Below are 72,089 nucleotides of genomic sequence, written 5' to 3' on the forward strand. Positions count from 1 at the left end.
ACGTTCGGGACCGGCCAATTGACCCCTAGATCGTGCGATTTAACGCCTTTAAAGTATTTTTTGTGGGGCTATGTTCAAGCTCATGTCTATACAGACAAGCTGGCTTCAATTGACGCATTGGAAGGCAACATTGAAGCATTTATTCATGAGATACTGGCCGAAATATTACCCACCTGTTTCAAAGAATATGGTTTACCCAGTCTCTAAGGACCGGGTCTACCCGATACTGGTCAAAGGATTGGATTAGTGTGTCGATCCGCACAATGTCAAAAGCTTCCTCGATGTCGATGAATACAGCCAGTATGTCGGTTACAATCCTAACCGACCTACACTAGTAAGAAGTATTTGTGCAAAATTTCAAGCGCCTGGCTTTATACCTTCGAAAGTTAGCGCGCTTTCGACAGATAAACGGACGTACATGGCTAGATCGTCTTAAAATGTCATGACGATCAAGAATATATTAACTTTATGGGGTCGTGGACGAACATTTCGAAGTGTTACCAACAGGACAAAATTTTGAATATCAAATTCGTATTCTACTCCTTGAGTCCTCTTTTGTCCCGATCGGTCTACTTTTATTTTTGGGTGAAGCGTTTAAGGTAAGAGAAAGGGTCCGCCCGCCTACCGATATCGAACGATCAGGAAATTTTCAGGAAAATCGATGTAGCCGATTTGGAGTCTGTACGGAACAAACAAATTTACAAAGCCACTAAGGCCCGCTCCGCTGCGCCCGATAATGCTATATTGGAGAGGAGTACTCTAAATTGGGAAATTTCTGCCAAATTTCAGTTGAAAACATCTTCATCTTCATCACCAATTTTCCTGTGGATTTTTCTACTCTCAAATACCTCTTAGACACCCCACCTCAGATTCTGATACCAAATTTTTGATTTTAGATTAATGTAAGAGTGCAAACAAAATTTCGCTTAAATCACCCCCACCCATTTCCGAGATCTGGAGTTTTTGAAAATAATTGTTAAGGCCCGTCTTAGAGTGGGAAAGTTAAAAAAAAAATAATACCGCAAACAACCGCAACGAAGCCTTAACGATGATAAATGCTGCATGATCAATTTTGACCACTCTGCCCTTTTTCTGTTCATGTTGGCTTCTCCAAATTAGAGATCTGTTTGCAAATGCAGATTTTGCCCATGAACATCCCTCTAAGGAACAGGTGGAAACTACTCACATATCAATGAGTGCAGACCGATTCAAGTTTAATCTCAATGATAAGGGGGTTTTATCCGAGTCCGAACGGCGTGCCGCATTGCGACAGCTTTTTGGAGGGAAGTTCTTTTTTACATGTCATAGTGCCTCAAAAATGTTGCCAGCATTAGGAGGGAAGCCCACCGCTGAACATTTTTTCTGATGGTCTCGCCAGGATTCAAACCCCGGCGTTCAGCGTCATAGGCGGGAGATTAGCATGTATCTCTGCGCTACGGTGGCCTCGTAAAACAAACTATAAAAAAACAAGATATGGTCCGGTTCGGACCACAATCAAATTATATGTTGGAGACCTGTGTAAAATTTCAGCCAATTCGTATAAGAATTGCGCCCATTGGGACTCACGAAGTAAAATAGAGAGAACGATTTATATGGGATCTGTATCGGGCTATAGACCGATTCAGACCATAATAAACACGTTTGTTGATGGTCATGAGAGGATCCATCGTACAAAATTTCAGGCATATCGGATAATAATTGCGACCTCTAGGGGTCAAGAAGTCAAGATCGGTTTATATGGCAGCTATATCAGGTTATGTACCGATTTGAACCTTATTTGACACAGTTGTTGAAAGTAAAAATAAAATACGTCATGCAAAATTTCAGCCAAATCGGATAGGAATTGCGCCCTCCAGAAGCTCAAGAAATCAAATCCCCAGATCTGTTTATATGACAGCTATATCAGGTTATGAACCGATTTGAACCATACTTGGCACAGTTGTTGGATATCATAACGAAATACTTCGTGCAAAAATTCATTCAAATCGGATAAGAATTGTGCCCTCTAGAGGGTCAAGAAGTCAAGACCCAAGATCGGTTTATATGGTAGCTATATCAGGTTATGGACCGATTTGAACCATACATGGCACAGTTGTTGGGTATCATAACAAAACACGACGTGCGGAATTTCATTCCAATCAGATAAGAATTGCGCCCTCTAGAGGGTCAAGAAGTCAAGACCCAAGATCGGTTTATATGGTAGCTATATCAGGTTATGAACCGATTTGAACCATACTTGGCACTGTTGTTGAATATCATAACAAAACACTTCGTGCAAAATTTCATCCCAATCGGATAAGAATTGCGCACGCTAGAGGCTCAAGAAGTCAAGACCCAAGATCGGTTTATATGGCAGCTATATCAGGTTATGGACCGATTTGAACCATACTTAGCACAGTTGTTGGATATCATAGCAAAACACGTTATGCAAAATTTCATTCCAATCGGATAAGAATTGCGCACGCTAGAGGCTCAAGAAGTCAAGACCTAAGATCGGTTTATATGGCAGCTATATCAAAACATGGACCGATATGGCGCATTTACAATACCAACCGACCTACACTAATAAGAAGTATTTGTGCAAAATTTCAAGCGGCTAGCTTTACTCCTTCGAAAGTTAGCGTGCTTTCGACAGACAGACGGACGGACGGACGGACGGACGGACGGACGGACGGACAGACGGACGGACATGGCTAGATCGACATAAAATTTCACGACGATCAAGAATATATATACTTTATGGGGTCTCAGACGAATATTTCGAGTAGTTACAAACAGAATGACGAAATTAGTATACCCCCCATCTTATGGTGGAGGGTATAAAAAGATTTTAAAATCCATAAATGAAACAACCGAAACCACTTGTTTAAAGTTATTGAAAAAAGTGTGTGACGTGAAGTGCCCAGCCTGCCACAAGGCACTTTATCCATATAAAGCCAAGGTACAGTTCCAGTGTACAGTTCCGGGAAAAATTGCATGAAGTGAGTTATATGATAGACTCGAATTTCGTCAGATCAAAAGTCCAATTTCTACACCAAGAATATTTCTGTATGTTGAACTCAAAATATTTGTCAAACTCAACGCATAGCCAGTGAGTGCGAAAAGGAGATAAGTTGTTTCGTTGTATAAAGGTGCCATCCTCGCCACAGCTTGCTTTTGGTGTTTAGTGCTTAAATGGTTTTTATTCTAATCGCTGCAATATATGAAAACATAAGACTTGAAGATTACTTTGTGCGTTTTATTTTCATTGAAGCGTCCAGCAAGTGACGAAAGATTTTTGAGAAATATTGTTTTGAAACATCGAAAGGGATTTGATGGTTTGCTATTTGGAAACAATAGATATCAGACTCCAATATTCCGTTCACAATTTTTATCTTGGTAGAGTTCACAGTGCAGATTTTTGTCGGCAAACCTGGTGAAATTTTATGTGGAAATAAGGCAAATTTCATTGCATTTTTTTTAATCGTGTTTAATTTCATTTCTTATTTCGGTTGCATTCGGGTTTTCGATTATAGAAGAGGTTTGGTTCAAAAGGAGATATGGCCCTTTCAAATTTTATTAGAATGTCTGATGCCTTAATGGAGTTTAACGCTGAGCTCGTAAACGAACCTTTGCTTCAGTCCTCCATACATTCTCTTGAAGTACATAAAGATGAACTTAGGGAGATTTGGCAAAGAACCAAACCCACATACGAAGCCAGCTTAACGGAGTTGATCGGAGGAGATAATAAGGCTGATATAGAAACATTAAAGGCTAGGTACCATTCGACGTATAGGACGTATGTCGAATGTGTGTCCAAGATTGGTGAAATAGTAGAAAGGAAGAGGAAATCATCCATTCAGTCCAATATTTGTCCGCCAACTAGGAGTGATTCTCATCCGACTCCACAGATTACTTTACCGCCTTGTGACACAGAGGTATTTGCTGGAGATTACCTCTCCTGGCCGACTTTCCGGGACCTCTTTACCGCTTTGTATATTCAAAATACAAGGCTGACTCCAGTAGAGAGGCTATTTCATTTGAATTCGAAAACCCGGGGGGAGGCCAGGGATATTGTTTGGAAGGCTCCCCTTACGAATGAGGGCTTTCAAGTAGCGTGGGATGCACTGTCAGTTCGGTTCGAGAATAAAAGGCTGCTTTTGAATAGCCAATTGAGGTCCCTTTTCAATTTGCGCAAAATTTCCAATGAGTCTTGTGAATCCATTAAAGAGATTCAGACCACGATCAACGGAATAATATCTTCTTTGAGGCTATACCAGATCGAAATATCTAGCTGGGATCCAATATTCGTATATATTTGCTCTTCTCGCTTACCGGAAACCACCTTATCATTGTGGGAACAGTCAGTGAAGAATAAAACAGACTCTCCTTCTTGGGTGGAGCTCAACTCTTTTTTGACATGTCGGTATCAGACTTTGGAGACCGTCAAGGACTTCCAGACTTCATCTTCCTTGAGACCTGATCCTGGGTCAAAAAGTGGAAACGTTCCAAATCCCAACGCAAAGAGTTCGACTCCTAAGAAATTTAATTCGTACCGAAATGGCGTGCTTATCCCCTCTTGTAAGTTGTGTCCGAATGAGAGTCACACAATCCGTTTGTGCTCGAAATTTACAAATATGTGCCATTCGGAAAAGCTTGCTACGATTAAGCAGTTGAAACTATGCATGAATTGCTTTTCCAAAGGACATATTTTGAAGGATTGCAAGAGCACTTTTAATTGCCAAAAATGCAATAAGAGGCACAATACTCTTTTACATCGGAATGGTAGCGAGGAGGAGATTGAACCTTCTGGAACCCAAGAACTACAGTCCACTTCAAATACCGAGTCTGAGACTCCAATTCAGTCCTGTTTTGCGACGAATTCTAAGTCCGTGCTTCTGGGAACGGCAATTGTTCATATAGTTTATAATGGTGAAATATTCAAGGCCAGAGCTTTACTTGATTCAGGGTCGGAGGCGTCCTTCATATCCGAACGTATGTTCAATATGTTGAAGCTTCCATCCCGACGTACCGCTGCTCATGTTTCCGGCCTCAACGAGACCGTTTCCGCCAGGTCTCGAAAGGTGTGTTCGCTTAAACTCAGTTCCCCGGTTGATTGCAACTTTTCTTTAGATGTTTCCGCTTTCGTAATTCCAAAACTTACTTCGTGTTTGCCTACGTTTTCAGCTTCCAAAGAAATGTTTTCGAAATTACCAGAAATCCATCTGGCAGATCCCGATTTTTATCGATCGTCTTATGTTCATTCTGATAGGGGCAGACGTCTTTCCGATTGTAATGCTTCAAGGGGTTATTAACCCTGTATGTGGTACTCTTATGGCCCAAGAAACGAGATTTGGTTGGATCTTAACGGGTCCAATCCAAACTGAGTCCATTTCTGTTTTTCAAACCACAGTCTTAATGGGGAACGAAGCTGCCTTGGATCAGCAAATTTTAAGGTTTTGGGAAATGGAGGACATTCCCAAGGGGACTTATATGTCCGAGTCTGATAGATATTGCGAGGTGAATTTCTGTAGGACAACAAGACGAGATAGCTCTGGTAGATTTGTTGTAACGCTCCCTTTTAAGCCAGAATATCCGACCGAAATTCGACTTGGCGAGTCTAGAAAGATAGCACTGGCACAATACATTCGCAATGAAAATAGACTATCAAGAGACCCTCAACTTAAAAGGCAGTATGATGACGTTTTGTTAGAGTATATCCAACTAGGGCACATGAAGGAAGTTTCATCCATTTCCGAATCTCCAGAAGTCAAAATCCATTATTTGCCCCATCATGCCGTTGTTCGTCCTGACAGCGTTACGACCAAGGTCCGTGTTGTTTTCAACGCGTCCAACCCCACTTCCAACGGGTTAAGTTTAAATGACATCCTCCATCCAGGACCACCCTTGCAACGTGACCTTTGCATTCTATTGCTGCAATGGCGGCTATACAAAATCGTTTTCAGCAGCGACATTGAAAAAATGTATCGCCAAATTTGTGTAGATCCAAAACACATACCATTCCAAAGAATTCTGTTCCGGAAATCCCCCCAGGAGGATGTACAAGAATTCGAACTGCAGACAGTAACGTTTGGTGTAAATTGTGCACCATTTTTGGCCCTCCGTACTATTCAACAGTTGGCTTCCGATGTTAAGGATTTATATCCTTTGGCTAGCGGGGTGTTGAATTCTAGCATGTATGTTGATGATGTCCTCGGTGGAAGTCATGACATAAACTCCGCTATTGAATGCCAAAAACAGTTAATTGACGCATTGAACTCTGCTGGCTTCTCCTTAAGGAAATGGGTGTCAAACTCCAAGGATTTCCTTCAATTCATTCCAAAATCAAACCTTCTTAGCAATGAATTCCTCGAATTTGAGGATTCGAGTAAGGCGAAAATGTTAGGAGTACGGTGGAATGCTAAACTAGACGAATTTTATTTTGTAGCAGGAAAGATTAAATCCGAGTTGAATCCTACTAAAAGAAGCATCCTTTCGAATATATCCAAGTTGTTCGACCCAGCAGGGTGGTTATGCCCTTTCATTGTTCTCGCGAAGCTTCTTATGCGGGATATATGGGCCTCCAAAATAGGGTGGGACGAGTTTTTACCTCCTAAACTACTTTGCACTTGGCAGACTTTTTACGAGAATTATCCAAAAATTGAGAACATCCAGATTCCACGTTGGGTGTGTTATACGCCAGAGAGCGATATACAACTTCATGGATTCTGCGATGCCTCAGAGAAGGCATACGCTGCATCGCTCTATCTTCGGGTTACAACTCCCAATGGCGACATAATCACACATCTTTTAATCTCCAAATCTCGGGTAGCCCCGTTAAAAACGATATCTATTCCGAGGCTCGAGCTCTGTGGAGCATTGCTACTGGCACAAGCCATCGAATCTGTTTCAGGCTCTATTCCCAGCTGCAAAGTGTTTTGCTGGACAGATTCGATGATCGTTTTGGCCTGGTTAAAGAAACCTCCATTTCTATGGAAAACGTTTGTCGCCAATCGCGTCTCGAAAATTGCTGCAGTCGTGCCTGCCGACAATTGGGCTCATGTCCAATCAGGCGATAACCCAGCTGATTTGGCTTCTCGTGGGGCTTTCCCTCAAGATTTATTTCAGAACGATCTGTGGTGGTATGGTCCATTTTGGCTAAGGCTACCTTCCAGCTTATGGCCAATTCAAATGTCAGGTGACGTCGATGGGACAAAGTTTTCCATAGAAATGGAGGTTTCTTTAACCAGGCCAAAACGATCATCGAATCTCTCCCGGTGGTGGTCCTTCGACTGACTCCAGTAGAGAGGCTATTTCATTTGAATTCGAAAACCCGGGGGGAGGCCAGGGATATTGTTCGGAAGGCTCCCCTTACGAATGAGGGCATACGTAGCGTGATAATGATGTGGCATTGCATGCAGGGGTGGGAGTTGTGTGGCATGAACACAAATTTTTGGTTTGAAAAATAGAAATGTCAACTCAAAGTCATCCAAATGTCAGATTTAACTTCGATTTTTGAATTGAAAACAACTTTTTAGTAATCTTTTAAATATTTTCTCTTTATGGCATTTTCATAGTTTCTATTAGAACGTCGCGATGATACCCCTTTTTCCAAATATCTATTTAGTCTTCGAAAGTTCATTGTAGTTTCTTTATTTCAAATGGAATTTCGTTTACTTTTCCAATTTTAACAGACGTTTTAAAATTTAAATTTGATTTCCGAACTTTGGTAAATTGAAAGGTCATGTCAAATTTCTTTAGATTTTTCTTTTTGAATTTTTTTGCTCTTCGTCGATTCAATTTCCATTTCTATTTTGATTTCCCATCTAAAATTGGGAAAATAGACACAAAGACAGATGGAAACTTAGAAAATGGGAGTTAACATCTTGAACTTCCAATCGAAGTGTGAAAATGCAATCAGAAATTTTGAAGTCGATCTGAAAATAGAAAATATAAGTGAAAACAAGTAAAAGCGTGCTAAGTTCGGCCGGGCCGAATCTTATATACCCTCCACCATGGATCGCATTTGTCGAGTTCTTTTTCCGGCATCTCTTTTTAGGCAAAAAAAAAGATATAAGAAAAGATTTGCTCTGCTATTAAAGCGATATCAAGATATGGTCCGCTTTGGACCACAATTAAATTATATGTTGGAGACCTGTGTAAAATGTCAGCCAATTCGAATAAGAATTGCGCTCTTTGTGAGCTCAAAAATAAAATAGAGAGATCGATTTATATGGGAGCTGTATCGGGCTATGGACCGATTCAGACCATAATAAACACGTATGTTGATGGTCATGAAAGAATCCGTCGTACAAAATTTCAGACAAATCGGATAATAATTGCGACCTCTAGAGACTCAAGAAGTCAAGATCCCAGATCGGTTTAAAATGCAGCTATATTAGGTTATGAACCGGCTTGTACTTTATTTGACATAGTTGTTGAAAGTAACAATAAAAAACACCTTGCGAAATTTCAGCTAAATTGGATAAGAATTGCGCCCTCTAGAGGCTCGAGAAGTCAAGACCCAAGATCGGTTTATATGACAGCTATATCAGGTTATGGACCGATTTGAACCATACTTGGCACAGTTGTTGGATATCATAGGAAAACACGTCGTGCAAAATTTCATCCCAATCGGATAAGAATTGCGCACCCTAGAGGCTCAAGAAGTCAAGACCCAAGATCGGTTTATATGGCAGCTATATCAAAACATGGACCGATATGGCCCATTTACAATACCAACCGACCTACACTGATAAGAAGTATTTGTGCAAAATTTCAAGCGGCTAGCTTTACTCCTTCGGAAGTTAGTGTGCTTTCGACAGACAGACGGACGGACGGACGGACATGGCTAGATCGACATAAAATGTCACGACGATCAAGAATATATATACTTTATGGGGTCTCAGACGAATATTTCGAGTAGTTACTATCAGAATTTCGAAATTAGTATACCCCTCATCTTATGGTGGAGGGTATAAAAAAGGATATAAGGAAAGATTTGCTCTGCTATTAGAGTGATATCAAGATATGGTCCGGTTCGGACCACAATTAAATTATATGTTGGAGACCTGTGTAAAATTTCAGCCAATTCGTATAAGAATTGCGCCCATTGGGGCTCACGAAGTAAAATAGAGAAAACGATTTTTATGGGATCTGTATCGGATCCGATTCAGACCATAATAAACACGTTTGTTGATGGTCATGAGAGGATCCGTCGTACAAAATTTTAGGCATATCGGATAATAATTGCGACCTCTAGGGGTCAAGAAGTCAAGATCCCAGATCGGTTTATATGGCAGCTATATCAGGTTATGAACCGATTTGAACCTTATTTGACACAGTTGTTGAAAGTAAAAATAAAATACGTCATGCAAAATTTCAGCCAAATCGGATAGGAATTGCGCCCTCTAGAAGCTCAAGAAGTCCAATCCCCAGATCTGTTTATATGACAGCTATATCAGGTTATGGACCGATTTCAACCATACTTGGCACAGTTGTTGGATATCATAACGAAACACGTCGTGCAAAAAATCACTCAAATCGGATAAGAATTGTGCCCTCTAGAGGCTCAAGAAGTCAAGACCCAAGACCGGTTTATATGGCAGCTATATCAGGTTATGGACCGATTTAAACCATACTTGGCACAAAACACGTCGTGCAAAATTCCATTCTGATCGGATAAGAATTGCGCACTCTAGAGGCTCAAGAAGTCAAGACCCAAGATCGGTTTATATGGCAGCTATATGAAAACATGAACCGATATGGCCCATTTACAATACCAACCGACCTACACTAATAAGAAGTATTTGTGCAAAATTTCAAGCGGCTAGCTTTACTCCTTCGGAAGTTAGCGTGCTTTCCACAGACAGACGGACGGACGGACGGACGGGCGGACATGGCTAGATGGACATAGAATGTCGCGATGATCAAGAATATATATACTTAATAAGATCTCAGACGAATATTTCGAGTAGTTACAAACAGAATGACGAAATTAGTATACCTCCCATCTTATGGTGGAGGGTATAAAAAAACAAATTGAAACTATGGGCGAATATCTTTGGCGTGGAAAGTGCCAATGAGTTTGACGATTAGTCTTCCAGTATATAATAATTTGTGCCAACTTTTTCTTTTATTTATGCCTTGAGAAATAGTGGGCAAAATTTCGAATTGAATGCCTTTTTATACCCACCACCGAAGGATGGGGGTATATTCATTTTGTCATTCCGTTTGCAACACATCGAAATATCCATTTCCGACCCTATAAAGACGATCTAGACATATCCGTCCGTCTGTCCGTCTGTCTGTTGAAATTACGCTACAGTCTTTAACAAGTAAAAGCGTGCTAAGTTCGGCCGGGCCGAATCTTATATACTCTCCACCATGGAGCGCATTTGTCAGTTCTTTTCCCGGCATCTCTTCTTAGGCAAAAAATGATATAAAAAAAGAAAGAAAGAAAAATCTGCTATTAGAGCGATATCAAGATATGATCCGGTTTAGACCACAATTAAATTATATGTTGAAGACCTGTGTAAAATGTCATCCAATTCGAATAAGATTTAAGCCCTTTGGGGGCTGAAGAAGTAAAATAGAGAGATTGATTTATATGGGAGCTGTATCGGCCTATTGACCGATTCAGACCATAATAAACACGTATGTTAATGGTCATGAGAGAATCCGTCGTACAAAATTTCAGGCAAATGGGATAATTATTGCGACCTCTAGGGGCTCAAGAAGTCAAGATCCCAGATCGGTTTATATGGCAGCTATATCAGGTTCTGAACCGACTTGTACTTTATTTAACATAGTTGTTGAAAGAAACAATAAAAAACGTCTTGCGAAATTTCAGCCAAATCGGATAGAAATTGCGCCCTCTAGAAGCTCAAGAAGTCAAGTCCCCAGATCTGTTTATATGACAGCTACATCAGGTTATGAACCGATTTGAACCATATTTGGCACAGTTGTTGAATATCATAACAAAATACTACGTGCCAGAATTCATTCAAATTGGATAAGAATTGCGCCCTCTAAAGGCTCAAAAAGACAAGACCCAAGATCGGTTTATATGACAGCTATGTCAGGTTATAGACCGATTTGAACCATACTAGGCACAGTTGTTGTATATCACAACAAAACACGTCGTGCAAAATTTCATTCCAATCGGATAAGAATTGCGCACTCTATAGGCTCAAGAAGTCAAGACCAAAGATCGGTTTATATGGCAGCTATATCAGGTTATAGACTGATTTGAACCATACTAGGCACAGTTGTTGTATATCACAACAAAACACGTCGTGCAAAATTTCATTCCAATCGGATAAGAATTGCGCACTCTAGAGGATCAAGAAGTCAAGACCCCAGATCGGTTTATATGGCAGCTATATCAGGTTATAGACTGATTTGAACCATACTAGGCACAGTTGTTGTATATCACAACAAAACACGTCGTGCAAAATTTCATTCCAATCGGATAAGAATTGCGCACTCTATAGGCTCAAGAAGTCAAGACCAAAGATCGGTTTATATGGCAGCTATATCAGGTTATAGACTGATTTGAACCATACTAGGCACAGTTGTTGTATATCACAACAAAACACGTCGTGCAAAATTTCATCCCAATCGAATAAAAATTGCGCGCTCTAGAGGCTCAAGAAATCAAGACCCAAGATCGGTTTATATGGCAGCTATATCAAAACATGGACCGATATGGCCCATTTACAATACCAACCGACCTACACTAATAAGAAGTAGTTGTGCAAAATTTCAAGCGGCTAGCTTTACTCCTTCGGAAGTTAGCGTGCTTTCGACAGACAGACGGACGGACGGACGGGCAGGCGGACGGACATGGCTAGATCGACATAAAATGTCGCGACGATCAAGAATATATATACTTTATGGGGTCTCACACGAATATTTCGAGTAGTTACAATCAGAATGACGAAATTAGTATACCTTATATACTCTTATGGTGGAGGGTATAAAAATGTAAATCAAATACGAAATGAACGTGTATCATGAAACTGAAAATTTAAAAAACTGATTGGATTGAATAAACTGAAAAAATAAAATGAAGATGGAATGGACGAAGGAAAAAAATTCTTGTACAAAAATCGAATTTCAAGTTGCCATGACGTTTCAATTTCCAAACCAAAGTTCAGAATTCAAACAAACAAAAATTGAAAAAAAAATACAAAAAACAATCCCATTGGAAATTGAGAAAAGACAATGGAATGTCAAAGACAAAATAAAAATGTAGAAAAAGGAGGCGAAAATCGAGAAGTTCCAAATGAAACTGCAATCAGAAATTAAGAAATGGAAGCAAAAAGGAATATATTTATAAAAAGGGTTTAAAATTTATAAATCGAATTCGAAATAAACGTGAATATGGGTCTCAATAAGCCTTATTTCTTTTCAGCAACAAAATTTGGAATCCAAATTGAAAGTTATAAACAAAACGACTAGATTGAGGAAACTCAAAAATCGAAATGAAAATTGAATAGACGAAGAGAAAATATCGATTATAAATGGGTAAACCGGTAAATGACAGTACCCGACAAGCCCTGCAAATTTTTCCATATAGCTGTCATATATACCTATCTCCCAATTTACATTATTGTCTCCATTAAAGGCATATTTATTATCGAATTTCGCTTAAACTTGAAACAGTGAATTTAGTCGGACCTCTTTATATCCATGATGTGTATGGTCCATATCGGATCATATTTGAATACACATAGCTGCTATATAGACCGACCTCTTGATTTATTTCGGCACCGGATAGCTGTGAGCACTGCACAGGTTGAAACATTGAGGCCCGATCGGATGCGGATAGTGGACTGCTCCATACGGAGTAGCTGCAACGGCAGTCGCGGACAGTCAGCTGTATCGAGCGGAGAGTCTCAGTGAGAGGCCGGGCGGCACCGGATCTTGCACAAATATCGAATGCCTATGATGATCGATATGATAAGTCGATTTATTGGTGCCTTTAAACAACCAGTGGCCACACTGTTTCCGCGGCGATCGGTCTATTGGACTGGATTGAGGAGCTTGCTCACCTATAGGAGCTTGACGAGGATCGCCACCTCCACATGAAAATGTGGCTACAACACAAAAACCTCTTGATTTATGTATTTGTACCCATTAAAGGCGCATTTATGACCAAATGTATTTGACTTCTCGATATCCGTGCCGAATATAGCTTGGGTTTGACCATATTTGGATATACCTGTCAAATAGACCGATTTCGCTGGTAATGATCATGGGCCCATACAAGACGCATTTTTAATTTGATATCGGCACCGAATATGGTTAAGGACGTTCCATATTTGTATATAGCTGCCACATACACCTGTATATCGATTGAATATCTTCGGCCTTTGACATATAACCGTGATGGTGGGAACCCCAAGTTCAGCGCGGCCCTACTTAATGCGTTTTTACTTCTATTTTTATTTCATTACTAAATTTGACATATAGGTTAAATAGACACCGCTTAATCTGCTGTCAATTTGATCTCCTCCATTATACAAATGGAAATTGTCGCTTTACAAAGTTTAGTTCCATAGTTTCTTAATAAGCTAGGGTAAAATTACTTAGTGCACTTAGTGTACTTAGTGCATTTATTTGTAACGTCCACAATGAGAAGAAAAGTATACCGATCAACTCAGAATCGTTTTCTGATTCGCTGTACAATGTACAGATCGCATTTTCAATCTTATTTACTTCAAATTTGCGGTAAGTCAATATTTGACTTAGAGACGAGCACTATTGAAAGTGGATGGGATAGTGATATATTTAGATATAGCCCTCATATATGTGTTCGCCCGATTTATACCAACATTGCAATTATGTCGTTCATATTTTGATATAGCCCGAATATTATATATCACCAAATTTTGATTCATGGCGCCTTTGAACCCGCATTTATTAGCAGATTTTTTCAAAATTCTGCCAAATGTTTTTATACACCACCGAAGGTATGGGAGTGTATCCATTATGTCATTGCCTCTGCAACACATCGAAATATTAATTTTCGACACTACAAAGTATTTCTTTTCTTCCATTTGTTAATATTCAGCCTGTTAACATTCAGCTTGCACAGACATCAACTCGTTTTAACTGTATAATTTAAAAGGACAATACGATTCCCCAAAAACGGGTAATTCAAATCGCATGAAGCAAGTAAATTGTAATATTGTTTTTTATAAACACAGCTCCAAGTACTGTCAACCAGTACAATAATCCAATGGGTATTGCACGAGAAAATAAAAACCAAAATGTTCCTCCTGTAAGGATCACTAAATACTACTTATAAATTTCCCATGAACATTCCGTTAAGGAACTAGGGATCAGAAAATGAAACGATTCAGATGTTTTCTAAAATCAAATGAACTAAACGAGTCAATGTAGGAATTGAATTAAAATTGTTTGAACATTTATTTGATGTTGTTGTTGTGTTACCAGTGTGTTGTACACTGAGCCGGCAGCCCTTGCCGATGGAGCACTCCATCGGGTCAATCCGGTACGTGCAACCGGCTGCCACGGGATTGTTAATTTGATAATAAATGTTTGCTATATTTAAAGTATGTGTTTCAATAAAGATATTGTTTCTTTTGCTTCAACAATGTAGAAAAGGTTCGTTTTAATTAACATATTAATGAACTTAGAACTATTTACGTAATATGTAAATAATTTTTGTGTTTATAACACGCAAAGCCTCTTTTATTTGAAAAAAATATACAGCGGTCAAAAAAAGTATTCATCATTCAATGTTTTTTTTTTAATAAGTCTACAAAAGACAATTGGAATAAAAACATATTAAACTAATGATGCAGTAGTGCTTGTGTGATATATATGTACACAATTTCATTGTTTTTAAAGAAAAAAATAGTATTTATTGGAACAAAAAGGGCCATTTTACAGCTGAACACAAAAAATTAAACAAAAAAAGTATTCATCATTGCAAAAAAACAAAAAAATAACATAATTTAAAAAAATTAATACTTTGTTATTCGACCACCGCGTCTTATAACTTCTTTTAAACGGTTTGACATCGATTGGACTAATTTAGCGGTTATATTTTGGTCTATATTAGTCCATTCCTCCATTATCACCTGTTGCATTTGACTCTTGCTCGAAAAATTGCGCGTTCTCAATTTGCGTTCGAGATGTTCCCAAAGATGTTCAATTGGGTTCAAGTCGGGACTTTGAGGAGGAGTTTTAATGACTTTGGGGCAGTTATACAGCATCCACATCTTGGTATTTAAAGCAGAATGTTTGGGGTCATTATCTTGATAATATTGAAAGTTATTACCAAGCCCAAGTTTTACAGCACTATCTTTTAAATTCCTCTTTAAAATGTCAATGTAATACTTATGATCCATTACTCCATTAATAATTTCAAGATTTCCCGCTCCTGAAGCCGCCATACACCCCCAAACCATTAAACCACCTCCACCATGTTTTACAGTAGCAACTGTGTTTCGTTCTTCAAGCTCTGTATTTGGTTTTCTGTACACTATGACCTTTCCATCGCACCCAAAAAGATTAAACTTGCTCTCGTCTGCAAAAATGACTGTTTTCCAAAATGATTCGGGCTGTTTTACATACATTTTTGCGAAGTTTAGCCTTTTCACTCGGTTTATTTTATTTATAAAGGGCTTCTTACGTGCAGTTCTTCCTCTGTAACTATGCCTTTTGAGTGTATTTCGAATTGTTTGTGTAGTAACTTCCTTCCCTAAATATTCCATAGTGTTTTTACGAAGAATGGTCGCATTTGTCTTCGGAGTTTTCTGAACTTGCCGCACTAGCCAACGCACATCTCCAACTGAAAGTGCTTTTGGTCGACCAGATCTTGGTTTATTGTCAACAGTTTTCGTTTCTGTCCACTTTCTGATGATGGATTGTATAGTAGATCGTGGTCTATTTAATATTTCACTGATAGCTTTTTGAGTTAAACCATTCCTGTGGTGTTTTATTATCAAAACTTTTACCTCATCAGAAACCTCGTTTTGCTTACGACCCATTTTGACAAAAACTATATTTTCAATGAAATTAAATATTTGCTGTCAAGGGCAAAGCCTCCTTTACTAAATAAAACAGAAAAGGGGGATTCCCAAATAATATTTGAATTTGATTTTGATGATAGCACATCAATGATGAATACTTTTTTTGTTCTGTTTTTGGTGTTATTATATAAAATTGCATTTCTTGCGCTAATTAAATTTATTTTTTGAATTTATTTTAAAACATATTACGAAAAATAAACTATTGCATAAAACTGCATTATTTGTTTACTTTAAATTTTCTTCAATTACCCAAAATAAGTGAATTTATTATCAATTTTGCTAATGATGAATACTTTTTTTGACCGCTGTATATAGTTTCCTTATTTTATTATATATATGAGTGAATCTTAGACTATTTGCATAAACTTTAAGAAGAAATTATTTAGGGAAAATTTGTGTAATTTGGAAAGTTTATATCTATATTTAGTACAAGAGTATTCTAGATTTTGATAAAAAAAAGCAAAACCGTTTTCTGTTTTATTGAAGTGTTTTAATGAAGTCGACATAAAATATATTTATTGAAGAAAAATTACTGAAATTAATGTTTGATAAATAAATTCTCTTTTTGCAATTGAATTAAATTTTTTTTCTTGGTTTAAAAAAAAAAAAAAATGTAGTTTTGATCTTATTTATATCAACCCACCTTACCCTATGAGATTGATACAAAGAAAAATATAATCAAGTTATAGCTTGTTTGATGTAAATTTTTTGTTCTTGTGGCAATGACATATAAAATCCTCTTTCAATGTTAAAAAAAGCTATAAAGTTTTAATTTTGTTTTATTAAATTAGTGTTTTGCACGTTCAGTTAAGAAAATTGTTAAAAATTATGATATTCAATACATATAGTAAATTACAACTGATATTGTGTTGCATTCCGAGCCATAAGACTTTTAGCATGAATGCTATGCCCTATGATTGGTCAAATTTGACTGCAAACAATTCCTTGGAAGTTTAAAACAAGAAACAGATCACTTAAACTTAAAAGCTAAGAGTCCAGCTCTTCCGGAGACGAAAAGCTTTATATATAACATATGCTTTGGTCTCACTAAATGAATGTGTATTAAGATAAGACAGGCTATTGTAATAAAACAAATACATACACAAATTGAAAAAAAAAAATGGAAAAAGTACTCCAACACGGTGACAAACTAATTCCTTCGATTTTTTTTTTTAATTTGTTGTGGATCCATGATTTTAATTGTGCAGGAGCACGATGGCGGAGAGAACTATATTTTGTTATAGCCGACTGGCATGCTTGCAATGAAGGTAGTTTTTCCAAACGGTCGATTTCCCCAAATTCTTGTTCCATTTCTTCAATTTCGTTAATACTTCATCGAGTCCGTGTCGTCTTTCCGTAAGGTGATGCTAAATAAAATAAAAAATGGAAATTTAGTCTTGGATTGCCAAAGCGTATTGCAGAAATTTTATTTGCAAATGTGCGAGTATACATTACTTTATGGTAACATGAAAAAGATAAACAAAATACTTTTTTGTTGGAACTCCCAACTACTTACTATTTCTTTTTCAATCTGATTTTTGTCTTCTTTCTTCCTCAAAATCATATTCTGATTCCAGATCAGTTATATTTATTGCATTGTCCATGGTCTCGTCTTTCGTTTCTCCATCACTGTCTCCGTCACTGCTATCAACATTGACCCCATTTTCGATGCTTTCATTATCGTTCTCACCGTCCTGGTTATCTATATGGTTCTCCTCAACTTCGTCGTCATCCTCATCATCTTGGTCATATACTGCTGCTGATTCCAGAAGTTTAGAAACTGTTGTGATTTCCGCCACTGGCACTGGAAGTCGATAATGGCTCTTATGTATGTCTTTGTGATGGCCAAGGAAGTTTGCTAGGGTGTCGGCTGAAGCTTCCCCAATATTTAAAAGTGAGGTGTGTGTAGCTATATGCTTCCGCAGTATGGTTCCTCTCAATGTATTTGGCATATCTGCACCACATTCTGTTGCGAATTTTCTCATCAACGGACAAGCCCTATAATATTTTTTTCCAAATTGGATTTAACTTTTCGGGAAAAAATGTATGGATTTTTCTTTATTCCAGCTTTTTTGCGATATTTCAATATGGTCTCAATGGCCCTTTGACATAATTCGTCGGACAAAACGCTTACCCCTCTATCCAGTTTGCCAATTAAACTTACTCTTACGAATCTTTTAGCATAATCCATTGATTCTTTTGACATAGTTTTAGCTAAATCTTCCGTCATGTCAGAATCACAGATACTGTTTTTCAATTTATAATTTTCTATCAACAATCTTTCGGGCTCTCCAGCTCTTCTTCGATTAAATATTTGTATATATACCAAAGAGGTCTGAACTAATGTTCTCCATTCATAATAGCTATACTTTGTAAATAAGACTCTCAACGCATTTCTCATTTTTGTGCTTAAATAAGAGTTCATCTTTGTTATGTCGTTTTTCCTGGGTAGGGTTACATGTTTCAATCTTTCCAATTTTTGTTGATCCAATATTGCTCTACAATTGATCTGTATTGGAGTGTCCTCCTCCCAAAGAATCATAAAGTCCTTGAGCTGCTCTTTTAAATCAGAGTTCTGAGATTTTACAAATTCGGATTTCTGTGTATGTCCACACTTTTTTATTAGGGTTGAAAGACTTGATACTACCGAAGGGGTAGCAAAACCGGTGTGCATATTCCATTTTGCTGTATTTCTCAAAGCTAAAACAACATTGTCGTAGAGATATGATTTATATATGTCTTTAAGTTCTTTAACGTCCGGTGATATTTTTTTCATTTGAATTACAAATCGCCCCAAAAGTCTCATGTTGGCCCTTACTTGGTCATGTTGATGATGTGGTACAAGTTTTTCCTCTAATTTATTTCCGAACTTTATTATCAATTCATCATACCGAATCTCCTTTACCAGATTGTCGTTGTTAAGAACCGGAAAAATTTCTAATTTTAATAAATCGCTTGCAGCTGGGTGAATATATTGCGTAAGTTGACGTCCCTCAATTAGATTCTTTCTATTCCCTTTATTTTCGGAACCACAACATTTCTTCAGACGCTTACGAATATTTACTATTTTGTAAACGCCTTTACATTTCTTGCAACAAGTGTAATCCTCCGCAGTTTCACCAGATTTAAGTTTTTGTCGCGTAGTTATTAAAATTCCAGAGTTTTTGCTGCTCATTATGTTGTGGACAAAGTCTCCCTCTTTGCGAAGTTCCTCTAATATCTGCAAACGTTCGAAACTCTTCTTTGGCATTGTCATTGCTCGTTTTATTTGTTTTTCCGATTTGTGTTTCAAGAAAAAATGCCTTGCGAGTTTAGATTGCAACTTACTACAAAAAATGCAAAAATGTTGTTTTGACTTCAGATTGGGATTTTTCAACAATAAATTGTTTATGTTTATGGGATCTTTTATTGGTTTTATTGGTTTGGTTGAAATATCCAAAGATTTTGAATCAAGAAGCAGCGAACCAGGTTGATATTCCGATACTAAGGTTTCTCCAACAGAGCTTGTTGTTTTAGCCGTTGAGTCGTTACCGATTTTCGTAAGATTTTTATTTACAAAATTTAATGGTTCTGCTACTGCTCCGTTGATGGTGTAAGTAGTATTTATTGGATTGATTGAACTATTGCCCATAGTCATATCTGGATTGCTAAAATTCATTCCTGGTTCTAATTTATTATAGACCTCCATACACTTGTGTGCCAATTTAGCCGATTTTCTTCCTTCGATGCTGGAAATGTTTTCGATTTCTACAACAGAGAATGTAGCATCTAAGCTTCCATCCATGTTAGAGCTCCGTTGAATTGGGGTTGTGTCGCTTTCGTATGGATGGTTAATGATATCAATTTGCAATATTTGTGGCAAGTCATCTACAGTGTCAAGAATATTAGAATCCAGGTTTTTGGTATCGTCAACCTGGTTCTGGCAGATACGAGGGTTTGGAATACGACGTTTAGAAAACTTACGGCATTTAGAGCAAGTGAAGTACTAGAGATTTTTTTATGAAACTCAGTTGTGTGGGGAATAGAAAGATTCCGTTTTTGATGATCGTTGATTAAACATTTTTTTGGAATTTGATTGTAGTTTGGAGACTTAGATACATCAGAAAGATTTAATGAAGTCTGATCATCGATTTGGGCGAGTTTATTAGAAGATATACAATCTTCTTGTATAATGGAAGTATCATGTACAATGGATGAAAGTTGATAATTACTGGTTTGGCAGTTTTTGTTAGGAGACCCAAGATTATCTTGCATATTTTGTTAAAATTTGTCGGCAATGGTAGACGAATCTGGATAGTTGTTGGTAAAGGTGCCGACTGTTGTAGTAGAAATGCCAGATTTTGGATCAGAAAAAGGCAAATCAATTTGGCAGTTGATAGGAGACTTAAAATCGTCAAATTCAATTTCGTCAGAAGTTGTGCATAAAAATGGAGTGGTACTAGATGTTGGAGCGACTGAATCAATCTGACAGTTTTTGGAAGAAGATACAAAATCATTGTGTAGATTTGATTCTTGTTTGAGGGAAATGGTTGATGAATAATTTCGAGGATTCGTAGTCGTAAATGCAAAATTCGAAATAGAAGAATGTGTACGGTCATTGTTATTTTCGGCGTAGGAGCTTTTTAGACGTTGTTTTTGTATAATTGTATTTTGGATAAGTAATTTATCGCCTAAAAGGTGTAACGTAAGTTAATCAAAAATACGGTTTAAAATTCGATTTCGTTAAAATAAATGAGGAGTTCATTACTCACCACTTTCTGTGATAAATGTGGCAGAGTAATTACATCCATTATACTTTGCAATGCATTTATTTCCCACAGTTATTTTGACCTTTTTAGAATCAAGTATATACAAATCGTCGTTTTCAAATTGAATGAGAGAAAACTTTTGTCATTTATTTTTTTTTATAAAGGTTTCCTTGGTTTCGGCGGGACAAACTTTATTTGATTCTAGGTTTCTTGATTGTATGTCATGTTTAACTGTTGCTGTCGTTTTTTTTTTTTTTTTTTGATTTTATATTTTCAGGGTATAATCTATCATCTATGAGGGATGTCCAAATATAGTTCTAAGTAATTAATTTCTAAAAAGTTGTGATTCTCGAACTTACCGTTTTTTTTTTTTTTTCAATAAATGTTGCGGAGTATTTGCATCCCCTATATTTTGCAATGCAACTCTTATTGTTGATAAAATTAATACATTTTGTAAAAACTATATAGTAGTCGTCTTCCTCAAATTTAATTTGCGAAAACATTGTTGTTTCTGAAATTGAAAAATACTACATTTAACACAAATAAAAAAAAAACCTTGACGCCGGAGAAGACGGTTAGTGTTGCAACTTATAGTTGTACCTCTATTTTATATCTCTTTAACTGATTTTGCATACTACAATATATGCGATTTTGACAACATATTATTTAATGAAATATCAAACATTTCATAACAGCCGAAATACTTTGAAAACTAGAACGAAAAGTTTGATACAAGATTTAAAATAAAGAATAGCTAATACCAAACACACTTATCGAAATTTGGTCAGATCTATTATTACGTAAGCTTTTAACCTTATTCTGGTTGTCAAAGACGAATTTCATATATCGTGATAAACCCATATTATAATATATGTAGAGTAAGAACAGCCTTTTAGTTGGATTTACATACCACGCACAGCATTTAAGCGTGCTTAAGCAATCAAAAGCACCCACATGCGTTCTTTGGGTAAAGTTACAACCCATATCCATTTTGCTTTACACGATTTTTTTTAAAATAAACTTGTTTTAGTCATTTCCAAAGTTAATTTCAATGGAAATTGAAAAATGTCTCTATTTTAAGAACTGCAAAAACAATTTTTGAGCAGTTAACATATTAAAATCATATGTTTTTCGCCCTGAAACGCGTTCAAGGAGTTGGTTAGCTTATTCCGTCAGATGCGTGCGTGCATTTTTTGTGTAACTCACACAATACAAACCAACCTATTTCTAATAAAAATCAAGATTACGAAAACATACATTGTGTCTATCTATCAAAACAAAAAACGTATGTTTGTAAATGAGCGGTAGACGTGTTAGACTATGTTCAAACCAAAACTGTTTTGAGCAAACGATTCGTTTTCCCTTTATAATGCTCCGAAAACGACTAGTGGTTCTTTTGCAATTTATGAGGGCAAAACGACTCTATGCCACAACAAGTAAAAAGGTGTTAAGTTCGGCCGGGCCGATCTTTGGATACCCACCACCTCGGGTATATATGTAAACCACCTTTCATCAAAATTCGGTGAAAATTTTATACCTTATGTCCCATATCAGTTATATCCAAATATGTTCCGATTTGGACCAAATACTAATAAGTACATTAGCTATATCTAAAAATAAACCGATCTGAACTATATACGACACGGATGTCGAGAAGCCTAACATAAGTCACTGTGCCAAATTTCAGTGAAATCGGATTATAAATGCGCCTTTTATGGGGCCAAGAGATTAAATCAACACATCGGTCTACATGACAGCTATATCCAAATCAGGACCGATTTAGGCCAAGTTGCATAAAAATGTCGAAGAGCCTAACACAAAGCACTGTCCCAAATTTCAGCGAAATCGGACAATTAATGTCGTTTTTATGGGCCCAAAACCTTATGTCGAGAGATCAGTCTCTATGGCAGCTATATTCAAATCTGGACCGATCTGGGCAAAATTGAAGAAATATGTCAAAGGGCCTAACACAACTTACTGTCCCAAATTTCAGCAAGATCGGATAATGAATGTGGCTTTTATGGGCCTTACACCATAAATCGGAGGATCGATCTATATGGCAGCTATATCCAAATCTGAACCGATCTGAGCCAAATTAACGATGAATATTGATGGGCCTTACACAACTCACTGTCCCAAAGTTCAGCGAAATCGGATAAAAAATGTGGCTTTTATGGGCCTTAGACCCTAAATCGGAGGATCGTCTATATGGCAGCTATATCCAAATCTGAACCGATCTGAGCCAAATAGACGAAGGATTGACGAAAAAAGAATCTGTGCAAAATTTCAGCTCAATATCTCTATTTTTAAAGACTGTAGCGTGATTTCAACAGACAGACGGACGGACATGTCTAGATCGTCTTAGATTTTTACGCTGATCAAGAATATATATACTTTATAGGGTCGGAAATGGATATTTCGATGTGTTGCAAACGGAATGACAAAATGAATATACCCCCATCCTTCGGTGGTGGGTATAAAAACGAGTCATTCAAGGCATGTTAGCCCAAATTAAGGCCAAAATTGTACTAAATAAACACATTCCTGAATAATGTAAAAAAAGAATAAGCATGCTAAGTTCGGCCGGGCCCGAAACTTAGCACGCTGTCCGAACAAGAACAATCAAGAGACCGGTTTATATGGGAGCAATACGATATAAAAAAATCATAACCGAACACAATGTGCAAAATTTTACCTAAATAGGGCAAAAATTGCGGCTTCCAGGGGCTAAAGGTGTCAAATCGGGAAATCGGTTTATATAGGAGCTATATAAATTTATACACGCATTTGGACCGAACTTGGCCCAGTTGTTAGAAGTCATGACAGAATATCATCTGCAATACTTCTGCTAAATCGGACAAAAATTGCGGCTTTTAAGGGCTCAAGAAGTCAAATCCGAAGATCGGTTTATATGGGAGTTATATCAGGTTATACACAGATTAAAACCGTACTTGGCATACTTGTTGGAAGTCATAATAAACCACTTTATGCTCAGTTTAAGCCAAATCGGCCAAAAATTGCGGCTTGTAATGGCTCAAGAAGTCAAATCGGTTTATATGCGAGCTATATCAGATTATAAACCGATTTGGACCGTGCTAAGCACAGCTATTGGAAGTCATAACAGAACAATACGTGCAAAATTTGAGCCAAATCGGACAAAAATTAAGGCTTGTAAGGGCTCAAGAAGTCGAATCGGGAGATGGGTTTATGTGGGAGCTATATCTAAATCTGAACCCATATGGCCCATTTGCATTCCCCAACCACCTACGGCTAGCTTTACGCGTTCGACCGCTTTCGTGATTTGCACAGACGGACGGACATGGCTAGATCGACTCAGGACGTCGAGACGATCAATATATATACTTTATCGGGTTTTAGACGAATATTTCGAGGTGTTACAAACGGAATGACTAGCTGTGTTTACTTAGCACAATTTAGGCACTTATTTCGGCTCACATGCTTTGAGTGACTCGTTTTTTGTGGCAAACGAGTCGTTTTACCTTTATAAATTGCAAAAGAAAAACTAGTTGTTTTCGGAGCATTATAAAGGGAAAACGAATCGTTTGCTCAAAACAGCTTTGCTTTTTATACCCTCCACCATAAGATGGGGGGTATACTAATTTCGTCATTCTGTTTGTAACTACTCGAAATGTTCGTCTGAGACCCCATAAAGTATATATATTCTTGATCGTCGCGACATTTTATGTCGATCTAGCCATGTCCGTCCGTCTGTCCGTCCGTCCGTCTGTCTGTCCAAAACACGCTAACTTCCGAAGGAGTAAAGTTAGCTGCTTGAAATTTTGCACAAATACTTCTTTTTAGTGTAGGTCAGTTGGTATTGTAAATGGGCCATATCGGTCCATGTTTTGATATAGCTGCCATATAAACCGATCTTGGGTCTTGACTTCTTGAGCCTCTCGAGTGCGCAATTCTTACCCGATTGGAATGAAATTTTGCACGACGTGTTTTGTTATGATATCCAACAACTGTGTCAAGTATGGTTCAAATCGGTCAATAACCTGATATAGCTGCCATATAAACCGATCTTGGGTCTTGACTTCTTGAGCCTCTAGAGTGCGCAATTTTTATCCGATTGGAATGAAATTTTGCACGACGTGTTTTGTTATTATATCCAACAACTGTGCCGAGTATGGTTCAAATCGGTCCATAACCTGATATAGCTGCCATATAAACCGATCTTGGGTCTTGACTTCTTGAGCCTCTAGAGTGCGCAATTCTTTTCCGCTTGGATTGAAATTTTGCACGACGTGTTTTGTTATGATATCCAATAACTGTGCCAAGTATGGTTCAAATTGGTTCATAACCTGATATAGCTGCCATATAAACCGATCTGGGATCTTTAGTTCTTGAGACTCTAGAGTGCGCAATTCTTATCCGATTGGAATGAAATTGTGCACGACGTGTTTTGTTATGATATCCAATAACTGTGCCAAGTATGGTTCAAATTGGTTCATAACCTGATATAGCTGTCATATAAACCGATCTGGGATCTTTACTTCTTGAGCCTCTAGAGGTCGCAATTATTATCCGATTTGCCTGATATTTTGTACGACGGATTTCTCATGACCATCACCATACGTGTTTATTATGGTCTGAATAGGTCTATAGCCCGATACAGCTCCCATATAAATCGATCTCTCTATTTTACTTCTTGAGCCCCCAAAGGGCGCAATTCTTATTCGAATTGGCTGAAATTTTATACCGGACCATATCTTGATATCGCTCTAATAGCAGAGCAAACCTTTTCTTATATCCTTTTTTGCCTAAGAAGAGATGCCGGGAGAAGATCTCGACAAATGCGATCTATGGTGGAGGGTATATAAGATTCGGCCCGGCCGAACTTAGCACGCTTTTACTTGTTTTCTCTTTGATTCAATTTTGATTTTTGGGTTTTCTCCCGCTTCGCTAAGCCTTCTTTAACTCTCTAATATCTTTTGAGGATGGGGATACGTCTACTACTATGACTTTTAACGCATTCGAATCCTGGCGAGAACATCGGACAAAGCGGTATTTATCCCCCTTAATGTTGGCGATATTTGCGAGGTACAATGCCATGCATGGTCATTTAAAAATTTTTCCACAAAGAGGTGTTGCCTTGCGGGACGCCGATCGGACTCGGCTATAAAAAATTCCCTCATCATTGGGTTTTAACTTGAATCGTATAGCACTCATTGATGCGTGAGAATTTGCCCCTTCTCGGTTCTTGGTGGTAATGTTCTTCCTTAGGGCAATGTTCTCATTAAGGGAGGTATGGCACCTCAGACATTTCGACTCAAATATGGATATCAAATTCGTGCTGCACTTCCAAATCCCTTTAGTTTGAGCCCCATATTGCCATGGCCGGTAAATATGAATTTGAAATTTTGTGGTTGGGGGGCGCGCTGGTTTCTTGGACCCTAATTTTAATACCATATTCGTTTTCTGGTCTCGAATACCTTTCATTTGATACCCTTATTGTGCCCATCGGATCACTTTCGGATATGGGTGGTGTTTTTGGAGTAAGGAGGAGCGTCCGCCTCCACCCGATATCTAAAAAGTATATAGCCTGTGTTTACTTCAAGACCAACCTACACAATCTGTGAAAATTTCAAGGTAATCGGTTCAGCCGTTTTTGAGTCTATACGGAACAAACAAACCGACAAACAAACAAACACAAATTGAATTTCATACATAAGAATTTTTATTTGGTATTTAAATGTTGATGGTCGAATGTAAAAATGATTCGCGAAACTTATGTACACGCCCAGTTCGATTTTAAATTATTAATTTCAAATCGTTTTTAGAAACCCTTTTCATTTTTACTTCGGTTTTGGATTGCGTTTTCATGGTTTCAATTGGAACTATCGCCATTTCATTCAATTCTTTTTGAAATTGAATATAAAGGAGACCTGTGTAGAATGTCAGCCAATTCGAATAAGAATTGCGCCCTTTGGGGGCTCAAGAAGTAAAATAGAGAGATCGATTTATATGTGGACCTGTATTGGGCTATAGACCGATTCATGAGAGGATCCGTCGTACAAAATGTCAGGCAAATCGGATAATAATTGCGACCTCTAGTGGCTCAAGAAGTCAAGATCTCAGATCGGTTTATATGGCAGCTATATCAGGTTATTAACCGATTTGAACACACAGTTGTTGAAAGTAAGAATAAAATAAGTCATTCAAAATTTCAGCCAAATCGGAGAGGAATTGCGCCCTCTAGAATCTCAAAAATCAAGTCTCCAGATCTGTTTATATGACAGCTATATCAGGTTATGAATCGATTTGAACCATAATTGGCACAGTTGTTGGATATCATACCAAAATACTTCGTGCAAAAATTATTTCAAATCGGATAGGAATTGCACCCTCCAGAAGTCAAGACCCAAGATCGGTTTATATGGTAGCTACATCAGGTTATGAACCGACTTCAAACATCCTTGGCACAGTTGTTGGATATCATAACAAAACACGTCGTGCAAAATTTCTTTTTAATCGGATAAGAATTGCGCACTCTAGGGGCTCAAGAAGTCAAGACCCAAGATCGGTTAATATGGTAGCTATATCAAAACGTGCCCCGATATGGCCCATTTACAATACCAACCGACCTACGTTAACAAGAAGTATTTGTGCAAAATTTCAAGCGGCTAGCTTTACTCCTTCGGAAGTTACCGTGCTTTCGACAGACAGACGGGCGAACATGGCTAGATCGACATAAAATGTCGCGACGATCAAGAATATATATACTTTATGGGGTCTCAGACGAATATTTCTAATAGTTACAAACAGAATGACGAAAATATTTATACCCCCCATCCTATGGTGGAGGGTATAAAAAGGCTTTCAAGAAAAAATTTTCAGCAGTGGTTTTCTCCTCTGAATGTTTATGACATTTGTGAGGTACTATGTCATGCATAGAAGCCTTATAAATTTTCCTCCGACAGAGTTGTCGCACTGCGGCACGCCGTTCGGACTCGGCTATAAAAAGGAGGCCCCTTATCATTGAGCTTAAACTTGAATCAGACTGCATTCATTGATATGTGCGAAGTTTGCCAATGTTTCTTAGTGGAATATTCATGGGAGAAATATGCAATATGTATATGCAATTTAATTTTTAGAAACTATTTCCATTTTTATTTGGATTTTGGATTGAATTTTCAGTTTCAATTAGAACTTCTATTTTGTTGTTGACATTTCATTGCTTTTCTCAATCTGATTTTGACCTTTTCTAAAATTTTAATTGGATTTAGCTTTTTATTTTCAACAGGAATCAAAAACTTTAATTTGATTTTTGAATTTTGTTTCTGGAAATTGAAAGGTCGTATCAACTTGCTTTTAAACTTTTGCGTTTGAATTTTTTTTCTTCGATTTAATTTTGATTTTTGAACTTTCTCAAACAAAAAAGTCGGGTTTTTGTAATTTTCATTTTGGTTTTAAAATGTTGATGTTGGAATGTTAAAAGGCTTATTGAAACTCATGCACACGTCCTTTTCGATTTCAAATTGCTAATTTCAAGAAAACATTTCTATTTTCACTTCGATTCCGGATTGCATTTTCATAGTCTCAATTGGAATTTCTCGATTTTAATACTATTTTTTCTTAATTTTTATGTTAGGTTTCGACATTTCATTGTCTTTTCTCAATATCAAGTTGACATGACCTTTCAATTTCCAAGACCACAATTCAAAAATCAATTTAAAATTTTTAATTCCTGTAGAAATTGAAAATTAAAACTTAGATCCAATTTGAAATCGTGAAAAGACAATGAAATGTTAACAAAAAAATTTTAATTTATAAAAATGGTATTGAAATCCAAGTTCCAATTGCAACTGTGAAAATGCATTCCGAAACCGAAGTGAAAATGGAAAAGTTTTCGAAAAACGATTTGAATGTAATAATTTAAAATAATTTGTACATAATAATTGGTAATAATTTGTACATAAGTTTCAAGAAGCGTTTTTATGACATTCCAGCATCAACATTTTAAAACCAAATTGAAAATTACAAAAAACCGACTGTATTTGAGAAAATCCAAATGGAATCGAAGAGAAAAAAATCAATTAAAAATTTAAAAGCAAGTTGACATGACTTTTCAATTGCCAAACCCAAATTCAAACTAAAATTTATAAATTCCTGTTAGGTTAGGTAAGGTTGCAAAAAAGGTATTATAAAGCCCCATGCCACTATAGACATACACCCTAGCCAGTAATCGGCTTGTTGTGCCCTCTAAATACTTAAAAAAAGTAACCTCGAAAAAAGAAAATCAAAGTTAGAAATTCGGTGCTACTTACAAAATCCCTAGTTGTTTTCCATGCCAGGCCTTAAGTTGGTTAATGTCTAGTATTGTGTCCCAACCTAAGTACAATGACAGGAAATGCTCCAACGTCTCACCATCATCCACACAGAAATAAATTCCTGTTAAAATTTTAAACTAGAAAATTTTACTAGAAACGATTTGAAATTCGAAATGGAAATTAACGTGTACATAAGTTTTAAGCCTCTCAATTTTTCAGAATCAACTATATATATATATATATATATATATATATATATATATATATATATATATATATATATATATATATATATATATATATATATATATATATATGTACATACATATATATGTCCAAATAAAAAATAAAAATATGTTTTTAAATGACAACAAAGGGCCGGTTGAGGATATTGACATTACCTGTTTCTTTGTTTTACTTGATTTTTATGCTTCAGTTCTTCTGGCGGTGACTCTAAATCTGTAACAAATCTGCATGGTGACAATGGGAATGAATTATATCAAGGGTCAAAGCAACTGGTGAATGTGTTTGCAATCGATTGACCAGCGAGATTTAACGTCGTAATTGAATTGTCCCTATACTGCAGCACTATATAAATATTAAATATCCAGTACCGCAAGGTGGACGATAAGTAAAAACACATGAATTCAATGAAATCTGTATAACTAGTTTTATGGGGATGATTTTTTTATATATTTATTAGGTTTGATTGACAATATTTCAGGTATAACAAATACTTATAGCTAATAACAAGTAAAAGCGTGCTAAGTTCGGCCGGGCCGAATCTTATATACCCTCCACCATGGATCGCATTTGTCAAGTTGTTTTCCCGGCATCTCTTCTTAGGCAAAAAAAAAGGATATAAGAAAAGAGTTTCTCTGCTATTAAAACGATATCAAGATATGGTCCGGTTCGGACCACAATTAAATTATATGTTGGAGACCTGTGTAAAATTTCAGCCAATTCGTATAAGAATTGCGACCATTGGGGCTCACGAAGTAAAATAGAGAGAACGATTTATATGGGATCTGTATCGGGCTATAGACTGATTCAGACCATAATAAACACGTTTGTTGATGGTCATGAGAGGATCCGTCGTACAAAATTTCAGGCATATCGGATAATAATTGCGACCTCGGTAATTGCGAAGTCAAGATCCCAGATCGGTTTATATGGCAGCTATATCAGGTTATGTACGGATTTGAACCTTATTTGACACAGTTGTTGAAAGTAAAAATAAAATACCTCTTGCAAAATTTCAGCCAAATCGGATAGGAATTGCGCCCTCTAGACGCTCAAGAAGTCAAATCCCCAGATCTGTTTATATGACAGCTATATCAGGTTATGGACCGATTTCAACCAAACTTGGCACAGTTGTTGGGTATCATAACAAAACACGTCGTGCGAAATTCCATTCCATTCGGATAAGAATTGCGCCCTCTAGAGGCTCAAGAAGTCAAGACCCAAGATCGGTTTATATGGCAGCTATATCAGGTTATGCACCGATTTGAACCATACTTGGCACAGTTGTTGGATATAATAACAAAACACGTCGTGCAAAATTTCATTCTGATCGGATAAGAATTGCGCACGCTAGAGGCTCAAGAAGTCAAGACCCAAGATCGGTTTATATGGCAGCTATATCAGGTTATGGACCGATTTGAACTATACTTGGCGCAGTTGTTGGATATCATAACAAAACACGTAGTGCAAAATTTCATTCCAATCGGATAAGAATTGCGCACTCTAGAGGCTCAAGAAGTCAAGACCCAAGATCGGTTTATATGGCAGCTATATCAAAACATGGACCGATATGGCCCATTTACAATACCAACCGACCTACACTAATAAGAAGTATTTGTGCAAAATTTCAAGCGGCTAGCTTTACTCCTTCGGAAGTTAGCGTGCTTTCGACAGACAGACGGACGGACGGACGGACGGACGGACGGACGGACGGACGGACGGACGGACAGACGGACGGACATGGCTAGATCGACATAAAATGTCACGACGATCAAGAATATATATACTTTATGGGGTCTCAGACGAATATTTCGAGTAGTTACAAACAGAATGACGAAATTAGTATACCCCCCATCTTATGGTGGAGGGTATAAAAAATGGACGTGGCATTAACTCTGGCCGTGCCAAACTTTTGTGTGCCCACCATCATGAATCTTCAACAAGGTTTCAATGAAAAATATCTATTTTAGTGGGCATAATTTTTTTATAATTCATTTATTATAAAATTATGTTAGAACACACAATATCTGACTTAAATTATTATATTTAATTAGTATTATAAAAACTTAGAATAAACTTATTTATACAACTTAAAAATAAAAACAAGTAAAAGCGTGCTAAGTTCGGCCGGGCCGAATCTTACATACCCTCCACCATAGATCGCATTTGTCGAGTTCTTCTCCCGGCATCTCTTCTTAGGCAAAAAAGGATATAAGAAAAGATTTGCTCTGCTATTAGAGCGATATCAAGATATGGTCCGGTATAAAATTTCAGCCAATTCGAATAAGTATTGCGCCCCTGGGGGCTCAAGGAGTAAAATAGAGAGATCGATTTATATAGGAGCTGTATCGGGCTATAGACCTATTTAGACCGTAATAAACACGTATGTTGATGGTCATGAGAAATCCGTCGTACAAAATATCAGGCAAATCGGATAATAATTGCGACCTCTAGAGGCTCAAGAAGTAAAGATCCCAGATCAGCTTATATGGCAGCTTTATCAGGTTATGAACCGATTTGAACTTTATTTGACACAGTTGTTGAAAGTAAGAATAAAATACTTCATGAAAATTTTCAACCAAATCGGATAGGAATTGCGCCCTCTAGAAGCTCAAGAAGTCAAGTCCCCAGATCTGTTTATACGACAGCTATATTATGTTATGAACCAATTTGAACCACACTTGGCAAAGTTGTTGGATATCATAACAAAACACTTCGTGCAAAAATGCATTCACGTCGGATACGAATTGCGCCCTCTAGAGGCTCAAGAAGTCAAGACCCAAGATCGGTTTATATGGCAGCTTTATCAGGTTATGAACAGATTTGAACCATACTTGGCACAGTTATTGTATATCATAACAAAACACGTCGTGCAAAATTTCAATCCAAGCGGATAAGAATTGCGCACTCTAGAGGCTCAAGAAGTCAAGACCCAAGATCGGTTTATATGGCAGCTATATCAGGTTATGGACCGATTTGAACCATACTTGGCACAGTTGTTGGATATCATAACAAAACACGTCGTGCAAAATTTCAATCCAAGCGGATAAGAATTGCGCACTCTAGAGGCTCAAGAAGTCAAGACCCAAGATCGGTTTATATGGGAGCTATATCAGGTTATAAACCGATTTGAACCATACTTGGCACAGTTGTTGGATATCATAACAAAACACGTCGTGCAAAATTTCAATCCAAGCGGATAAGAATTGCGCACTCTAGAGGCTCAAGAAGTCAAGACCCAAGATCGGTTTATATGGCAGCTATATCAGGTTATGGACCGATTTGAACCATACTTGGCACAGTTTTTGGATATAATAACAAAACACGTTGTGCAAAATTTCATTCCAATCGGGTAAGAATTACGCACTCGAGAGGCTCAAGAAGTCAAGACCCAAGATCGGTTTATATGGCAGCTATATCAAAACATGGACCGATATGGCCCATTTACAATACCAACCGACTTACACTAATAAGAAGTATTTGTGCAAAATTTCAAGCAGCTAGCTTTAATCCTTCGGAAGTTAGCGTGCTTTCGACAGACAGACGGACGGACGGACAGACGAAAAATGGCTAGATCGACATAAAATGTCGCGACGATCAAGAATATATATACTTTATGGGGTCTCAGACGAATATTTCAAGTAGTTACAAACAGAATGACGAAATTAGTATACCCCCCATCTTATGGTGGAGGGTATAATAACAAGTTCTCTGACAATGGTATGTGCACAAAGAATCCAACAATACCATCTAGTTATACAAAATATTTTTACTGAATACTATTATAATACTTAATAAAAAAAACAAAAAATAAAAGAAAAAACAATTAAAACAAGTAAAAGCGTGCTAAGTTCGGCCGGGCCGAATCTTATATACCCTCCACCATGGATCGCATTTGTCGAGTTCTTTTTCCGGCATCTCTTCTTAGGTAAAAAAGAGGATATAAGAAAAGATTTGCTCTGCTATTAGAGCGATATCAAGATATGGTCCGGTTTGGACCACAATTAAATTATATGTTGGAGACCTGTGTAAAATGTCAGCCAATTCGAATAAGAATTGCGCCCTTTGTGGGCTCAAGAAGTAAAATAGAGAGATCGATTTATATGGGAGCTGTATCGGGCTATAGACCGATTCAGACCATAACAAATACGTATGTTAATGGTCATAAGAGAATCCGTCGTACAAAATTTCAGGCAAATCGTATGATAATTGCGACCTCTAGAGGCTCAAGAAGTCAAGATCCCAGATCGGTTTATATGGCAGCTATATCAGGTTATGAACCGACTTGTACTTTATTTGACATAGTTGTTGAAAGTAACAATAAAAAACGTCTTGCGAAATTTCACCCAAATCGGATAGGAATTGCGCCCTCTATAAGCTCAAAAAGTCAAGTCCCCAGATCTGTTTATATGACCGCTATATCAGGTTATAAACCGATTTGAACCATATTTGGCACAGTTGTTGGATATCATGACGAAATACTTCGTGCAAAAACTCATTCAAATCGGATAAGAATTGTGCCCTCTAGAGGCTCAAGAAGTCAAAACCCAAGATCGGTTTATATGGCAGCTATATCAGGTTATGGACCGATTTGAACCATACTTGGCACAGTTGTTGGATATCATAACAAAACACGTCGTGCAAAATTTCATCCCAATCGGATAAGAATTGCGCACTCTAGAGGCTCAAGAAGTCAAGACCCAAGATCGGTTTATATGGCAGCTATATCAGGTTATGGACCGATTTGAACCATACTTGGCACAGTTGTTGGATATCATAACAAAACACGTCGTGCAAAATTTTATTCTGATCGGATAAGAATTGCGCACGCTAGAGGCTCAAGAAATCAAGTCCCCAGATCTGTTTATATGACCGCTATATCAGGTTATAAACCGATTTAAACCATATTTGGCACAGTTGTTGGATATCATGACGAAATACTTCGTGCAAAATTTCATTCCAATCGGATAAGAATTGCGCACTCTAGAGGCTCAAGAAGTCAAGACCCAAGATCGGTTTATATTTTTTTTTTTTTTTTTTATTTTTATTTTTTAATTGCAACTAGCTTTCAATAAGAAGCTAACAAGCAATTTTTTTCAAATTTAACATAATTATCATTGAAAATATGTAAATTTTATATAATCTATCTGAAAATTTATTTTACATTGGAAACAAAAAGAAAATAAATAAGTTTAAAGCTCATGATATTAAGAGATCATAGGGTTTAGTTCTATTCAGTCTACGTCTGGTACTTGGATCATTGAGATTAATGGCTTCTGGATTTACATGAAGGCGTAATCTGGCATCATGTTTCGTTGCTGCAATTGATATTTCCTCTGACACTGTGTTCATGCGGAGGTCTCTATGGAGATCACTGTTGCGAACATACCAAGGGGCGTTAACTATGCTCCTTAGTACTTTATTTTGAAAATTTTGAATCATGTAGATATATTTCTTATGCGTGCAACCCCATAGTTGGATGCCATATAGCCATATTGGTTTTAATTGTTGATTATATAAAAGTAATTTGTTTTGAATGGAAAGTTCAGATTTCCTGCCCATAAGATATTTGAGTTTTGACCATTTAATATTAAGTTCTTCGATTTTCTTCTTGACATGCGCTTTCCAGCGTAATTTCGAATCCAGGGTCATACCAAGATATTTCGCATTGTCCGAATAAGGGATACTGACTCCATTTATATGCACGGGGATGTTCCTGGTAGCTTTATTTGTAAAGTTTACATGAACCGACTTCGAATGGTTCAACTTTATTTGCCAAACAGAGGCCCAACGATTTATTTCATTAAGAGCTTGTTGCAATTTAGTGATTGCTTGCTCCTCTGTATCTGCCACAGCAAGTATAGCAGTATCATCCGCAAAAGTTGCAATGACTGAGTTTGGTGGTTCTGGCAAATCGCTAGTGTATAAAAGATATAGGACGGGACCTAGGATACTTCCTTGAGGCACACCTGTACCAATTTTCTTCATGTCTGAGTAGGAGTCATCCTGTTTAATTCTGAAGAATCTATCCGATAAGAATGATTTTAGAAATTCAACATATATTTCAGGCAACATCCTGCTTAATTTCCTTATAAGCCCGACATGGCATACTTTGTCAAAAGCCTGCGACACATCTAAGAATACAGCAGAACATATTTTTTTATCCTCAAAGCTTTGTTCAATAGTATTAGTTATGCGGTGTATCTGGTCAATAGTTGAATGGGAATTTCTAATCGGTTTATATGGCAGCTATATCAGGTTATGGACCGATTTGAACCATACTTGGCACAGTTGTTGGATATCATAACGAAACACGTCGTGCAAAATTTTATTCTGATCGGATAAGAATTGCGCACGCTAGAGGCTCAAGAATTCAAGACCCAATATCGGTTTATATGGCAGCTATATCAGGTTATGAACCGATTTGAACCATACTTGGCACAGTTGTTGGATATCATAACAAAACACGTCGTGCAAAATTTCATTCCAATCGGATAAGAATTGCGCACTCTAGAGGCTCAAGAAATCAAGACCCAAGATCGGTTTATATGGCAGCTATATCAGGTTATAGACCGATTAGAACCATACTTGGCACAGTTGTTGGATATAATAACAAAACACGTCCTGCAAAATATCATTCTGATCGGGTAAGAATTGCGCACGCTAGAGGCTCAAGAAGTCAAGACCCAAGATCGGTTTATATGGCAGCTATATCAGGTTATGGACCGATTTGAACTATACTTGGCACCGTTGTTGGATATCATAGCAAAACAAGTCGTGCAAAATTTCATCCCAATCGGATAAGAATTGCGCACTCTAGAGGCTCAAGAAGTCAAGACCCAAGATCGGTTTATATGGCAGCTATATCAGGTTATGGACCGATTTGAACCTTACTTGGCACAGTTGTTGAATATCATAGCAAAACACGTCGTGCAAAATTTCAATCCAAGCGGATAAGAATTGCGCACTCTAGAGGCTCAAGAAGTCAAGACCCAAGATCGGTTTATATAGCAGCTATATCACAACATGGACCGATATGGCCCATTTACACTACCAACCGACCTACTCTAATAAGAAGTATTTGTGCAAAATTTCAAGCGGCTAGCTTTACTCCTTCGGAAGTTAGCGTGCTTTCGACAGACAGGCGGACGGACGGACAGACGGACGGACATGGCTAGATCCACATAAAATGTCACGACGATCAAGAATATATATACTTTATGGGGTCTCAGACGAATATTTCGAGTAGTTACAAACAGGATGACGAAATTAGTATACCCCCCATCCTATGGTGGAGGTTATAAAAATAGGAAATAAAGTAAATCAAACAATAGCCAATAAAGCAATAAATAGCTAACAAAGCAATAACAAGTAACAGCGTGCTAAGTTCGGCCGGGCCGAATCTTATATACCCTCCACCATGGATTGCATTTGTCGAGTCCTTTTTCCGGCATCTCTTCTTAGGCAAAAAAGGATATAAGAAAAGAGTTACTCTGCTATTAAAACGATATCAAGATATGGTCCGGTTCGGACCACAATTAAATTATATGTTGGAGACCTGTGTAAAATTTCAGCCAATTCGTATAAGAATTGCGCCCATTGGGGCACACGAAGTAAAATAGAGAGAACGATTTATATGGGATCTGTATCGGGCTATAGACCGATTCAGACCATAAAAAACACGTTTGTTGATGGTCATGAAAGAATCCGTCGTACAAAATTTCAGGCATATCGGATAATAATTGCGACCTCTAGGGGTCAAGAAGTCAAGATCCCAGATCGGTTTATATGGCAGCTATATCAGGTTATGAACCGATTTGAACCTTATTTGACACAGTTGTTGAAAGTAAAAATAAAATACGTCATGCAAAATTTCAGCCAAATCGGATAAGAATTGCGCCCTCTAGAAGCTCAAGAAGTCAAATCCCCAGATCTGTTTATATGACAGCTATATCAGGTTATGGACCGATTTCAACCATACTTGGCACATTCGTTGGATATAGAGGCTCAAGAAGCCAAGACCCAAGATCAGTTTATATGGCAGCTATATCAGGTTATGGACCGATTTGAACTATACTTGGCACAGTTGTTGGACGTCATAGCAAAACACGTCGTGCAAAATTTCATTCCAATCGGATAAGAATTGCGCACTCTAGAGGCTCAAGAAGTCAAGACCCAAGATCGGTTTATATGGCAGCTATATCAAAACATGGACCGATATGGCCCATTTACAATACCAACCGACCTACACTAATAAGAAGTATTTGTGCAAAATTTCAAGCGGCTAGCTTTACTCCTTCGGAAGTTAGCGTGCTTTCGACAGACAGACGGACGGACGGACGGACGGACGGACGGACGGACAGACGGACGGACATGGCTAGATCGACATAAAATGTCGCGACGATCAAGAATATATATACTTTATGGGGTCTCAGACGAATATTTCGAGTAGTTACAAACAGAATGACGAAATTAGTATACCCCCCATCTTATGGTGGAGGGTATAAAAAGCCAACAAAAATATAAAGAAAACCAACTTATTTTCAAATAAACTTTGGAATACCTTTACTGTAAACCAAAATTTCAATGAAATTTTATATAAAAACAAAATTTCAACAAAAATTCCTCTAAATTTTTTAATTTTGTGAGAAAAATCCACATTTGTAAAATTTTTTTTAGTTTTTACTTACCTACAATATGTGTAGATACTGGAATAGACGCTACCTTCTAATATCTTGTTGCCATACACCGAAAGCTAAAGACCTTAAAAGAATAAAATGTAAGATTTTTTTTGGGTTAAACCAAAGTCCTCGCATTCATAATACACAAAATTTCTATGAAATTTTTCCTTAAGACAACACTACAATAAGTATATATATTCTTGATCGTTGTCAATCGTCGTTTTAAGTCGATCTAGCCATGTCTGTCCGTCTGTCTGTCGAAACCACGTTAACTTTCGAAGGAGTAAAGCTATCCGTTTGAAATTTTGCACGAATACTTCTTGTTAGTGTAGGTCGGTTGGAATTGTAAATGGACTATATCGGTTCATGTTTTGATATAGCTGCCATATCAACCGATCTTTGATCTTGACTTCCTGATTCACTAGAGGGCGCAATTCCTCTCCGATTTGGTTAAAATTTTGTATGAGATGTTTTGTTATGACTTCCAACAGCTATGCTAAGTATGGTTCAAATCAGTCCTTAACCTGATATAGCTGCCATATAAACCGTTCTTGAATCTTAACTTCTTGAACCACTAGAGAGCGTAATTCTTTTCCGATTTGGCTGAAATTTTGCAAAAAGTGTTTTGTTGTGACTTCCAACAACTGTGCCATATATGGTTTTAATTAATAAACCGATCTGGGATCTTGACTTCTTGAGCCTCTAAAGTGCGCAATAATTACCCGATTTGGCTGCAATTTTGTACAACAACTTCTATCACACTTCTGATACAATTCCCGTTTAAACCGAACTTCCTATTTTATTTCTTGAGCCCCTAAAGAGCTCAATTTTTATTTGAATTGGCCGAAATTGTACACAACGACTTCTACTATGGTCTCCAACATATAGTTCAATTATGGTCCGAAACGAAAGGTTACTTGATATTATAGTTTCAACATCAGAGCAATTATTTCCTTTTATCATATGTTTGCCTTAAGAAAGAACTCGACAAATACGATTATTAGTGGAGGGTTTATAAGATTCGGCCCGTCCGAACTTAGCACACTTTTACTTGTTTCAAGCTTCTACTAACAATAAATATATATACTGGAATCGTTGCTTCTTCAAAAAGGACGGAAATAAATGAAGTTGGTCGTAATTTGGTCAGTGCTTCCCGAATGCAACCATTGCAAAGATCAGCGATGTTGCTTTAAAAATGCAACCCTGTCAATCATTTTAATTTATAATGGGGCGTTCACAATTAAAAATGTTCTGGATCTAAATGTAAAATTTCAATAATAATATGTTCTGATTGTTGCGGGTCCAAATTTTTAAGAAAAATTTTGTGCTGTGGTTTATTTTAATGCTATGCAGTGAAGTTAACTTTCTCTTACAATATATTTTATACATCAATTATTCTCCAAAAATTTTTTATTATTAGTCGACAATAGTTTGGGCAGTGTTATGATTTTTTTGAAAGTAGAAGATTATTAAAATATAAGGACACAAAGATTTCTTGAATAGTTAAATGTATCCAGGATGAAACAAAATATAAGTACCACTTGACAAAAACAAAAAAGTAAAAGTTCCCACAGAACGATTCGAAATTAATGCGATTAAAAATAGCATCAAATAAATGAAGTAATCAAAAAAGTTAGAGAAACTAATCAACAATGTCTGCCTTTTCGCATTTTGGTTTCTTCAAGTAACACTACCTTATATAGTGTATCCGGTTTATGTACCATAAGGTACCATGATAAAACTCTTTTTAATAAATACATTTATACGTATTTTATTTATTTCGGCCAATATAATTTTGGTATGACCTGCTCATATGCTTTTGTATATAGCATATAAAGTTGCACGCTTGAAGAAACCTTATGGAAAGCTTTTCTTAAACACAAAATTCCATAATTATCCAGCCGATTAAACTGTTTCCATAATATATACTCGTATGCAGCCGTTAAAATTTATAATTTTCAGTTCTGTGGGGCCATTCCCTAAACTTTCTTTATCAAATCGACATTGTTAAGGCCTAACCAGAATAAACGCGTTGAGAGGTGTTTTTGAGCATTGAGTTGAAAATACAACTCTGGAAATACAACCCGTAAAAGCTACGCTCGATTTTTAATTTTAAAGCCTAAAAGCACAACATCACAGAATGACGCCAATTTCAGTCGCGAAAGTTGAAAATTTTTTAACTTTTCAATGTTGCTTTTAAGGGGTTTGGTTTCCAGAGTTGTATATTTCAACGCAACGGTTTGTAGACGACGAAGAGATGAGAGTTGAGCTGTCCGTCTCGGTTCTTTTCCAGTATTTGGCGCAGTGTGAATATCTGATCTATGGTGAATTTACATAGTCTGAAGCCGCATTGATACGGCCCAATTGTTTCATTTACTTAAGGCTTTAATATTTGTCACAGTAAGCTCTAGAGTATCTTGCATGCGATGGGGATGGGACTTATTCCTCTACATTTGGCACATCCCGTCTTGTCTTCTATCTTGTGTGTGGGACATAGAATGCAGAGGTTCAAATTATCGGGTATGTGTTTACATTGCCGATGCATGTATACGCCTGTATAAGATTCGCCTCCGGTTTTAACCCTGGAAAGTCATTCTTCGTCATAACGACGAAGCAAGACGGCTATTATTAATATGAACACAATAAGGATGACTTTCCAGGGTTAAATAGTGTATCAGGCTCCTGCTGCCTTGTTGTTCTTCAGTCGGATCACTTCTACTTGAAGCTCATTCTGAATAGGAGATAAACATTCTACACCGTCATCAGGGTTACCAGATTTCCTTCTTTGTCTTTGCAGAAGGATGTGCCTGCACCAAAGCCATCGGTTTGATTCTTCGATATAAATTTGTCAAGTTTTAACATAGTATGTACGAAATTTGACAATACCCATTTAAAAACAAATAAAATGCTATGGTTAAATTTGACACTTTTATTTAATTAATCAGCACTGCAGTTTGACCAAATATATTGTAGAATATTTCATATTATATGACAAAAAGTGACAATATACTTAATATATATATTATGCTGCTCAAATATGGTTACGTTAACCATATTTTTTCTCTGCATGTACTTCCATATTGGATCGTATATAAGATTCGGCCCAGCTGAACGCAATAAAAACGCCTTTTCTGTTTTTTTTTTTTTTTTAATTCGAATTTTCAAAATGTTGTCGGTTAAATATAACGACCACTATTTTTTGGTTTTAACTTACCGACAATTTTCGGTAGTTACCGAAAATTTATACCGACAAATTTCGGTAAAATTTTAAAACATCGTTAATTCTGTCGGGCTATTTCGGTTCAGATTAGGATATAGCTCCCATATAAAGCGATCTCCTGATATGACTTCTTTAGCCAGTGAAAGCCGCAATATTTATCCGATTTGGCTGAAATTTTGCACTGAGTGTCTTGGTACGGCTTGAAACTACCGTGCCAAGTATGGTCCAAATCGGCAAATTAACTCATATAGCTGCCATATAAGCCGATCTCCCAATTTGACATCTTTAGCCCCTGGAAACCGTGCCAAGTATGTTCTAAATCGGCAAATAAACTGATATGGCTGCATATAAGCCAATCTATTTTTCAATTTATGCCTAATTTTGCCGAAATTTGATACGTAAAATAGACTTTTGTCTTCAACTATAGATTTGTTCAAATTTTCTTCAGAATCCATGGTGGTGGGTTCCCAAGATTTGGCCCGGTCGAACTTAACACATTTTTAATTATTAAAGATTATTATTTATTTAAGCACTGATCAGTGCACAGCAATAAAAATATTATGAAAATTAAATTTACTGACAGCGAATTTCTGGATACGGAATTTGTAATTTTCATAAAATTTTCACTGCACTGCGCAGAAAAGCACTAAAATAAAAATAGCATTGGAGTTTTGTATAATCCAATTAAAAAAAAAGAATGCTGGGAATAGTTCATATGTTTTCCAAAAATAAATGAGCAAAGCCAGTCAATGTAGATACTGCATAATAGTGTACAAGTTACATACAAGTTAAATTTAAAATTCCCACTCCAAACACAAAAAACTTTTAATTGTGAACGTTCCTTCATAAATTATAGAGAATGACAGGGTTGCATTTTTAAAGCAACACGTTGATCTCTGCCATTGTTGCATTCGGGAATGCGTTGAAACATATCTGCACTTGTTTCTGTAATTTCTAATTCGGTTATCTATTTGGGTACTTTTTAAACCGGTATATGAATTTCGGTACTTGTTAAATACATTGAATCATTTAATTTAAATACTATGGGTCGTTTGTACCTAATGATTACTTAAGAGAAATTAGTAGATGTCATTTTGATAAAATTTTCACTGCATCGCACTGAATAGAACTAAAATAAAAATAATTTTCGAGTTTTCTATTGTATAATTTAAAAAACGACTGGTGGAAATGAGAACAGCCAGTCAATGTAGATACTTCATAACAGTATACCGAAACAATTGGTAAGTTTTAACTCAAGCATGTTTAATTAAAAGTTTTTAAAACTCTCACTCTAAATACAAAAAACTTTTTGTTGTGAACGTCCTTTAATGATTTATTGAGATTGACAGGGTTGCATTTGTTATGGAACAGTTGATATCTGCCATTGTTGCATTCGGAAATGCGTTGAAACCATAGCTTCAAAACAAACTTCACTTGTTTCCGTCATTTTCAGTTCGGTTATCAATTTGGGTATTTTTTAATCCGGTATACGTATTTCAGTACTTGGTACATTGAATCATTTGGTTTCAAATTTTATGGGTCGATTCTACCTAATGATTACCTGAGCGAGAATACGCGAGAAAATCAGCTTACTGCATTAATAAAACAACAAATTTTAATTAAAGTATACAAATTTTAAACGAGCCGAATCTTGGGAACCCTCCACCATGGATTCTGCTCAAAATGTGTACAAAATAAATTTATTTTATTCTACATACCAAACGTCTGCAAACCAGCAAAAATTATAGTTCTAGGAACCGAACAAGGATGATCGAAAGACCGGTTTACATGGGAGCTATATCAGGTTTTTGACCGATTTGGACCGTACTTTGCATAGTTGTTAGAAGTCATAGCAGAAAACTTTTTCAGCCAAATCGGACAAAATTTGCGGCTCCCGGGGGCTCAAGAAGTCAAATCGGGAGCTATATCCAAATCTGAACCGATATGGCCCATTTGAAATCTCTAACGACCTACATCAATATTAAGTATCTATGCAATCGTGATTTCGACAGATGGACGGACATGGCAAGATCGACTCAGAATGTCAAGACGATCAAGAATATATATACTTTATGGGGTACTAGATCAATATTTCGAGGTGTTACAAACGGAATGACTAGGTTAGTATATCCCCATCCTATGGCGGTGGTTATAAAAATGATTCGTGAATGTACTCCATTTTATCAGAGAAAGACATGTTTATCGACATTTGTTAAAAATTGGCAAATTCTCATAAAAACGACATTCCCAAAAATTTAAGAAAATGATTCAAATGTCAATTACAAAAGTTTAGTGAAGTTTTCTTTGAAGTTTGCTGTTAAGTTAAATTATCACAGTTTAAACATCGAAGGATGGTGGTATATCGATTTTGTCATTTCTATTGCATCACATTAAAAAATATCCCTAGTCGGTTAAAATATCACGAACTGATTCAACAACAAAAATTTCTACAAAATTCTGTCATTTTGGTTTCAAACTGTATGCATTAGTCTACCCAGGAAGAAATATATATCAAACTATTTTACAACTACTATTTTACAAACTATTTACAGACTGATAATTACAATATAACTTGTGAAGGTCGAATAAAAACAACATACATAATCGTTGAGTATGAACGAACCATAAAGTTTAAACCAAATGAATCAAAGTACCAAGTACTCAATTGAGGTGGAGTAACTAAAAAAAAACTTATCAATGTCAATCTGAAAGTTATAAACAAACATAAGAAATCTCATGCTAGTCAAAGAAAACTTAAAATACCATTGCAGCTTATATTATGTGACTGTTTTAAGAACGGTGAACTTTATGTCTCTAAATGCCACATCAAATTTGCTACGCAACGAAGACAGTGTATTGCAGTAAGGGCGTTCTGCATCGATCGCAACAAAAGGTGGTCAAAAATGGCATAACCTGGGCACAATATTTTGTTTAAGGATGAAATACCACAGTTCATGTAGCATAAAGCCTGAAAAATATTCATTTTGATATTGTAATATTAAATTTAAAATGTCAAAAAAAAATTTTATTGTCAAGTTATCTTAGAAGAATTTAGTGCGATTTGAATAAAGCGGCAATATAAACACTTCTACTGATTTAAAGATTTCAGTCCATAAAATACATCTTTTATCTGACTTCTCTGAAATATGTGCATAGTTTTGTATAAGACCAAACAATTTCCAGAATACATATGCTCCAAATGGGGTCATATATGCTAAAACTCCGTACAGATAGATTTTATACCCACTATGGGGGCATACTCATCTAGTCATTCCGTTTGCAACACCTCGAAATGTTCGTCTAAGAACCCATGAAGTATATATATTTTTTATCGTCTCGGCGTTCTGAGTCGATCTAGCCCTATCTATCCGCTTTCTGTCGAAATCACGATAGCTGTCGAACGCGTATGCTAGCTGCTTGAAATTTTGCATAGATACTTATTGCTGATGTAGGTCGTTGGGGATTGCAAATGGGCCATATCGGTTAAGATTTAGCTATAGCTCCCATATAATCCGATCTCCCGGTTTGATTTCTTGAGCCCTGAAATCCACAATTTTTGTCCGATTGTTTGAAATTTTGCATACAGTGTTCTATTATGACTTCCAACATCTGTGCCAAGTACGGTCTAAATCGGTCTACTACCTGATATAGCCATATAAACCCATCTCCCGACTTCTTGAGCCCTTACAAGCCGCCATTTTGTCAGATTTGGCTGAAATTTAGCATATAGTGCTCTGTTATGACTTCCAACAATTGTGATAGTACGATCGAAATCAGTTTTTAACCTGATATACCTCCAATATAAACCGATCTCTCAATTTGACTTCTTGAGCCCCTAGGTTAGGTTAGGTTGGAAAGAGGGGGCATTTATTAATCCCCCTGTGTCACTATGGACACACACCTAAGCCAGTAATCAGCTTGTTGTGCGCTCGAAAAAGAAAATTTTAAGTTAGGATTCCGTGCTACTTACAAAACTCTTAACTGTTTTCCATATCACTCTCCTTAATTGGCTCACGTCTGGCATCGTGTTCCCACTTAAGTACTGGTGTCTGTTAGCCGCGAAAGCTGGGCAATGATATGGGAAATGCTCCAGCGTCTCATCATCTTCCCCACATGCCCTACACATGCTATCACTTGCAGCACCGATTTAGCATAAGTGACCTCTTCTTCCTTCCTTTCAGTAATAGCCTCACACGATCCGGATCACCCCATCTCCGCCTGCAAAGCTGTATTATTGTCGTTTGTTTTTCCAATTTTAACAGACGTCAAAAATCGTTTAATTTAATTTTCGAACTTTGTTTTGGAAATTGAAACATAATTTTTTTCTCTTCGTCCAATTTTCAATTTTCATTTTGATTTTTGAGTTTCTTCAACCGAGTCGATTTTTTACAAATTTCAGTTGGTTTCCAAAATTTTGGTGCTAGAGAGCAAAATGGCTTATTGAAACTCATGTTACACGTTCATTTAAAATTCGATTTATAATATTTTCCGTTTTCATTTCAATTTCCTAATCTCTGATTACAGTTTCAATTGGAATATCTCGATTTTCACCTCCTTTTTCTAAATTTTTATTTTGCCTTTGACATTCCATTGTCTTTTCTCAATTTCCAATGGGATTGTTTTTTTCAAATTTTACAGGAATTTTTTGTTTGTTTGTTTCAACTTTCATCTTCTAAATTTCTTTTAAGTCTTCGACATCGAAAGAAAATTGACATGACCTTTCAATTTACAAAAGCAAAGTTCGAAAATCAAATTAAAATTTTTAAATGTCTGTTAAAATTGGAAAGTAAACGAAATTCCATTCGAAATTAAGAAACTACAATGAACCTTCGAAGACTTAATAGATTTTTGGAAAAAGGGGTAACATCGAGACGTTCCAATAAAGACTATGGAAATGCAATCAAAAAGAACAAGTAAAAGCGTGCTAAGTTCGGCCGGGCCGAATCTTATATACCCTCCACCATGGATCGCATTTGTCGAGTTCTTTTCCCGGCATCTCTTCTTAGGCAAAACAGGATATAGGAAAAGATTTGCTCTGCTATTAGAGCGATATCAAGATATGGTCCGGTTAGGACCACAATTAAATTATATGTTGGAAACCTGTGTAAAATGTCAGCCAATTCGAATAAGAATTGCGCTTTTTGTGAGCTCAAAAAGTAAAATAGAGAGATCGGAGCTGTATCGGGCTATAGACCGATTCAGACCATAATAAACACGTGTGTTGATGGTCATGAAAGAATCCGTCGTACAAAATTTCAGACAAATCGGATAATAATTGCGACCTCTAGAGACTCAAGAAGTCAAGATCCCAGGTCGGTTTAAAATGCAGCTATATCAGGTTATGAACCGACTTGTACTTTATTTGACATAGTTGTTGAAAGTAACAATAAAAAACGTCTTGCGAAATTTCAGCCAAATCGGATAGGAATTGCGCCCTCTAGAAGCTCAAGAAGTCAAATTCCCAGATCTGTTTATATGACAGCTATATCAGGTTATGAACCGATTTGAACCATATTTGGCACAGTTGTTGGATATCATAACAAAATACTACGTGCCAAAATTCATTCCAATCGGATAAGAATTGCGCCTTCTAGAGGCTCAAGAAGTCAAGACCCAAGATCGGTTTATATGGCAGCTATCCCAGGTTATAAACCGATTTGAACCATACTTGGCACAGTTGTTGGATATCATAACAAAACACGTCGTGCAAAATTTCATTCAAATCGGATAAGAAATGCGCACTCTAGAGGCTCAAGAAGTCAAGACCCAAGATCGGTTTATATGGCAGTTATATCAGGTTATGAACCGATTTGAACCATACTTGGCACAGTTAATGGATATCATAACAAAACACGTCGTGCGAAATTCCATTCCAATCGGATAAGAATTGCGCCCTCTAGAGGCTCAAGAAGTCAAGACCCAAGATCGGTTTATATGGCAGCTATCCCAGGTTATAAACCGATTTGAACCATACTTGGCACAGTTGTTGGATATAATAAGAAAACACGTCGTGCAAAATTTCATTCCAATCGGATAAGAAATGCGCACTCTAGAGACTCAAGAAGTCAAGACCCAAGATCGGTTTATATGGCAGTTATATCAGGTTATGAACCGATTTGAACCATACTTGGCACAGTTGTTGGATATCATAACAAAACACGTCGTGCGAAATTCCATTCCAATCGGATAAGAATTGCGCCCTCTAGAGGCTCAAGAAGTCAAGACCCAAGATCGGTTTATATGGTAGCTATATCAGGTTATGGACCGATTTGAACCATACTTGGCACAGTTGTTGGGTATCATAACAAAATACGTCGTGCGAAATTCCATTCCAATCGGATAAGAATTGCGCCCTCTAGAGGCTCAAGAAGTCAAGACCCAAGATCGGTTTATATGGCAGTTATATCAGGTTATGAACCGATTTGAACCATACTTGGCACAGTTGTTGGATATCATAACGAAATACTTCGTGCAAAAATTCATTCAAATCGGATAAGAATTGTGCCCTCTAGAGGATCAAGAATTCAAGACCCAAGATCGGTTTATATGGTAGCTATATCAGGTTATGGACCGATTTGAACCATACTTGGCACAGTTGTTGGGTATCATAACAAAATACGTCGTGCGAAATTCCATTCCAATCGGATAAGAATTGCGCCCTCTAGAGGCTCAAGAAGTCAAGACCCAAGATCGGTTTATATGGTAGCTATATCAGGTTATGGACCGATTTAAACCATACTTAGCACTGTTGTTGGATATAATAAGAAAACACGTCGTGCAAAATTTCATTTCAATCGGATAAGAATTGCGCTTTCTAGAGGCTCAAGAAGTCAAGACCCAAGATCGGTTTATATGGCAGTTATATCAGGTTATGAACCGATTTGAACCATACTTGGCACAGTTGTTGGATATCATAACAAAACACGTCGTGCAAAATTTCATTCTGATCGGATAAGAATTGCGCACGCTAGAGGCTCCAGAAGTCAAGACCCAAGATCGGTTTATATGGCAGCTATATCAGGTTATGGGCCGATTTGAACCATACTTGGCACAGTTGTTGGATATCATAGCAAAACACCTCATGGAAAATTTCATTCCAATCGGATAAGAATTGCGCACTCTACAGGCTCAAGAAGTCAAGACCTAAGATCGGTTTATATGGCAGCTATATCAAAACATGGACCGATATGGCCCATTTACAATACCAACCGACCTACACTAATAAGAAGTATTTGTGCAAAATTTCAAGCGGCTAGCTTTACTCCTTCGGAAGTTAGCGAGCTTTCGACGGACAGACGGACGGACGGACGGACATGGCTAGATCGACATAAAATTTCACGACGATCAAGAATATATAAACTTTATGGGGTCTCAGACGAATATTTCGAGTAGTTACAATCAGAATGACGAAATTAGTATACCCCCCATCTTATGGTGGAGGGTATAAAAAACGTCTTGCGAAATTTCAGCCAAATCGGATAGGAATTGTGCCCTCTAGAAGCTCAAGAAGTCAAGTCCCCAGATCTGTTTATATGGCAGCTATATCAGGTTATGGACCGATTTGAACCATATTTGGCACAGTTGTTGGGTATCATAACAAAATACTACGTGCCAAAATTCATTCCAATCGGATAAGAATTGCGCCTTCTAGAGGCTCAAGAAGTCAAGACCCAAGATCGGTTTATATGGCAGCTATCCCAGGTTATAAACCGATTTGAACCATACTTGGCACAGTTGTTGGATATCATAACAAAACACGTCGTGCAAAATTTCATTCCAATCGGATAAGAAATGCGCACTCTAGAGGCTCAAGAAGTCAAGACCCAAGATCGGTTTATATGGCAGCTATATCAAAACATGGACCGATATGGCCCATTTACAATACCAACCGACCTACACTAATAAGAAGTATTTGTGCAAAATTTCAAGCGGCTAGCTTTACTCGTTCGGAAGTTAGCGTGCTTTCGACAGACAGACGGACAGACGGACGGACGGACAGACGGACGGACATGGCTAGATCGACATAAAATTTCACGACGATCAAGAATATATATACTTTATGGGGTCTCAGACGAATATTTCGAGTAGTTACAATCAGAATGACGAAATTAGTATACCCCCCATCTTATAGTGGAGGGTATAAAAATTTAAAAGATTACTAAAAAATTGTTTTCAATTCAAAAATCGAAATTAAATTTGACATTTAGATGAGTTTGAGTCGACATTTCTATTTTTCAAACCAAAAATTTAGAAACAAATTTAAAATTGATAAATGGGGCTCATAGAAAAGTATTTGATAGTAGAGCATGAATCTTATATGTACTTTAATGGTCAAGTATCTGGTTGGTCACCCCAAAATACCCCCAGACGGGACACATGTACCCACCATTGCATTATAGGACTCAAAAGTAAGGTATTTGGAAGTAGAGCACGAATTCGAATCCATATTCAGGGCGAAGTGTACCCACCATGAAACAGGACTTATTCACTAATCTTCGAAATATAAGGGTAAATTAAAAGTTATAAGAAATTTAAAGAAGGTGCAACGGAGCGGGCCCGGTTCGGCTAGTACGTGAATGAATAAAAGCTGCCATACAGACAATTCGATTGCATTTTAATTTTAAGGTGCAATGGGAAACGGTCGTTTTTTCAAGACCCGGTAACTATTTACCTCATTTGCTACCATGTCTGCATGAATGTTGTCTAGAACAGTTTGATATGCCGCTTGATCTACATGTTCTCTCTTGTAGCGGTGAAACTGTTGTTTCAACTTAAGGCTTCTGGGCTGTGAATACCTATTCCCAAGATGATGATTTTGATGCTCTCTGCGACAACAGGCCAGAAAGTGTTGCTGAGACAAAATGTAGTTATGACTTCGCACATGTAGGATCTTTGTCTCCTGATTGGGGTGGTCCACGTGAGAACTGATGAGACATCCCGTCGCAATTTGAAGAGCGATATTCTGATCGATCTGAATATTATTTCACTGACTGTCACAGAGAAACCACACTGGCGCTGCATAACTTACCACAGACCGTCCAATCGTACATGGTCAACAAGGTTTCTTTGTCAGCACTCCAAGTGCTGACGGCAAGTGACCTGAGATCCTTGTTTGTACCTTTAACCTTATCCCAAATTGCTGAAACTGAACAAAACTTCATCACAATATTAAAATTCCGGGCAGTATATATGCAGTCAGCTGCTGTCCTCGAAAAGTAATCAAAGCCGGTTGTGGAAAAACAACGGCGATGCTAAGAAATAGCAAAAAATTAAGGGGGAATTGGCAATCCTGTTTTATTTATAAACATCGTGAGGACGCGTCCTTGAATGGCGTCCTCAAAAGTAATGGTATGAATAGATAAATTATAAATAAATTAAATTTTTTATGCTGCGGTATACCACTGCCGTAAGAGTTTATTGAAAAACGGTTACGAAGTAGTGCCAGTGAAGAGGAGACCCAATCGTCGGATCGCAGAGGGGTCCACTTTGGCTGCGATATTTCAAATGAGCCTGTAACTCATAGTTTCTTCTCCAACTCGGTTTCCAAATCTGTCAACTGCTTCACGGAGGCTCGTTTTTCTGCTCAACATTCTCCTTCTTCCCCTGAAGCTCTCGTTCGAATTGATATCGCATCGCCTGCATATTGACTTCGAGTTGCAATTTCGCTTCCTCTGTTAGCTGCAAATCATCTTGTAACTGTTCGTTTTGTGCTTTTATTTCGCCCATTGCTACTACAGGCTACATTTAACCTTATCCAATTCATACGTGTTTTTGTCGGCGATGGCTGATTCTTCCGTCCGAAATCCGTAAATTTTGTGGTAATATTCCTTTGTTTGTAGTGTTTTATCCTCCCCCCCCCCCTTTATACCCACCACCGAAGGATGAGGGTATATTCATTTTGTCATTCCGTTTGCAACACATCGAAATATCCATTTCCGACCCTATAAAGTATATATATTCTTCCATTAGATGGGCTTCTTGGGAGTGGGCGAAGGTCTCATTGTCTGCTCCCTGTTCTTTAGGCTGCATTAACTTTAATGTCACTGTACCGCCGTATTGAGTCTACCGTCCTTGCACTGTCTGATGTTCCAATAGTAGGACCTTTGCCTATACTAGTCTTCCAAATCTTGAGTAAATGGGCTTCTTGGGAGTAGGTTGTGGTCTCATCGTCTGCTACCTATGCGTAGCAGCATTGAGTTCTCTGTCACTGCACTGCCTAATGTTCCAGAATTCAGGATCTTTATGTTTTAATTAGGATCTTTTAATGTTTTAGTATTAGGATCTTTGCTAATCATAGTTTTCCAATATTAAGAGAGACGGTAATCATCTCGTCGTCGGCTCCCCGTCCGTTAGGCGGTATTGAGTGACCCGTTACTGCACCGCCTGATAGCTCAATATGAGGATATTTGTCATCTATCCATTTTTCTCCTAGGTCGAACTTTGCATCCCAGGGAGTGTGGATGCCTTCAACAAGCTTTTTGACGGTATCAATACATTCTGCTGGCGAAAAACGCAAAAATATGGCCTGAATCGGTCTTTAGCCTGATACAGCTCCCATATAGACCGATCTCCCTATTTTACTTCTTGAGCCCATAAAAGGCAAAATTCTTATTCGATTTGGCAGACATTTTACATATAGACTTCTACTGTGGTCTCCAACATTCAATTCAATTAGCACAAGTTTTTTCTTTTATCCTTTGTTTGTCTAAAAAGAGATACCGGGAACGAACCCGATAAATGCGATCCATGGTGGAGGGAATATAAGATTCGGCCCGGCCGAACTTAGCACGCTTTTATTTGTTACTCTCTAAAATCGATTCTGCTTGGTCATCCACAGTAAACCACTAAATCTCAAAGAAAACAATTAAAAGCGTGCTAAGTTCGGCCGGGCCGAATCTTATATACCCTCCACCATGGAGGGTATAAGAAAAGAGTTGCTCTGGATATAAGAAAAGAGTTGCTCTGCTATTAAAACGATATCAAGATATGGTCCGGTTCGGACCACAATTAAATTATATGTTGGAGACCTGTGTAAAATTTCAGCCAATTCGTATAAGAATTGCGCCCACTGGGGCTCACGAAGTAAAATAGAGGGAACGATTTATATGGGATCTGTATCGGGCTTTAGACCGATTCAAACCATAATAAACACGATTGTTGATGGTCATGAGAAGATCCATCGTACAAAATTTCAGGCATATCGGATAATAATTGCGACCTCTAGGGGTCAAGAAGTCAAGATCCCAGATCGGTTTATATGGCAGCTATATCAGGTTATGAACCGATTTGAACCTTATTTGACACAGTTGTTGAAAGTAAAAATAAAATACGTCATGCAAAATTTCAGCCAAATCGGATAGGAATTGCGCCCTCTAGAAGCTCAAGAAGTCAAATCCCCAGATCTGTTTATATGACAGCTATATCAGGTTATGAACCGATTTGAACCATACTTGGCACAGTTGTTGGATATCATAGCGAAATACTTCGTGCAAAAATTCATTCAAATCGGATAAGAATTGTGCCCTCTAGAGGATCAAGAATTCAAGACCCAAGATCGGTTTATATGGTAGCTATATCAGGTTATGGACCGATTTGAACCATACTTGGCACAGTTGTTGGGTATCATAACAAAATACGTCGTGCGAAATTCCATTCCAATCGGATAAGAATTGCGCCCTCTAGAGGCTCAAGAAGTCAAGACCCAAGATCGGTTTATATGGTAGCTATATCAGGTTATGGACCGATTTAAACCATACTTAGCACTGTTGTTGGATATAATAAGAAAACACGTCGTGCAAAATTTCATTTCAATCGGATAAGAATTGCGCCCTCTAGAGGCTCAAGAAGTCAAGACCCAAGATCGGTTTATATGGTAGCTATATCAGGTTATGGACCGATTTAAACCATACTTAGCACTGTTGTTGGATATAATAAGAAAACACGTCGTGCATAATTTCATTTCAATCGGATAAGAATTGCGCTTTCTAGAGGCTCAAGAAGTCAAGACCCAAGATCGGTTTATATGGCAGTTATATCAGGTTATGAACCGATTTGAACCATACTTGGCACAGTTGTTGGATATCATAACAAAACACGTCATGCAAAATTTCATTCCAATCGGATAAGAATTGCGCACTCTACAGGCTCAAGAAGTCAAGACCTAAGATCGGTTTATATGGCAGCTATATCAAAACATGGACCGATATGGCCCATTTACAATACCAACCGACCTACACTAATAAGAAGTATTTGTGCAAAATTTCAAGTGGCTAGCTTTACTCCTTCGGAAGTTAGCGTGCTTTCGACAGACAGACGGACGGACGGACGGACGGACGGACGGACAGACGGACGGACATGGCTAGATCGACATAAAATTTCGCGACGATCAAGAATATATATACTTTATGGGGTCTCAGACGAATATTTCGAGTAGTTACAAACAGAATGACGAAATTAGTATACCCCCCATCTTATGGTGGAGGGTATAAAAACATTATCACAAAAAAAAACTTACAAGGTGGTTGATCAATATGATAAGAAAACAAGTAAAAGCGTGCTAAGTTCGGCCGGGCCGAATCTTATATACCCTCCACCATGGATCGCATTTATCGGGTTCGTTCCCGGTATCTCTTTTTAGACAAACAAAGGATAAAAGAAAAAAATTTTTCTCCAATTTCGTCCAGTAAAAAGTGACGTCTCAAGTCTCGACCAAATGTTTGGAATGTTAATGTTTGGAGAACCTTGCAAAGTGCAATAAGAGATGCTCACCGTTGGACAGCTGATTTGTAAATGTGTTTTATTCTTTTCGCTTTAAACAATATTTTCAATTCATTTAGGGAAATGATTAATTTATTAGTTAGTTAAGGGCTCTATTACACGACATTAAGTTGTCTTATAACATGTCAAATTTAGCATATATTGAGTTGCACATGTCTTGTTATTCAAAAGAAACTAAAATATAAAAATAACTTTCCAAAAAAACTGTTTTTGCTCAAATTTCTAGACTATGTCATACGAAAATAACATACAGGTGTGATAGCAAAAATTATGAATCGTACGTAAATTTACAATTTTGAGAAACATTTTCAATTACATGTGAATATAAAAAGAGGCATGTCATAAGACATCTACATAACGCGCCTTAAGATCATAATTAACATAGCTTGTGTTGAGAACCATATATGCAGTGTTTTATTTAAGTGCTGGGTAAATAAGCCGTGAGGGCAAAAATAAAACTCGCAAAAAGTTTCCAGTGAAAGTCTGTTTCTTGCCATTTGTCAAACTGTCAAAACAATACGAGGAAAAAAGTGCAAATGTTTGTAAAATTTACAACTAAAACAATGCTATTTCATAAGATTTGCGCATGTAATTTCATAGGTTAGGTTAGGTTTAAGTGGCAGTCTGCCATCAGATTCACTTAGACTTTTTCGTCCATTGTGATACCACAGGAACAGAAGAAGGAAGATGCCTTCTTGTTCCTACCGTTGAACCATCCGGATCGCTTTAAAAAGTCCAGTATCTTGCTTATGTTCACATCCGCTAAATCAGACAGGTTCTCAAAAAAATGAGAACCTAAAGTGGAACTCCTTCCAACTGCTAGTGCGGGACACACACACAGACGATGTTCTATAGTCTCTTCTTCCTTGATGTCCCTACAGCTTCTGCAAAAGTCATTGCTGGCAACCTTCAGTCTGTCAGCATGTTTTCCGATTAGATAGTGACCTGTCATGGCGGACACAATGACTGAGACGTCTGTTCTACCCAATGACAGCAAAGCAGTAGACCTCTTCAAGTCTAGATGAGGCCACATAGTTTTGGAATTCCCTCAGCCCCCTCTTTGCGACCATCTATCATTCGTTGCCCTTCGGGCCTGGTCCTGGAGACTTATCTTTTATGCCGCTAGAGGCATACCCACAGATTCCAGTGTCCCTGAAATATGTAAGGTAGTTTATAGTTCCACAAGCTCGTCTGCTTTAGAATTCCCTGGGATATCTCTGTGGCCCGGCACCCAGAACAGGTGAATTTTGAACTGTTCGGCTATCACGATAAGAGATCTACGACAGTCGAGGGCGGTTTTTGTGTTCAGAAATACGTTCTCCTGGGATTTAATGGCTGACTGGATGTCTGAGAAGATATTGATGCCAATCGTCGTAATGACATTTTATCTTAGCCATTCCACCACTTCATTAATTGCAAGGATCTCTGCTTGATACACACTGCAGTGGTCGGGTAACCTTTTCGATATGACCAGTTCTAGATCCTTAGAGTACACTCCAAAGCCCACCTGGTCGTTTAGTTTGGAACCATCCGTACAGAAGTCTATGTAACTTCTGTTACCAGGGATATCGTAGTTCCATTTGGTTCTATCAGGAATAGTGGTACAGTACTTTTTATCGAAAAGCGGCTCAGGTAGGGTGTAATCCACATTGCCTGGAACATCGGATATTGTATCAAGGATAACACACTGTCCGTGGCCGCTACATGGCCAATGAGAAAGCTCCCTTAACCTCACGGCAGTTGTCGTTGCAATTTGATAGCCACAATGTCCAGAGGCATAAGATGTAGCATTAAATTCAGTGCATCAGATGATGTCGTCCTCAATGCGGCTGTGATGTACAAACAAGCCATCGCTTGGATTCGGTTAAGTATTGAGCAGTTAGTGGATTTTTGAAGCGCCGTCCACCAGACCACAACACCATATAGCATAATAGGTTTGACAATTGCATTATATACCCAATCCATGACACGCGGTCCCTCCATTCCGCAAGTATACATGACATTCTGATACAAGCAGAGTATATCTCCTTATGCCAGGGAACCAGTCTACCAGACACACCTTGTAATTCAACCGGTGATACATCATCAGGGCCTTGCGACTTAAAAGAAGTCGAAACTTCTTATCGCCCAAAGGATTTTCGGTTCAGACACAATTTCCCCATAAACCTCCGACGATTCCCCAATAACCAGTGACAACCTCTTCTGGCGCCACGTTGTCCCTTGGAGAATTTCCCGGGAAATGTGTTTAAACGAGTAGTGTTTCCTCACTAGACATTGTCCGTACATTCTCTGACTTCTGGATATACCCAACCGTAATAGGTCTCGAGGACAGAATCTTTCTTAGCCTAGAGGACTCAGATGTATCCTCAACGGAACTGCAGAATTCTACCCAGGATTTGTTCGGAGCCTTTATTAACTCAGCCTTATAGATGTCCCAATCGTGTGGTGCTCTTGTAGCTTTTGCTCTGTTGAAATTTCATATGTAATTGGTTTTAATTTTATTTTGCTATTCACAATAGAGGTATTTCTGCAAGTGTTCTTAATAAGCCTGCACTGGTGATTTATCCAGAACTTCGTTGTTCTGCATAGGTGTTATTATCAAACAATTTTCGCTGCACTGTGCTAAAATAAAATACAGCTATAATTGGATTCGATAACTTAAAGATAAATCTAAGGCGTTGAAAGACGTTAAAGTAAAAAGTAGTACAATTCAGATTAAAAACGCCCAGAAAAAAGTCTGCTGAAAATAGCAAACGCTCTCTGCTGGTTGTTAATAGTTGAGTTTGCTGCTATTACAGCAGTAGTTCTGCTACTACAGCCGTAGTTCTGCAACTTCAGAACAGTAGGCTTATTGCTGTAAAATCTGTTGTTTGTTAAAAGCAATAAAATGAAAGAGAAGTTTTTTGGATAGAAAAGGAGAAAAAAGGTTGCGGTCGCGAACCCACTGGGCACATAAAAGGATAACCTTTCGTTGTTGTTTTTTTTATTGCACACACTGTTTGTAAAATAATTTTGAGCACAGCCATTCTATGACATAATAAACAAGTAAAAGCGTACTAAGTTCAGCCGGGCCGAATCTTATCTACCCTCCACTATGGATCGCATTTGTCGAGTTCTATTTCCAGCATCTCTACTTAGGCAAAAACAAGAAGTAAAATAGAGAGATCGATTTATATGGGAGCTGTATCAGGCTATAGACCGATTCAGACCATAATAAACACATATGTTAAAGGTCATGAGAGGTTCCGTCGCACAAAATTTCAGGCAAATCGGATGACAATTGCGCCCTCTAGAGGCTAAATAAGTCAAGACCTATGATCGGTTTATATGGCAGCTATATCAGGTTATGAACCGATTTGAACCATACTTGGCACAGTTGTTGGGTATTATAACAAAACACGTCGCGCAAAATTTCATTCCAATCGGATATGAATTGCGCCCTCTAGACGCTCAAGAAAGCCAGACCCGAGATCGGTTTATATGTCAGCTATATCAGGTTATGGACCGCTTTCAACCATACTCAGAGCAGTTGTTGTAAGTTATAACAAAACACGTCGTGCAAAATTTCATTTCAATCGGATAAGAATGGTGCCCTCTAGTGGCTCAAGAAGTCAAGACCCAAGATCGGTTTATATGGCAGCTATAATAGGTTATGGACCGATTTGAACCATACTTCGCACAGTCGTTGGAAGTCATAACTTAAAACGTACTGAAAAATTTCAGGCAAATCGGTTAACAATTGCGCTTTCTAGCGGCTCAAGAAGTCAAGATCCTAGATCGGTTTATACCAAATATCATATCATCAAAACATGGACCGATATGGCCCATTTACACTAATAAGAAGTATTTGTGCAAAATTTCAAGTGGCTAGCTTTACACTTTTGAAAGTTAACGTGCTTTCGACAGACAAACGGATGGACGGACAGACGGACGGACAGACGGACGGACAGACTGACGGACAGACGGACGGACGGACATGGCTAGTTCGACTTAAAATGTCATGTCGATCAAGAATATATATACTTTATGGGGTCTTAGACGAATATTTCGAGTAGTTACAAACATAATGACGAAATTAGTATATCCCCATCCTATGGTGGAGGGTATAAAAATGTGCATCGTTATTGTAAACAATACACAGCACACATACGGAGAGTAAGAACAATCTTTTTGGCACAGCCAAATTTTAGGAAGTTATTGAATGAGATATTGGCCAGTAGGCAAATGAAGATGTGTGTTTTAGTGGCGGTTTACATTCCATACGTTTTGTTTTATACCCACAACCGACGGATGGGAGTATATTCATTTTGTCATTCCGTTTGCAACACATTGAAATATCCATTTCCGACCCTATAAAGTATATATTCTTGATCAGCGTAAAAATCTAAGACGATCTAGACATGTCCGTCCGTCTGTCCGTCTGTCTGTTGAAATCACGCTACAGTCTTCAAAAAAAGAGATATTGAGCTGAAATTTCGCTCAAAGTCTTTTTTTGTCCATAAGCAGGTTAAGTTCGAAGATGAGCTATATCGGACTATATCTTGATATAGCCCCGCCGATTTAGGGTCTTTGGCCCATAAAAGCCACATTTATTATCCGATTTTGCTGAAATTTGGGACAGTGAGCCGTGTTAGGCCCTTCGATATCCTTCTTAAATTTGGCTTAGATCGGTTCAGATTTGGATATAGCTGCCATATAGACCCATCCTCCGATTTAGAGTCTTAGGCCCATAAAAGCCACATTTATTATCAGATTTTACTGAAATTTAAGACAGTGAGCTTTGTTAGACCCCTCGATATCCTTCATCAATTTGGTCCACATCGGTCCAGATTTGGATATAGCTGCCATATAGACCGATCCTCCGATTTAGGGTCTTAGGCCCATAAAAGCCACATTAATTATCAGATCTTACTGAAATTTAAGACAGTGAGCTGTGTTAGGCCCCTCGACATCCTTCGTCAATTTGGCCCAGATCGGTCCAGATTTGGACATAGCTGCAATAAAGACCGATCTCTCGATTTAAGGTTTTTTGCCCATAAAAGGCGCATTTATTATCCGATGTCGCCGAAATTTGGGACAGTGAGTTATATCTGGCCCTTCGACATCCTTCGTCAATTTGGCTAAGATCGGTCCAGATTGGGATATAGCTGTTATATAGGCCGATCCTCCGATTTTGGGTCTTAGGCCCATAAAAGGCGCATTTATTGTGCAATTTCAGTGACATCGGATGTCACTGAAATTTAGAACATAGAGTTAGGTTAAACCCCTTAACATAGTTCTGCATTATAATACAGATCGGTCACGATTTGGATATAGCTGCCATGTAGACGATCTCTCGGTTTTAGGTTTTTGGGGCTAGAAAAAGCGCATTTATTGTCCGATGTCGCCGCACTTTGGGACAATAAGTTGTGTTGGGCGCTTCGACATCCTTCTTCAATTTCACTTAGATCGATCAAGATTTGGATATAGCTGCCATATACCGATATCTCGATTTAAAGTCTTGGTCCTAAAAAAGACGCATTTATAATCCGATTTAATTGAAATTTGACACTTTGACAGGCTTTTCGACATCCATGTTGTATATGGTTCAGATCGGTTTATTTTAGATATAGCTACTAAAAAGACCAATATTTTTTTATACATAATTGAACAATGACTTGTACTTATTAGTATTTGGTCCAAATCGGATCATTTTTCGATATAACTGCTATGGGACAAAAGGTATGCAATCTTCACTGAATTTTGATGAAAGGTATTTTATATATATACTCGAGGTGGTGGGTATCCAAAGTTCGGCCCTGCTGAACTTAACGCCTTTTTACTTGTTTTTCATATAATAAAAGCAAAAATGATCTTAAAAAACCAGTAGACACGACAGTGTGGGCAGTAGCAGAGCAATAAAATTGACGAGAAACTTTTTGCCACCTTCATGCCAATGACCACAATTGGTATGTGAAAAGAATCTGTTGATCTGGTAATTTCCTTTCAGTTATTACACAAATGGAAATCTTCTCTTCCAATATAATTTATTTAGTTTTAGCTCGACTCCTTTTGGAAACAATGTTCGTAGTAATCGAAACCCATAGAAGGCCGTAAATAAAAATCAAAGAAAAAATTTTTCATTTCTGCGTATTTTTTCCCCAATATTTTTATACCCACCACCGAAGGATGGGGGTATATTCATTTTGTCATTCCGTTTGCAACACATCGAAATATCAATTTCCGACCCTATAAAGTATATATATTCTTGATCAGCGTAAAAATCTAAGACGATCTAGACATGTCCGTCCGTCTGTCTGTTGAAATCACGCTACAGTCTTCAAAAATTGAGATATTGAGCTGAAACTTTGCACAGATTCTTTTTTTGTCCATAAGTAGGTTAAGTTCGAAGATGGGCCAAATCGGACTATCTCTAGATATAGCCCCCATATAGACCGATCCGCCGATTTACGTTCTTAGGCCCATAAAAGCCACATTTATTACCCGATTTTGCTGAAATTTGGGACAGTGAGTTGTCTTAGGCCCTTCGACATCTTTCGTCAATATGGCTCAGATGGGACAAAGAGTTAAGTTAAGCCCCTCCACATATTTTTGCAAGTTGGTCTAGATCGATCATGATTTGCATATAGCTGTCATATAAACCGATCTCTCCATTTAAAGTCTTGGCCCCATAAAAGGCGCATTTTTAATCCGATTGCACTGAAATTTGACACACTGACTTATGTTATGCTTTTCGACATCCGTGTGGTATATAGTTCAGATCGGTTTATTTTTAGATATAACTACTAAAAAGACCAATATTTTGTTATATACAATTGAACAATAACTTTTATTATTAGTATCTGGTCCAAATCGGAACATAGCTGCTATGGGGCATAAGGTATGAATTTTGCACCGGATTTTGAGGAAAGGTGGTTCACATATATATCCAAGGTGGTGGGTATCCAAAGTTCGGCCCGGCCGAACTTAACGCCTTTTTACTTGTTTTTTAATATTTTATCTGATTTTTGTATTTAAAACAGAAGGTATTGGCGAGTAAGAGTATTTCAATTATGCAGTTTCTATTCGAGGTGCACCAATGAAACCTAGAAGTTGAATTTAAATATATAAGGAAGATTGTTTGGGTCGGCTGGTAGTATTCTTTTTAAGAGGGCTGGTGCTGCGTTCGAGATTTTCGCCAAATCAATCTTTTTTGGCATTTCTTTTTCCACTACACTATAAGTGCAGATAAAACTACTTACTTATATTAGTCTATTCCTTAAACTGCTTTCGAAATTTTCCTTAAACTGCTTTCGAAATTTTCTTTAAATTCATCCGATTAAATACAATCCATTGTGCAACCGAGTGACATATAACATTTTTATTTTAAGCAAATAAACAAAAACATTAAAGAAAGCAAGAACGAAAACCATCGCAGAAGGACCTCCTATTGAGCATGTATATGGAAGTGTTTTGGCTTTTGCGTAGATTAACATCATTTTCAATACGGGTTGTCATTGTCATCACAATCAGCTCTTTTCCGTTTCATTTCGGTTGGTTTTGTTTCGGGGTGAATGAACCTTCCTGTTTTGTTATCTCCCTATGGCTTTAGCAACTGTCTTACCCATGTCCGCATGTGCGGGGGTGTTCTTCCATATGTATGTGGGGGTGCACTATAACAATATGTCTGGCCCTAGTACTTGTAACATTTAATCTTATCTGTTTTTGTTGTGCAACAAAGCCGGAAAAAGGAAAAGCTTTTTTTGAAACTATCGCACTTCCGTTTTTCTATTATCATGTTTTCCCTTCTACCCCAACTGCAAATACATACAAAAATTTCTTGGAGCCCCCAATACAAACCAAGGATATAGAAAAATGTGTCCCCCTTCCTTTCCAATAAAAAACGGCAAATATTTAGCGATTTTTGTCTTATTGTTTTGAAGTATTTTTGTTGTCTTTAATTCTTTATAGGGCAATAAAAGCCAAAATTAATTGAACAAATCCCCAAGTTATTTTTTGCATCAAAAATTTTTTAAATTTTGCGTCGTTTTCAATTTATAATCGGATTTACCTTTACCGAAGTATGGCAACATTATAATTTGCCCAGGATAAGGTAATACGGAATGTACTTTAAGAAAAACAGCTTTTTATACCCTCCACCATAGGGTATACTAATTTCGTCATTCTGTTTGTAACTACTCGAAATATTCGTCTGAGACCCCATATAGTATATATATTTTTGATCGTCGTGACACTTTATGTCGATCTTGCTCTGTCCGTCCGTCTGCCTGTCGAAAGCAGGCTAACTTTCGAAGGAGTAAAGCTGGCCGCTTGCAATTTTGCACAAATACTTTTTATTAGTGTAGGCCGGTTGGGATTGTAAATGGGCCACATCGGTCCTAGTTTTGATATAGCTGTCATATAAACCGATCTTGGGTCTTGACTTCTTGAGCCGCTAGAGGACATAATTCTTATCCGATTTGGCGAAAATTGTGTGTGAGGTTTTTTGTTATGACTTCCAACAACTTACTAAGTATGGCTCAAATCGGTATATAGCCTGATATAACTGCCATATGTACCGATCTTCGATCTTGACTTCTTGAGCTAATAGAGGGCGCAATTCTCTTCCGATTTGGCTGAAATTTAGCATGAAGTTGTTTGTTATGACTTCCATTAACTGCGATAAATATGGTTCAAATAAGTATATTACCTGATATAGCTGCCATATTAACCGATCTGTGATCTTCTTCAGCTTTTAGAATACGCAATACTTATACGAATTGGTTGTAATTTTGCATAAAGTGTTTTGGTATCATTTCCAGCAATTCTGCTAGGTTAATCGGTCGATAACCTGGTTTAGCTGCCATATATACCGATCTTGGATCTTGACTTCTTGAGCTGCTAGAAGGCGCAATTCTTATCCGATTTGGCTGAAGTTTTGCATTAGATGTTTTGTTACGAATTTGAACAACTGTGCTTAGTATGGCACTTATCGGTAAATAACCTGATATAGTTGCCATATAAACCGATCTGGGATCTTGACTTATTTAGCCTCTAGAAGACGCAATTCTCATCTGATTTGGCAGAAATTTTGTACAATGGCTTCTCCCATAACCTACAACATACGTGGTGTGAATTGATCTATAGCTTGATACAGCTCCGATGTAAACCAAGCCCCTACGAAGCGCAATTCTTATCCGAATGGGCTGAAATATTACACAATGTTCTGCATTCAAATCATTTATGGTTGATGGCTCCAACACCTTAATAGTTCTTATCCATGATTCTTTGTTTTCCTAAAAGGAGATACCGTGCAACCAGGTCTTTGCACGGTAACCATGGTGGAGTATATAAGATTCGGTCCGGCCGAACTTAGCACACTCTTACTAGTTTTTCTTTACTTTAATTGATTTTTTTATTATACCCTCCTCCATAGGATGGGGGTATACTTATTTCGTCATTCTGTTTGTAACACCTCGAAATGTACGTCTAAGGCACCATAAAGTATATATATTCTTAATCGTCATGTCATTTTAAGTCGATCTAGCCATGTCCGTTCGTCCGTCTGTCTATCGAAAGCACGAAGGAATAAAGCTAGCCGCTTGAAATTTTGCACAAATAATTTTTATTAGTGTAGTTGGTATTGTAAATGGGTTAAATCGGTCCATGTTTTGATATAAAGGGTGATTTTTTTGAGGTTAGGATTTTCATGCATTAGTATTTGACAGATCACGTGGGATTTCAGACATGGTGTCAAAGAGAAAGATGCTCAGTATGCTTTGACATTTCATCATGAATAGACTTACTAACGAGCAACGCTTGCAAATCATTGAATTTTATTACCAAAATCAGTGTTCGGTTCGAAATGTGATCTTTGAAAAAATACGGTCCAATGATTCCACCAGCGTACAAACCACACCAAACAGTGCATTTTTCGGGATGCATGGGCAGTTCTTGAACGGCTTCTGGTTGCTCTTCACTCCAAATGCGGCAATTTTGCTTATTTACGTAGCCATTCAACCAGAAATGAGCCTCATCGCTGAACAAAATTTGTCAAAATTTGAACACATTTCGAACCGAACACTGATTTTGGTAATAAAATTCAATGATTTGCAAGCGTTGCTCGTTAGTAAGTCTATTCATGATGAAATGTCAAAGCATACTGAGCATCTTTCTCTTTGACACCATGTCTGAAATCCCACGTGATCTGTCAAATACTAATGCATGAAAATCCTAACCTCAAAAAATCACCCTTTAGCTGCCATATAAACAGATCTTGGGTCTTGACTTCTTGAGCCTCTAGAGGGCGCAATTCTTATCCAATTTTATTGAAATTTTGCACGTAGTGTTTTGGTAGTACTTCCAACAATTGCGCTATGTATGGTTTTAATCGGACCATGGTTTGATACAGCTGCCATATAAACCGATCTTGGGTCTTGACTTCTTGAGCCACTAGAGGCGCAATTCTCGTCCGATTTTATTGAAATTTTGCACGTAGTGCAACAACTGTGCTAAGTATGATTTAAATCGGTCCATAATCTGGTATAGCTGTCATATAAACCGATCTTGTATCTTGACTTCTTGAGCCAATAGAGCGCGCAATTCTCATCCGCTTTGGAATTTTGCATGAGTTATTTTGTTATGACTTCCTATAACTGTGCTAAGTATGGCGTAAATCGGTATAGAACTTGATATAGCTGCCATATAAACCGATCTGAGATCTTGACTTCTTGATCCTCTAGAGGGCGCAATTCTCATCCGATTTGGCTGAAATTTTGTACAACGGCTTCTCTCGTGACCTTCAATATACGTGTCTAAAATGGTCTGAATCAGTCAATCGCTTGATACAGGTCCCATATAAACCAATCTCCGATTTTGCTTCTTGAGCCCCTACAAGGCTCAATTCTTATCCGAATGAACTGAAATATTACACAATGACGTCTACAATGTTCAGCATTCATTTATGGTCCGAATCGGATTATAACTTGATATAGCTCCAATAGCATAACAGTTCTTATTCAATATTCTTTGTTTGTCTAAAAAGAGATACCGCGCATAGAACTCGACAAATGCGATCAATGGTGGAGGGTATATAAGATTCGGACCGGCCGAATTATAAGCAAATAAATATTCATTTTAGGTAAGTTCTATTAGTTTAAAGGGTTGTTCTTTAGCTATTATCTTTTTGTCAACACAGGTTAAAACAGCTCACGCACGTTTCGTATTTTATTTCGCTATCAAACATCTTTAGTTTGGTCTATAATTTAACCATGAATCGTCTTACAAAAGAAAACGCCTGCAAATGAAATGAAATTTGAAATTGAATTTTATTATCAAAATGCGTGCTCTGTTCAGAAAGTTCATCGCGCGCTTCTTTTATTGAGCGACTTAGTTAATTTTTGGCTCAATGGGTACGTAAATGATCAGAATTGTCGATTTTGGTGTGAAGATTAGCCAGAAGCATTGCAAGAGCTACGAATGCATCAGGAAAAGTCACAGTTTGGTGCTGTTTATGGGCTGGTGACATCATAGGACCGTGCTTCTTCAAAGATGATGCGTATCCAACTTTTTTTGCCCAAAATGCAGCAGCTTTGCTTGCATGACATGTGGTTTTTCCCCACCCTACCAATCTACCAAATATATATATATATACCCTAATCACGACAATATGGGACTCAAATGAAAGATATTTAGGATAAGGAAACGTATCTGATATCCAATTGTCGGACCAAGTGTTTGGGGGACGACCCCAACCCCCTAAATCGGACATATTTATCGACCATGGCAATATGGGACTCAAATGAAAGGTATTTGCGAGTAAAATACGAATCTGATATCCAAATTTGGGACAAAGTTTCTGGGGGTCCACCAGTTCCCCGAAACAACCACCAAACAGGACTTATTTACCGACCATTAAAGGTATTTGAGTGTAGGATACGAATCTGATATCCAGATGTGAGACGAAGTGTTTGGAGGAGGCGCCCATCCCAGAGAACATCCCCCAAAGAAGACAAATTTACGGCCATAGCAATATCGGGCTCAAATGAAAGGTCTTTGGAAGTAAAGTGCGAATATGATGTCAATGTTCGGAGAAAGTGTCTATGGGGCCACTCCACCCCCATAACACAACCCAATATGAGGCTCACAAAAGAAGCATTTTAGAGTAGAACACGAATCAGATATATATTTTCAAAGCCAAGTCACTGAGTGGGCGCCCCATCCCCCAAAACACCCCCCAAACCGGACATGTTAGCCGACTATGGAAAAATGAAACTCAAATTGTATTTGGGAGTAGACCATGAATCTAACATTCGTGACCAACTGTCTAGGGGACGTCCCACCACCATAACAACCCCCAAGTAGGACGTATTTGCTCACCAAGACAATTTGGGTCCTAAAGGCTGTGGAGCTCGATATTCATAGTTTTTAGGGCCATACCCCAAACCGGACATATATGCTGGCTTTTTCAATGAGGGGTTTAAATGAATGGTATTTGAGATTACAAATATTTTAAGAATGGAGTACACCTTACATCCAAACTTAAATTCGTTGACCAATAAAGATCATATGTGATTCAGATAAAGGCACTTCTATTGTTAAACTGTTTGTCAAGCGATACACTATTTTCGTAGCATGGTATTTCACTAAAACCTTTTTAATTGTCGCAAATAAAAATTCTACGGAAAATTTTGTTCCACACAAAGTAAAAGAAGGCGCAGCGGAGAGGGCCCGATCCAGCTAGTACTCAATAAAAATAAGTAAGAAGGCGTAAACTTCGGCCTGGCCAAACTTTGAACACCCACCACCTCGGGTATAAATGTAAACTTTTGTCATAATCGGGTGAAAAACAAATTATTTATGCCCCCATGGCAGCTATATCGAAATATGGTCCGATTTGGACCAAATTCGGCACTGATATTGAGTGGTCTAATAAGACCAAGTCATTGTTCAATTAATATTGGTCTTCTTGGTAGCTATAACTCTGAACCATATACGACACGGATGTCGAAAAGCCTAACATAAGTCACTGTGTCAAATTTCAGCACAATCGAATTAAAGCGCCTTTTATGAGGCCAAGACTTTAAATCGAGAGATCGGTGTATATGACAGCTATGTCCAAATCTGAACCGATCTGAACCAAATTACAGAAAGATGTGGAGATGACTTATATAACTCACTGTCCCAAATTTCGGCGACATCGAGCAATAAATGTGCCTTTTATGGGCACAAAACCTTAAATCGAGAGATCGGTCTATATGGCAGCTATATCCTAACCTGACCGTTATGGTCCAAAATGAAGAAGGATGTCGAAGGCCATGAAACAACCCACTGTATTAAATTCTGGTGACATCGGACAATAAATGCGCCTTTTAGAGGTCCAAAACCATTAATCGAGAGATCGGTCTATATGGCAGCTATATCCAAATCTGGACCGATCTGGGCCAAATTGAAGATGGATGTTGAGGGTCCCAACGCTACTCACTGTCCGATTTGGACCGATCTAGACGGAAATGTGTCTTTTATGTGCCCATAACCTTAAAATCGAGAGATCGGTCTATATGGCTGCTATAACCAAGCTTTTACCGATCTGAGCCAAATTGAAGAAGAATGTTGAAGGGCGTAACATTACACACTGTCCCAAATTTCGGCGAAATCGGACAATAGCTGCACCTTTTATGGGACTAAGACCTTAAATCGAGAGATCGGTCCATATGGCAGCTATATCCAAATCTGGTTCAATCTAGGCAAAATTGCAGTAAGATATCGAGGGGCCTAGCCTAACTCACTGTCCCAAATTTCTGCTACATAGGGTCCAGCTATAGCCAAATCTGAACTTATCTGGGTCAAATTGCTGAAATATGTCAAAGAGCCTAACACAACTCGCTGACCCAAATTTCGGCGACATCGGACAATAAATGCGCCTTTTATGAGCCCAAAACCTTAAATCGAGAGATCGGTCTATATGGCAGCTATATCCAAATCTAGACCGATCTGGGCCAAATAGCAAAAAGATATCGAGGGCCTAACATAACTCATTGTTTCATTATTCGGCGACAGCGGACCCTTAATGCGTCTTTTATGGGCCCAAAACCCTAAATCGGGAGATCGGTCTATATGGCAGCTACATCCAAATCTGGACCGATCGGGGCCAAATTGAGGTAGAACATCGACTAGCCTAAAACCACTCACTGTCCCAAATTTCAGCAAATTAAGATAATAAATGTGTTATGGGCCTAAGACCCTAAATCGGTGGATCGGTCTATATGGGAGCTATATCGAGATATAGTCCGATATAGCCCATCTTCGAACTTAACCTGCTTATGGACATAAAAGAGAATCTGTGCAAAGTTTCAGCTCAATATATTTTTTTAAAGAACGTAGCGTGATTTCAACAGACAGACAGACGGATGGACATAGCTAGATCGTCTTAGATTTTAACGACGATCAAGAATATATTTACTTTATAGGGTCGGAAAAGGATATTTCGATTAACGACGATCATGAATATATATACTTTATACCAATCCTTCCGTGGCGGGTATAAAAACTAATCTTAAGTATTTTTATACCCACCACCGAAGGATGGGGGTATATTTATTTTGTCATTCCGTTTGCAACACATCGAAATATCCATTTCCGACCCTATAAAGTATATATATTCTTGATCAGCGTAAAAATCTAAGACGATCTAGATTCGTCCGTCCGTCTGTCTGTTGAAATCACGCTACAGTCTTTAAAAATAGAGATATTGACCTGAAATTTTGCACAGATTCGTTTTTTTTGTCCATAAGCAGGTTAAGTTCGAAGATGGGCTATACCGGACTATATCTTGATATAGCCCTCATATAGACCGATCCGCCGATTTAGGGTTTTAGGCCCATAAAAGTCACATTTATTATCCGATTTTGTTGAAATTTAAGACAGTGAGTTGTGTGAGGCCCTTCGACATCCTTCGTTAAATTGGCCTATATCGGTTCAGATTTGGATATAGCTGCCATATAGACCGATCCACCGATTTAGGGTCTTAGGCCCACAAAAGCCACATTTATTATCCGATTTTGATGAAATTCGACACAGTGAATTGTGTAAAGCCCATAGACATCCTTCGTTAATTTGGCCCAGATCGGTCCAAATTTGGATATAGCTGCCATATAGATCGATCCTCCGATTTATGGTGTAAGGCCCATAAAAGCCACATTCATTATCCGATTTTGCTGAAATTTGGGATAGTGAGTTGTGTTAGGCCTTTTGACATATTTCTTCAATTTGGTCCAGATCGGTTCAGATTTGGATATAGCTGCCATATAGACCGATTTCTTGATTTATGGTTTTGGGCCCATAAAATGCTCATTTATTGTCCGATGTCGCCGAAATTTAGAACAGTGAGTTAAGTTAAGCCCCTTGACATACTTCTGCAATATCGCACAGATCGGTCCAGATTTTGATATAGCTGCCATATAGACCGATATCTAGGTTTTAGGTTTTGGAGCCATAAAAGACGCATTTATTGTCCGATGTCGCTGAAATTTGAGACAGTGAGTTTGGTTAGGCTCATCGACGTCCCTCTTCAATTTTGCCTAGATCGGTCCAGATTTGAATATAGCTGCCATATAGACCGATCTCTCGATTTAAGGTTTAGGGCCCATAAAAAAGGCATTTATTGTCCGATTTCGCCGAAATTTGGGACATTGCTTTGTGTTAGGCTCTTCGACATGTTTATGCAACTTGGCCCAAATCGGTCCAGATTTGGATATAGCTGCCATGTAGACCGATATCTCGATTTAAAGTCTTGGCCCCATAAAAGGCGCATTTATAATCCGATTTCACTGAAATTTGACACAGTGACTTATGTTCGGCTTTTCGACATCCGTGTCGTATATAGTTCAGATCGGTATGAGGTATATGAGTATAAGGTAAGAAATTTTCACCGAATTTTGATGAAAAGTGGTTTACATATATACCCGAGGTGGTGGGTATCCAAAGTTCGGCCCGGCCGAACTTAACGCCTTTTTACTTGTTTATTTATTGGGTTGCCCAAAAAGTAATTGCGGATTTTTCATATAGTCGGCGTTGACAAATTTTTTCAAAGCTTGTGACTCTGTAATTGCATTCTTTCTTCTGTCAGTTATCAGCTGTTACTTTTAGCTTGCTTTAGAAAAAAAGTGTTAAAAATGTATATTTGATTAAAGTTCATTCTAAGTTTTATTAAAAATGCATTTACTTCCTTTGAAAAAAACCGCATCCTACGATTTTATCAATTTTTAAATCAAATTTATTGATAAATGTTCACAAAACTGTAGTTTAAACAGAAATAAGTTAAAGGAAGCCCAAATATAACAAATGATTCGATCTATGTCCTTGAGTGTATAGACTTTAAATTCACTATAAAGCTAAAAAAGGCAAGATGGGGTCGAAAAGTTATTGCTAAAATTATAAGAGAAGTCGAAAATGTCAAAATTTGCATACTCTGTTAAGAAAGTTCATCGGGCGTTTCTTCCATTTTACGAAGAAACTTATTTTTGGCTCAGTGGGTACGTAAATAAGCAGAATTGTCGATTTTGGTATGAAGATCAGTCAGAAGCATTGCAAGAGCTACCAATGCAATTAGAAAAAGTCACAGTTTGGTGTGGTTCATGGGTTGGTGGCATCATTGGACCGTACTTCTTCAAAGATGATGCGAATCGTAGCGTAACTGTGAATGGTGAGCGCTATCGTGAGATGATATCGAACTTTTTTTTGCCCAACATGCAGGAGCTTGACTTGCATGGTTGGTTTCAACAAAACGGTGCCACATGCCATACAGCACGTGTAACAATGGACATATTGAGTGGCGAGTTCAGTGAAAATTTTATTTCACGTTCGGGACCGGTCAATTGGCCGCATAGAACGTGCGATTTAACGCCTTTTGACTATTTTTTGTGGGGCTATGTTAAAGCCTATGTATACAAGCCCGCTTTGGAAGACAACATTGAGACATTTATCTGTAAGATACCGGCCGAAATGTTGGGAAGAGTATGCCAAAATAGGACTAAGCGGATGGACCATTTGAGGCGTAGTCACGGTCAACATTTGCATGAAATAATCTTCAAACATTAAATTATATGGACCGTACTACCGATTCAAATAAAGATTTCATGCATTTCTCTGAATTTTATGTGTTTTTATACCCTCCACCATAGGGTGGGGGTATACTAATTTCGTCATTCTGTTTGTAACTCCTAGAAATTCGTCTAAGACCCCATCTTCTTATATAGTAGTAGTAGTAGTATTCTTTATTAATTTCATTAATGTTTTCATATAAATATAGCAATATAAACATAGCATTCTAAAAGAATAAATTGAGTATATATTTTCTTGACATTGACCTTCGGTCGTCTGTCCATTATTAAAATATAGTGTATATACTAGAGATTTACGAGTTTGTTTTTCCTTTCTTTTATATATTAAATTCAGACAATAACTGGTTTCTATATAACATACAAGTTTTTAGATAACTGGCTAAACTTTTCCAGTGTATAACATTTCCATTGAGAATATTTATTAAATCAGATTCATTAATTATGGGCATTTGGAAGAACATTAATCGGAATTCTTTGAGAGCTGGGCATCGACCCAGGAAATGTTGAATGTTTTCTATTTCAACTGTATTACACATTGAACATATTGGATTTGAATTTGTTTGGAACCTGCTGGAATTTAATGAAAACATCCCACTTCGAGCTTTTAATATCCACATCAGTTCGTCCTGCATCAAGGGTTCGACAAAGTATAATCCCCCAAAAGTAGGTTGGAGCTTACTGTAGAAGCGGTGTGTATTATTTGCGTTTGAAAGTGCATCATTTGTTTTTGTTGCACGTATGTTTTGGAGGAGATTTTGAATGTTTTGTAACCAACATTGTTTTGACAGATTTGGCGTGAAAGCTTCTGTACTATTTTGCAGAGTTAAAGAATTTATATGCGTTTTCCAAAATATTTCGTGTCTCATCACTTTTTTGGCTAGTATTTTAGGTAGCCTATCATCTTTGTAATCATACAAAATTCTCGTTATATAGTTAAGATGGTTGTTCAAAGTGTATATATGCCCGTTTTCGACACCA

General features: G+C 37.7%; 1 protein-coding gene and 3 long non-coding RNA genes across 6 annotated transcripts; 2 read left to right on the forward strand and 2 right to left on the reverse strand.

Moving 5' to 3' along the window:
- The first annotated feature begins 11,984 nt into the window (after positions 1 to 11,984).
- LOC131998507 (uncharacterized) lies at positions 11,985 to 12,627 on the forward strand. The gene is made up of 2 exons (XR_009398749.1): positions 11,985 to 12,327; positions 12,398 to 12,627. It is a non-coding gene; the product is annotated as an uncharacterized LOC131998507 (long non-coding RNA).
- Positions 12,628 to 16,810: 4,183 nt separating this feature from the next.
- Positions 16,811 to 21,067, reverse strand: LOC131998502 (uncharacterized). The gene is made up of 3 exons (XM_059370810.1): positions 20,801 to 21,067; positions 17,566 to 20,719; positions 16,811 to 17,416 (listed from the first exon to the last, which is right to left on the reverse strand). The coding sequence occupies exon 2, from the start codon at positions 19,831 to 19,833 to the stop codon at positions 18,034 to 18,036; it is 1,800 nt and encodes a 599-aa protein (XP_059226793.1). The 5' UTR covers positions 19,834 to 20,719; positions 20,801 to 21,067; the 3' UTR covers positions 16,811 to 17,416; positions 17,566 to 18,033.
- A 7,404-nt stretch (positions 21,068 to 28,471) lies between these two features.
- On the forward strand, positions 28,472 to 29,284 carry LOC131998505 (uncharacterized). The gene is made up of 2 exons (XR_009398745.1): positions 28,472 to 28,688; positions 28,771 to 29,284. It is a non-coding gene; the product is annotated as an uncharacterized LOC131998505 (long non-coding RNA).
- A 1,928-nt stretch (positions 29,285 to 31,212) lies between these two features.
- On the reverse strand, positions 31,213 to 39,117 carry LOC131998506 (uncharacterized). Of its 3 annotated transcripts, none has more exons than XR_009398746.1 (3): positions 39,088 to 39,117; positions 38,025 to 38,097; positions 31,213 to 31,295 (listed from the first exon to the last, which is right to left on the reverse strand). It is a non-coding gene; the product is annotated as an uncharacterized LOC131998506 (long non-coding RNA). The 3 variants fall into 3 exon arrangements; XR_009398747.1 differs by lacking the exon at positions 39,088 to 39,117 and adding an exon at positions 38,933 to 39,081; XR_009398748.1 differs by lacking the exon at positions 39,088 to 39,117 and adding an exon at positions 38,738 to 38,924.
- Between the last annotated feature and the right edge of the window lie 32,972 nt (positions 39,118 to 72,089).

This window comes from Stomoxys calcitrans, chromosome 1, assembly GCF_963082655.1.
Source record: "Stomoxys calcitrans chromosome 1, idStoCalc2.1, whole genome shotgun sequence".
Lineage (NCBI taxonomy): Eukaryota > Metazoa > Arthropoda > Insecta > Diptera > Muscidae > Stomoxys > Stomoxys calcitrans.

Excerpts from the sequence above, each read along its gene's own strand:
- LOC131998502 (XM_059370810.1), bottom strand. The coding sequence starts at position 19,833 with ATGGATGGAAGCTTAGATGCTACATTCTCTGTTGTAGAAATCGAAAAC.